General features: G+C 28.3%; 2 protein-coding genes and 1 pseudogene across 3 annotated transcripts; all 3 read left to right on the top strand.

Annotated features, from left to right (window-relative positions):
* Positions 1 to 14,137: 14,137 nt before the first annotated feature.
* Positions 14,138 to 15,494, top strand: LOC107168517 (isocitrate dehydrogenase [NAD] subunit gamma, mitochondrial-like). Its single transcript, XM_015517956.1, has 2 exons — positions 14,138 to 14,277; positions 14,471 to 15,494. The coding sequence occupies exons 1-2, from the start codon at positions 14,138 to 14,140 to the stop codon at positions 15,492 to 15,494; spliced, it is 1,164 nt and encodes a 387-aa protein (XP_015373442.1).
* A 6,223-nt stretch (positions 15,495 to 21,717) lies between these two features.
* LOC107172446 (proton-coupled zinc antiporter SLC30A2-like) lies at positions 21,718 to 60,042 on the top strand. Of its 2 annotated transcripts, none has more exons than XM_089223022.1 (7): positions 21,718 to 22,231; positions 52,025 to 52,251; positions 54,355 to 54,468; positions 55,003 to 55,303; positions 57,068 to 57,254; positions 58,627 to 58,867; positions 59,286 to 60,042. In XM_089223022.1, the coding sequence occupies exons 1-7, from the start codon at positions 21,891 to 21,893 to the stop codon at positions 59,429 to 59,431; spliced, it is 1,557 nt and encodes a 518-aa protein (XP_089079148.1). In that variant the 5' UTR covers positions 21,718 to 21,890; the 3' UTR covers positions 59,432 to 60,042. The 2 variants fall into 2 exon arrangements, with proteins under 2 accessions (XP_089079148.1, XP_089079149.1); XM_089223023.1 differs by lacking the exon at positions 21,718 to 22,231 and adding an exon at positions 49,595 to 49,650.
* LOC149057182 (uncharacterized) lies at positions 34,315 to 34,935 on the top strand (annotated as a pseudogene).
* Positions 60,043 to 68,259: the final 8,217 nt, after the last annotated feature.

Genomic DNA, 68,259 nt, shown 5'->3' with positions numbered 1-68,259 from the left:
ATTATAAAGTACATATTGTTCAGAATATAGGTAATCTTATTGATTTTGTGTTGTAACTTAGTGTTCACTTGAAACACGATAGTTCGTCCATAGTATTTCCATACTTAGGAAATGTAAATTGTTCACATTTTTAGGGCATAATATATACTATGCCACTTTGGTACTATACATATAACTATAAATGATTATATAGATTAGTTACATATTTTAAAAATCATTCATCTATTCCTTAATTTTTACTAGTAGTAGTAGGTATTTTTACTATATAAATATGGGAATATTTTATTCAGTAAAATAAATGATTTGCGTTAAAAAAATTATAAATAGGTAGTTAAAATGGATTTAAAATGATTTTTTTCTAAAACCAAAGCTATTTGTAAGTACCTTCTAATAAGTATCAATTTGAAAATTTTACAAAATTTATATAAATGTACAAGGACATGTACAATGTACAAGTGTTTTATATTAAAAGAATCACTCTGTATGTCTGTATGTATATATAATGATATAAATATTAGGTATAATAATTATTAATTAATAATATTTAAATAACATAGGTTAGGTTAGGTCATAGGATGGATGGAACAATTATGTTCGTTCAAATTAATTTCATGACTCGGACAGTCTAACCGTAAGTCATATACCTTAGAAAAATATTAATTATAGTAATAAATAATAATTGAGGGACATTAGAGACATATTACGATTTTTATTGGTGAAGTGTAGTATAGGTACTAATTAAGAAGACTAAAGTCCGCATAAATATTTAAATATTCATGTTTATAACTAATTAGTAGTAATTGCTAGATAAAAAAATATATATCTAACAACTTATTTATTTAAAATAATACTACTTGAACTTATTTATTCCCTTACTTGTCACTTACTATAAATTGCACTTCTTTATTACTTTGAGTAGCATTATTTTTATTGATACATTCCAAAACTTAACACATTTAAATTAATATATGGGACATGGGTATTATAAAAAAATAACATTATAATTTATGTGAAGAGTAAAACTATCTAAAATTACGATTGTATAATTTAATATATTTCATTGTTAATTTCTTAACTTAAATTCGATTACAGTCTGCTATGAATAACATTTCATTTTTTAAAAATAATTTAAATAATTTAAAAAAATTAATTAGATCATTTAAAAAGATTAAAAACTAATAATTTAAATGTTGTATAATATTTATTCATTATAATAATTAATAGATATTGATTATGTTTTGAAATATCGAATGAAAAATAGCAGTAGGCGAGTACTTTAACTCAATTATTTTATTTCATGACTACAATGCGTTTTTATCGCACTTAATTATTTTGAATAACTATTTTTCATTAAGATAGAAACAATTAATAATCTATGTCATGTCTTTTAATATAATTTTTATCGTTTATACTTTACTCATAGATCTTATTATTATTATTGGTCTATAATCAAAGGACTTCTAGAATTCAAATCTTAATTTGTCATCTCCAGAGTCATTCCATGTCCAGACATAGTAAGTATTGTTCAGTATACACTATAATACATATTGATTGCTATTTAACAAAAAATATAATATTTAAATGTTGCTATTTTTAAGATTTAGTTTGTTTATTTCTGAGTCATTATATTTAACACAGTAATTAAGTTAATTTGTACTTATTAGTTTTACTTTTAAAATTATTTTTATTCTGTCTTACCATCAATAAAAAATGTATGTTAAAAGTTAGGTATAGTGTTTTAAAATAGTACATGACATTCATAAATTTTAAAAATAAAAATAATATTTTATCCAATAATATAAATAACAACTTATTGTTCAGAGCATAAGAGGTGATAAAATACGTTGTAAAATGTTGGTCGAACAAATATTTGATTCATCAACTTAATAACAACATTCATTAATGAGAAATAAAATTAAATAACTATTTTTTGATCTTGTAATAATTAAAGAATAGATAAGTATTCTCTGAATTATTTGTACTCAGGTATTTTAAACAATGTTTTTTTTTACATGAAAAAAAAAATGACATAATGAAATTTGTTTTATCAGAAATGTATCACATAAAGCATTGTTTATACTGAGTAATAATTCTATGTGCGTGTGTGTATATTTTTTTCAATAACCCCCGCATTTCGTTAGAATTTTATAGTAATTTTTTTTTTATAAGAGTTAACTATAATGGTCAAGGTTTCATCTCTGGAAATAATTCACGGTTTAGAGTTAGCTCGAAATTTAAAAAAAATGTATGAAAACCTAAAATACCCATTGCTATTATTTGGTTATTTCAAAGAACACATAATATTTAGTATTTTATATGTTTCAATTAATGTTGTTAAAAAAAGTCGATTTTGAAAACAATGTTAATTACGTGGTAATATTATTAAAGCTAATATAATTACTGAAGAAAATTTTGGAAAATAGATGCATATTTCAATAATTACATTAGACTCTGATATGTAGTTCAATTTGGCTCTACCATGCAAACACATCAATTAGGTAGGTACCCAAGGGCACCGACAAAACTATTAACCGGTGGGAAGGGGGCACGTGGCAAAGTTGAATATCTCTAATAACACAGCACATAAACTGATATATTATTTACATATAATGTATATAACGCATTTTTTTGTTCTTTCAAATGATAAAACAATTAATACAAACTAAAATAGAGGGGGGGACATGACCCACGAAATTACCAATTAGACCGTTATAATTTTTCTATTGTATAGGTACAGCTTAAGAAGTCCAGTGTCAAATATTTGAGTATATTGTTGTATAGACCTGCAGGCATGTCAAATTCAAAATATCAAGTGGGCCAAATATAATGTATGTGCCCGTACATACAAATAACAAAAATAAATATTTAAAAAAATTCTTATTCGATATTTTGATTACAGTTCACCAGAAGATAAGACAGTATAAGAATCTATGATAGTTGTGACACAGCATTAATATTTTATTATTTTTATTATTATATTATGTTTTTGTTGATTAATATTGTTAGCCGTGGACCGTAAGAATTTGAGCTGAGAGTCGCGTATTTGACATGCCTGATGTAGACTTACGAACGCCAGCTTTTGAACACGGGATTTTGTACGTCTCTTTTTAGCGAGTAATACGAAAAAGTATTTTAAAAGTTCTTTTATTACAAGAAAATCCTCGTTACACTCTTAATGTAGTGTGGAAAAAAACTTTGAATAATGCAGATTAAAATAATATTATAACTTACAAAAAACAAAATAATCAACAATAATAGATATAGATGATGAAACTCTTTTCATGGACATGAATGATTTCGATGTCGACCGGACTAAAATTGGTCTGCAGAAATCTCTGATTTCATTAAATTCACTACAGATTTATTTTTTAAGTGTATAAAATATAATACATAGTGTTTTGTTATAAGAAAAATATATGTATGTAAAAAAAAAAAAAAAAAAAATGTTTTTTTGAAAAACTGAACCCGAGTTCCGAACTATGCTCGGTTATACCCAATAACAGTTTAATACATTTTACCCATGCATAAAATATAAGCTTTGTAAATATTATTAGGCTAGTAAGTAGTAATACAGTAATTATATTGTATATTAGTTGTTTCGATTATGTGATGCGCTAGCAATATTTTATGCTTAGATTTTATTAATGGTATACTTGTGTAGGAATATTATAAATTAATGTTTATCTACTACATTTACGTTTTTCAACTAGGTACCAAATAGACTAAAAACTTTATTTTTAAACTTTTTATTGAAGTAGGTAAGTAATTAATTACTAAAAACTTAAATTTGATTGTTAACAAAAACCCGAAACAAAGTACAGGACCTAATAAGTAATGTACAAATATGTATATAATATGTACATTTAAATTCTCAATAAAAGATAGGTTAATAGGTAGGTAGTAGGTATATAATACACAGTACCTCAGTACCTACATATTTACAGTACAATATAACATGTATTGCTATTAGATAATATTAATTATTATTTTTTTTTCGCATGGCTAGTAAAAAAAAGTCGTAAATTCTTAAATTTGTTAAATGGGTAAGAAATTTCAAATATTTATATTATGAAACTAAGAATTTAAATATTAAAGTTACAATTACATTGTTCACATTTTATCAACAATCCTTGTTTTCTATATTTAAATACCTGTGCAGTATTTTTTTAATATTTTTTTTTATAGGTACTTTTAAATTATTAACTATTCTTAAATTTATCATAAACTAAAGACCCGAAAAAATTTGAGAAATTTTTTTACATATTAAATTATAAAACTTTAGGTACATATACAATTACTATTATTGGTTTTTAATACCTACTCGTGATTGTTCTCCAAATATGCTCTTTGTTTACTCTTAGATTTCGATGAACTATTTACACTATGGGTTATGACATTTTTAAACTATTCGGATTCTTTTGAATTGTTACGCTAATAGATATTAGTATTTAGTTTTATTATATTATATTATACAAATATTCGACATACAGAAAGAGTGGAAAATGCAATAGATACTGCTCAAAAATGATCATTAATATTCAGCATTTCAAAGATTCTTTACCAATTTCTGAAGTATCTTGTTACGAACGAATAACTATATGAAACTCATGTGTCTTCGTGGAGTTTCTGACAATTTTTTATTGTCATAGTATTACAGGTTACGGCAATCCGGTATCAAAAACAATCAGTGATTTTCAATTTAACGAAATAACACAATAAAAACAAAACGATGGTGATTGAAAATAAACATTAATCGAATATAACGGAATAAAAGTTTCAAAAAGTCAAAAAGAAGCAGTTTTATCGTAAATTCACACTGGGGTAATATATCGTTATCCGAAGTACGACGAGCTCGCTGTTAATTCTACACTGCCGTAATAATGGAACTCAAGAGGAAACTTTTAACCATCATACTAAATGTATATTATATTATACATAATATATCCAGTCATTAACGTGGCGTAGGTAGTGGGATTATATTTAATTTATTAAGATGACCTTCTGACAGGTGGAAGTACGCCGTTTGATCTATAATAGAGATTATTGTCGCAATATATTATTACTATTGTCCTATATTATGTTAATTCATAATTATGTGCTCATAATTTCATATCTACGCCAGTTAATTGATGTGTTGGAATTTTAATCAGCCATCATTATATTCACGATTAGTTACGTATATACATACATATACGCTGTATATAGTATATACTGACAGGATGAAAACCGGTCCAGTGTAATTTACAATTATTATAGTATAGTTGTATACGTGATGCGTATCACATAATACGCATTTATGGAGGCCATAAAGGTCCCTCGCATGTATTGATTATTCAAAACTAAAACGCTTAGATAATTTTGCGGTCTTTTAAAGTTTGGTGCCCCATACGTTACCGCATCACAGCATACTTATGACGTCACGTGGTTAAACAAAAACCGTCGTAGGTATAGTATTTAAAAGCAGGTGCATAGTGAGTGTCATTGATGGATGGCTTCTCACAACCTGTGTATTCATGTAAATATATGCTTAGGTTAGTATTTTGTATTAATGTTAAACTGTATATGTATGTACTATGTATCTCTCATCTCATGTACTCATTGTGCCTCATAGGTACAGATTGTATATTTCAAATAAAGAAAAAAAAAAGCAGGTGCACTTAATTTCCATATTAAGTATTTTACGTTTTGACGTAGTATGTCTGTGATATACCTTGATGTGCAAGCGTGTAACCATATTTAATACAAATCGTAGATAAATAAAAATTGAATACTTGAATGTGAAGATTCACGTCATTACCGCTCTCAAAGTTTAAATAAAGTCGAAACTAGGACATATATAGGTACCAACTAGAATTATTTTTCTTCAATAACCATGTAAGTAATTATGGAATTATATACAGTATTTTTGTCATCCACAGTGTCGAAAAAGCAGAATGTACATGTATGAATAATATTGGTCCTTATTCTCAGAGGCATCCGCACAGGAATGCTTTATAGTGCTAGAGCTACTCCTCTTGTGCGATGTATGTTTTCTTCAATAAAAATGTATTATTTGAATTTATTATATGAAAAGTAGGTATGTTTTATTTTGAATCACGACTTAATAAACTATTATTGAAAATACGATTGGAGTAATTTCATTATAAATTATCATTAATTGTCACGAGTAAATTACACTCAATAATCTACATATGCAGTATGCACTATGCAGGTATGCTGTACGTATGCAGTATGACACGATTCAGCCAGTATGCACTGACGTTGCATATACTATATATATGTCATAGGCGCATAATTGTTCTCTCATGACTGATATACACCGGGGATAACTGATAATTAGATACTCACACTCAGCTTTCAGCTATTAAACTCAGCTTTCACTTTTAAACTTACAATAAAACATGGTGGTAGATATGAACCAGGGTAACACAGTAGCATAAATTCAGAACTAACTTAAACATTTACCCTCTTTTTACATTCTCTTAAAAAGCATCTCAATAACTTTGCCTAGTTTTCTTACCTGAAAAAATAAAAAATAAAAATGTTTTTATAATTTTATCAATTAAGTATTAACAGAAGTGTTCATGGACTTGTTTCAAGACCTTCTTAATAAATTTAAAGACAGATACCTATATTAAGTTTTTAAAAAACGTTTATAGCAGGTACATCGTATATAATATACTTTTAACTAAGATTAAATATGGACTGTAAATAGATTTATCTGTGATGTTTAAATATAAAACTTGACAAAAAAAAAATATATATATATATATATAAATACACTTTACAAAACATATTATGCAACATGTAAAATTACAAAATGTTTTATGTATTATGAATGTACGCTTATTGCATTATGATATTGTTGGAATGGACGTTGAATATATGCGGTGTGTGTCACGTACCAACAATATTTTACTGAGCAATATTCTATATGCTTTATTATTACTAATTCATTTTGAATTTATATTGTTATATGATTTTGAAGATTAATTTATCTTGAGTGTCTAAGCCCCCATAGCCTCCCTAGTTACGCTTATGAAGTGCCACCGTATTAAATTAATCGACGTCCTGATTTACCCTGATGATAACTGATAACTTAACATTCCAATTCAAATTTTAATAACTATTTTATATTGAAAAAAAAAATCAGACCTGCATAAGAGCATCAAACTATTGCTATATTAACATTAGAAAACCAATTTGCTCTTTAGAAGACTTACAATTAGAAATATTCAGTCAGGTGTATTCCCGACGAAACGAGGTTCACTATTATGCCCAGGTAGGTAGGTACATCAGTAGCTAGTATTACAATTTAAAAAAAAAAAATTGTATTCATTTCTCTAACTCCTATTATATTGTATGTTGATTGTCCTTCAAAGAGAGGTTTCACGACAGTCGTTTCCTTATCATGACTTGTCGCGGTCGCCGATTCGAACTTTCATTATCGGACGACTATTCTACTCGACTTTATACGTCGTATGTGTATATATAGAGCTCGCAGAAAGGACTGCGTTTACTATTTACTTATTTTGTGTTACACTTTTGGTTGTTTGGTGTAGTACGAGAGAAAGTGTTCATATTATGGAATATTTTGTCGTGATACGTGCGGTGGTGTGAGCGAAGTGAAAACAGTCGTTTTGTTAACACCTATACGATAATATACTAACGGCCTACTGAGTAACAGAGTAACTGACCTAACCCAATGGTTGGCTAGTAATTAGGTTTTATGTGACATCTCTGGACTTTCCGGCTAATGAACAGGAAAACCTAACCCGCGTGGACCATATAAGAATATTATTATAACAATCAGGGAGTGGCGGCGTTATCTGCAGCAGTTGTTATCACGGGAGTCGAGCGGCCGCCGTCGCGGTACGCAAGAGAATTTCGTGTCTACGTGCCAAGGTCGTTTGCCAGGCGTAACTGAGCAGCGACCGCGACCGCTCCGACGCCGATGCAGCGTACACGAGACATGACTGACCTCATGTTAGCACTCGGTTGACCCACTGCCGCCGAGCGCACGCGCATCAAAACGTGCACAATTATAATTATTGTTATTTATATTTTACAAACGCACCGACGAGTGTCGTGATCAAAACATAATAATATACAACACGCAGATAATATTATTATATTATGTACATGTTTAGGATGCCGGCGGCGGCCAGGAGAAGATACGTTATTCCGAGCTTCCTGATTCAATTACTCTACACGTACACGTACGCAGCCGCTCGAACATCCTGATTAATGTAATAATATTATTTTAATATAGTGTTGTCGCATGTCGACCTACCCGGTCGTGCGAGTTGCATTGGCCGTGGTCGTTACTCGCCAATTTCCAAATGGGGGATTTAAACGCGTCATAAAATTATATTATTATATTATTATTGCTCGAGTGTACCGTTTTCAAGACGACGATAAATAAGTGTGTCTATATATTATAACATTATGCATGTAGGTGCCTATATTAATATAATGTCCGTTCGACACTTCCGGTCCGTTCAGTGTATCCACTGTCTGATAACATCATCTACCTATACGACACACACATTACACGCGTTGTGTTTCGTGGTGTTTCGTCACGTTTTACGTGCGCACTCACAATTATTGTGACAACTATCCCGGTAGCTCGTGTGCAGACTGTGAGTGGAATGGAAATTCTGATTCGCGATTTGCAAATACAAGCCAGGGCCCTTTTAGTATATACGTCTTATATCGATAGATCCGAATCACTAGAGTTTTACTCTGAGGAACTTGTATTATAGTAATAAGTTGGGCAGTTAGGTTGATATTATCATCGTAGCCGACGATCAAATGCGCACATTTAAATTCGTGTTAGCCAGTACTTAGTGGCCAGTGGGCGTATAATTGAATAAGCTGTTCAAGTTCAAAAGCCAAATTAAACAAGCTCCTCGAAATAAAAATACGAAATGTCTGTTTCACTTTCAATAGTATACAATCGTGCAACGATACTAATGATAATACATTTTATACATTCAGTATTTAGCTCGATTTTTTTGTTATTTTTAAGTTTTAACTTATTCCAAACTTGATGAATCACATAAATAACTGTCAGCTGGTGCCTATAGTGCCTGCCTATTGTTTTTGAGCTCATACACACACGCGCCACGCGCGCACTCGCGAACACACACACACACACACACACACACACACACACACACACACACACACACACATATAGTTACCTGTCGATGACGAGTCTTAGAGATGATTTTATGGCTTATATATATGTGTGTGTATACATCATCGGTACCGATTGACGTAGGTATTGAATTTTATAGGCTATAGCCAACATAGCTGGTATTTTTCAAACATAAACCACATGATTATTGTTTCATAAATAAAATTGTAATTGTATTATGAATTAAATCTAACAATACAAATCTCCAATGGAACCTTTTGAAATTATAATTCGACATTAAAAATTAACTTTCAATAAACTTTAAAATGAGAACTATTTTTTTGTTGGATAAATGTTTTTTTTTCATCTAGACCATGCATCACAATCATCACATGCAGCTAAATAACCTAACCTGTAACCTGTAACCTGTAACATTGTACATACCTTACCTAATTAATGTTATTATATATTATTATAATTAAGTTTTACTTTTGAATATTTAATGTTTAAAACATAAAAATAATACAATAAATACAGATAATATTATTAACGTTATTATATTATGTATTAATATGATTCATCATATGCATTAAAATTTGATATAATATATAGGTAATAGCTGTGTATTATTTCACATAATTAATTTTAATAACTTGATTACGTATATAAATACACATAAGTAAATTCATGTTTTTTACATAAAAAAATTAAAAAAACATTACATTTATTTACAATATACAATCTATTTAAAGTAAGCATATCATATATAATATTAAAGTAGGTAATGACACAGACACGAAGGAGATAGAAGTTAAACGGAACTACCCGAATTACCCAGCAGTGAAACTTTTTGACGAGATTTTATTTTTTATTATTGTTTTTTGTATTCTAAAATTCTTTACTTCAATTTCTCTTCAGAATGGTCTGTTAAAATAACTTGTTTAACATGCAAAATAGTTATGTTAAAAATATTTAAAAAATATTCAATGTATAACTGTCACAAACATTTAAATATTTTTTTAGGAATACATTTTCAAGTGATTACCCACAAAAAAAATTGTTTGAAAATCTCCAGAAATAAAATATGGTTTAAAAAAATGTACATACCTATGTATATAATATAATATATGTTATATATTGTATACAACTACACTTTTAAAACGAGTAAGTTATTTAATGTATTTTTTAAATTTTCTTTGATTGAATTCGTGTATTCAGTTTTTAAAGGTAAACCGCCTATCATTTCAAACTTTCAATATATAGGTACTAATAAGTTTATTCAATATTAACGACCACCACTTATATTTACGTCTTATATTTGAGATTTGCGTGAAATGGAGACCCAGTTTTTACGATTTTGTTCTACGTAAGAAGACATTGAGGTGTATTAACACTTTATATAGCAGTGTGGAGGCCTTGAAGTCAATATATTATATGAGCGTTTGAAATTTATTATACAAATTTGTTCAGCTGACGGATATAGCGAGTTATGCGATTTATCGACATTTTTTTTTTTTTGTAAAGCGCCTACGTGACTTGAAAAATAGTGAAAACATGATAGTTATCACATCTTCTAACAGTGGTTAGAACTCACTACTTAGTATGGTATTAAGTATTAACTACTATACCTACCTACATAGTGCGTGATACCTTCATCGCTGATTAATTAAACAAAATAATACCGTTATAACTATTATTGTACCTACTTTTATCGAAGTGTTGGTATAGCTCCATGATTTACTAACGTTAGCATATAATTATGTTTTGTATTTTTTTAAGAGTATAATATTTATTCTATTTGTTTATTCTGAATATTTATATTTATCATATATTATATCATGTGGGATGAGCTTGTAAATGTGTATGTCAATCATTAGGCATAACCTATTGACAATAAAATATTTTAGATACTATATTTAGCGTGGAAAAATTTTTATTTTGAGTATAATGCATTTCTTAAAATATGTATTATAATATATAAAACATAAATTATATAGGTAGCCAGGTTTCAAGTGTTGAAAAGTAATTGTTTATATTATAAGTTATGGACAATGGGATACGTATGATATAATATGCAAATATGTGCATTAAAAATTCAACTGGGATAAATTGATATGTTTGTTTCTGCCATTATTTAGAACGAGTTTATGCAATTGTATACGATACGCATTGTTGATCATTCGCAGCGTATTGCGCATTGTATTTTTCAACAAAATAATCATCATATTTAATTAAAGTATTAAGTGAATTATATAAAAATATTAAACTAGTGAATTTTGTAATTATATTTTTATATTATGGTTTTTTGTCCTGTAAATGACGACTTCAATTTGTGAAGTACTGAGACGGCACAGAGTGACTGCCAAACATGCGAAATGACATATATATATATAATCATATACGTATAATCATATATGTAGGCAATATTGCGTATTACTTAATATTAATTTATACCTTATTTACATTTCTATTTTGTATTTCTTATATTTGTATGTGTACGTTTAGTTTTGATATAATTACGAGTAAACTTATTATTTACCAAATGAAATAGAGTCAATTCGTTAAGATAAATGGTTTTTAGAATATCGATAATATCAAAAAGAGATAGAAATAAAAGAATTGGGAGAAGTGGGTATTCGAATTTGAAGGGAATAAAGGAATCGTTGTTTTTTGTTCATAAGACAATAAAAGTGTCACTACACTTATAATTTATAATTAAAGAGGATATTGCCGTTACTGCAATTACATGCATTATATACAATTGTACAGAAATAATAAATAAGCCATTATATTACATAGGTACCTGAACGTTGCACCTAGTGCGTTGTGCTATATACTAAACAGAGTAATATGGTGGTGAAAAGAGCTCTTTATTTAGTGTTACTTTAGACGTATAGTAATTTTAATAAATGGACTTAATCCATGGTTTAAAGATTTATAAAACTTTTGTTGTTTCTAAGATTTAAAACCACAAATATCTCTGAGAGGTTGGTATAACGTATAAAGGTTTTTAATGTTTTATGTGAATTAATGTAGGTATTTAATATTATATCTGAAAACACACATTATATGCGTATAATTTCTATTTTCCAATGATCTTTACGACGATAAACCTGGTTACTATAATAGAACACGCCAGAAATATTATGTAGGTAGTAGGAACACAGTATTATCTTTCATAATCTTTATCTTTATTTTTACAATGTACACAATTCATCATGTAAATGAAGTATGTCATAATAAATGCCATCACGTGTGCCAGGTGAATGTTTTACGTTTATTTAATGCATGCACCAATTATTGTTCACTTATAAACTGCAGTACCGCTAGTACCTAATGAAACAATTTTGTTTTATGCGCTGTTAAAATGTTTAATATACTCTTATATTAATGTGAGTAGCTTGTACTAGGATAATCAATGAATTACGTTCATATGTAGGTACATAGTATAGTACATTATAATTTGATTTATGATGAGAACGTGTGTACAGTTCCACATCATAACTGTTATATACGTATCATGGGTGTAAATAAAAAAAGTAAAACACGTGTCGCCTTTTGCTGGCATGGCAGTTGCCAACAAATTTATTTTATGCTTCGAGGCTCCGACCATGTTGTATGCTCACTCACATCTCGAGAGTTGTGGTTAAGCCCAATTTAGGTAACTAATACAATAATGTCATGTCTGTTTTTGATAAATTATTAAAAATTTCTTAGTTACCTACTTATTTCTGTTATTCGACGTCTATGAATAGTGAATGTATTTTTAAAAATCTGTTTTGTTCCAATTTATTTGAATATAACTACAATGTGTTTTTCAAAATAATAACAAACAAGAAAAAAATATTGTACGTGGCTCGGGCTGGGGACTATCGGTCTGTAGGTTATGTTAGATATTTAGATGTGATATAATTGGCAAACTTGAAGACTTTGATTAAGTAGTATATTTTTGACGAATGAAAGGCATTCTTCATGCGTGTTTATCTAAAAATAACTTCTCGAAAAAATAATATAGTTTATTTATATGCTTAAATGTATAATTAATTCAATGAAATCGCATTTTACTTAAAATTGTCCTTATAAGTTTTTACAGTCAAATAAACTGTTGTCGCTTTAGATTAATAAAAAAAAAAATACAATAATTAATCCTTTTATCATTGTTTTTAAATACAAAGTCATTTTTAATAAAAGTTATTATATTTATTACTGTACAATTTTGACGTTTAATTAAAATAAACAAATCAATATTACAATAATATAACTTATTCGACTATTTGAAATATAAATATTTTGATATACCATGAACAAACTTTTCAAAATTATAATTAAAATTAAAGTTAACTAAATGTAAGAGTTTATTTTTTATATTTTGTAATAGTACCTACTTTTATTTCTTGTGTTTATGCCTACCATAATTCGCAATACGTTAAATACTGACGTAGGTCAGTATATAGTTTGTAGTTTTTCTATTATTATTCTCATAATGTTTGAATCTGAAATCGCTGCTGATAGCGATAAAAAATTAAAAACGTGTATTGCTACAGGGGAACTAAAATCCAATACTGCAATTATTGACACAACTTTACCTATTTATTAAAATGGTAAATAACATGTTTGATTCATGCAATAGTAAAAATCTTTATGATTTAAATTTTCTGGAATGTATCAAATACTGTAAAAAATTATTTATTTTGTTTGTTATTGGAATTGTGTTTAAAAGTTTAGCCCGCTCAATAAAAATTTAAAATCTATTGACAATTATATACATAATATAAACATCACTATAGCACCCGATGGATTATAAAATATATATTGGCTTTATTAGATGATACTTTTAAACATATTACCATGGTGATGTATAGGTTGATAATTTTCGAGTTTTTACAGGTCAAATTTAACTTTTGAAGTATTCATTACTCTTATATTATTTCCTGTACTTATAAGTCTAACTTCAGTCTACAACTTCTCATCATTGCTTCGAGAATATCATCCAATATGTTCGGGATTCTTTCAAAGATGTGTACTTTGATTAAAAAATCAGGTCCACAAACCATTCGCCAGCTATCGACAGTAAACTTCGATATCCAACAGAACAGACCGCAAACCCCAAGACCAATTGGATTTTCCAGAGCCAGGTAATTTCTTGGACAATTCGAGTACGAACCAATATTTATAACGACAAAATATAATAGCTTTTGTTCAATAGTTAATCATAATTATTATTATAAAACATTGTTGAATGGGGGAGGAGGTATCTATAACTGTTGAATTGAAATTCAATACTCAGAGCTATCGTTCTCAGTATAATATTTATTTTTAATTATACAGATATGGAGGAAGAAATGCAGTCACTATGTTACCGGGTGGAGGCATTGGGCCAGAGCTGATGAGTTATGTAAAAAGAGTATTTTTTGAAACTGGCATGCCAGTTGATTTCGAAACAGTTCGGATCGATCCAAAAAGTGATAATAATGATGATCTGGACTACGCCATTATGTCTATTCGTAGAAACGGTGTATGCATTAAAGGCAACATTGAAACAGAAAGTCAATCACAAGCTATAATTTCACGTAATGTTGCCATACGTAACGAACTCGATTTATTTGTGAATGCCGTACATGTGCAGTCATACAATAACGTACCAAGTCACCACAAGAACGTAAATATTATAGTTGTACGTCAAAACACTGAAGGTGAATACGCAATGTTGGAACACGAAAGTGTACCCGGCGTGGTCGAATCTTTGAAAGTTATTACTAGAGATAATTCTACAAGGTTGGCTCGTTACGCGTTTGAATTAGCAAAAAAAAATGGTCGCAGTAAAGTCACGGCAATCCACAAAGCTAACATTATGAAATTATCAGATGGATTATTTTTGGAAACTTGCATAAATATGTCATCGAATTATCCAGATATCGATTTTGATCATATGATTATTGACAACTGTTGCATGCAGTTAGTGTCCGATCCTCATCAATTTGATGTGATGGTTATGCCTAATTTGTACGGTTCAATTGTGTCAAATGTAATATGCGGCCTAGTTGGAGGTGCGGGAATGATGTCGGGAAAAAACTATGGTGATCATTATGCAGTTTTTGAGCCAGGTACCAGAAACACTGGTTCGAGTATTGCAGGTACTAACACAGCTAATCCAGTAGCGATGTTAAATGCGTCTGCCGACATGTTAGAACACTTGGGTCACCAAGTGCATTGTAATAACCTCAGGACTGCTATATGTAAGACACTCAATGAAGACATGTTACATACAGCTGATTTAAATGGTACCGCAAAAAGTTCTGATGTGGTACAAAATATCATTAAACATATAAAAACAATTACGGGCACAATCTAATCTTCCTATTCATTGAACTTGGCAACTAATAATTAATATTAATCTATGGTTTGATAGACTTATATATTAGTTACTAGTTCATTACAAAACATAATTTTAAATAATTGATTCAACCCTAAATACTTTTTGCTTGTTTGATACATTCTTAATCTTGTTTTAGTTAATAAATTTTTTGTAGTGGAGTTGCCTCCGGTAGATATAATTAATCGATTTATAGTTAAAATCACAAAATTTTTTGAGTAATTACACCGAATACACGACACTCAACTTAATTGAATAATAAGTCAATGCCGATTGATTTATGGTCAATTAATTTTCGTAAATAATATTATAAAAGTTTAAATAAATAAACCGACACATGTTTTTGAACTTCAAGGGAACGATACTATAATAATATTTAGATTTCTAGTTTACGTACAACTATCGATAAATATTAATTAATAATTTAGGTGTGTTATCGAAGACAATTCAAGTAGACTGTCTGGGCAGAGTTAATGAATTTAACTTCAAAAACTTTTTTTGTAGTAAATATCAGAAAAACACCTGGAAGCAATTCAAGTAAAAATATGTTTCTTAACTATATTTTGAGCACAATTCGTGAGTTACCACTGTATAATTGTTTTTATTTTAATGTGTAGAACATTAATTAGTTATTTATTTTATTAAATAGTAATAAAGGTAAATAAAAAAAATATAATTTTTTATATAAAAATAAAAACAAACTTTTATTCACCATTTAAACTACACATTTTCTTGCTAAAATATTGAATTGTTAACTATATTTTTTTTTTAACATCGCTACTGGATTAGCTGTGTTAGTACCTGCAATACTCGAACCAGTGTTTCTGGTACCTGGCTCAAAAACTGCAAAATGATATTACATTTGACACAATTGAACCGTACAAATTAGGCATAACCATCACATCAAATTGATGAGGATCGGACACTAACTGCATGCAACAGTCGTCAATAATCATATGATCAAAATCGATATCTGGATAATTCGATGACATATTTATGCAAGTAAAAAAAAAATATAGTTAACAATTCAATATTTTAGCAAGAAAATGTGTAGTTTAAATGGTGAATAAAAGTTTGTTTTTATTTTTATATAAAAAATTATATTTTTTTTATATACCTATATTACTATTTAATAAAATAAATAACTAATTAATGTTCTACACATTAAAATAAAAACAATTATACAGTGGTAACTCACGAATTGTGCTCAAAATATAGTTAAGAAACATATTTTTACTTGAATTGCTTCCAGGTGTTTTTCCGATATTTACTACTTTTTGAAGCTAAATTCATTAACTCTGCCCAGACAGTCTACTTGAATTGTCTTCGATAACACACCTAGATTATTAATTAATATTTATCGATAGTTGTACGTAAACTATAAATCTAAATATTATTATAGTATCGATTCCCTTGAAGTTCAAAAACATGTGTCGGTTTATTTATTTACACTTTTATAATATTATTTACGAAAATTAATTGACCATAAATCAATCGGCATTGATTTATTGTTCAAGCTATTAATTTTTCTTTATAATGCAAGGTCGGGCTTATATCTTTCTGAGTTGAGTGTCACGTATTCGGTGTAAGCATTCATAATTATTTTTAATTAAAAAAAAAAAAAATTTCTTGTGATTTTAACTAGAATTTGATTAATTACTTATGTCTATTGGCGGTGACTCCAGTACAAAACATTTATTGACTAAAATAAGAAGAAATTCGAGATAATAATATTTTAATAATCTTTTTGAAACAAAAATTCACGATAGGTAATTCTAGGGTCAGATCAGGAGGTGATACATATTCATAAAGAAGACACTTATAAAAAATCATATTATGAATTTAATAATTATGAAAAAAAGGTGACGTAATACTATATAATTATGTAGTACAACCAAATTTTTAAATTATATTACCAAAATTCAGGTAGGATATTTTAGGTAAAATAATTTATACTGTGGCTTAACTTTAATAACACTTTTGACTTATTATAAACTACCCTATGTAACCATATGTATACCATATGTAATTATTTCTAAAAATATTTAAAATGTGCTCAAGTGTTCTATCGCATATCGTCAGAAGCATTTAACATCGCTATTGCATATAAGCTGTGTTATTACCTACCTGAAATACATTAACCAGTGTTTATGGAGTTTATACAAACTACATGGAATAGTTTTCAATAATCGAGTGATCAAAATCGATATCTGGGTAATTTGGTGACATATTTATGCAATTTTCTAAAAATAATATATATTTAAATACTTTCATTAGAAATGTTTGAGTCAGGCAGACCATAATAATATTATCTACGAATCCTGAACTCGGACAAATCGAAATGTTGCGTCTACAAAATTAGCTGAATGTTGCACGGTTCATTGAAATGCACAAAATTCATAATTGTTAATTCAAAAATATATTATTACGTATATAAGGACACCTACACAACCTCAGTCAACTTGCGCTGAAAATCCGGCACCATACTACATTTCTGTGTTAACACAGACTATTTTAATATTTGTAGGAAAATAATAATTTATATGAAATAAAAATACATATCTAATACATAAAAATTGTTATCATTTATTAATATTAAGGTTCACGATAAATATTCACAAGGTTCTTACTTCTCCATTTAATGGATTTTATTTTATAAGTCATAATTTAGTCATGCAATATTATAAACAACATGCCGAAGTGGAAGCTGGAAACATTTCGTCAGCCTATAGTTCAATTTTGAGGTCAACATTTTCGCATTATCGATTTGTTTGCTCATATCAGCAATTATAATTGGAGAGTGATTTTTGAAATGCAAATGCAAAGTGTCTTGTGTCAGACTAAAACGTCATGTCTTTTATAAAAATTAATAACGATACTGAAATACAAAAGTTTATTGGTGATGAATAAAATGTTTGAAAGCCAATAAGAAATGAGGGGGCGTTTCGAGTGAATCAAATTTTTAAGATTTTAGATTCTGAGCGGAGCGATGAATGTATTGATTTTACCATGATGTGTGTTTTTTTTTTTTTTTTTTGTTTCTGTCATCACGTTTTGGGGCAGTAAAAATGCTTCGATTTTTGACTTCAGTACCTCGTTCGATCAGAAAGTGAATCTAGTTGGTACTTTGGGGGGTCAAAAGTAAAAAATTCTTAATACTTTTCTAAATAATTGAGAAAAACAAACTAAAAATTAAGGGAAAAACAGGAAATTTTACGCACACTCATTTTTCGACAAAATCGATTTTGGTTTTTGATGTAACTTTAAAACAAATGACCATAGATACATGAAATTTTCACCTAATGTTTATATAAGTATATTCTATCCACCATGCAATTTTCAAAAAATTTCGACTTAAGTTGAACTATTCATAGGCATTTCAAATTTTCGATCATTATTAGTTTTTTTAAATTAATATCGATAAAAATTTATTTGTTGGGTAGAAAAGCTTGAAAATTTAATACAAGGCTCTTAACATATTGTTACAATAGCAGTTGAAAAATAAAAGAAATTCATAGTCACAATTTTTTTTTATAAGCATTCAAAGTTTGAATTTTGACAAAATACGCAAAAATCACGAAAATTCACAAATTATTTTAAGCTAGAAATTCATAAAAAATTTTCTTTTTAAATCTAAGATTTAAAAATTTAATACAAGATTCCTTACAAGTTTTTCAATCTTTATCACAAATAAAAATTCCACCTGAAATTCAAATTAAATTTTTATGAGCATTTGAAATTTAAATTTTTACAACATTGGATTTTCACTTTTAGCGATTTCCTTATTTTGGTGTAACTCTAAAACAAATTACCACAGATACTTGAAATTTTGACTGAATGTTTATATAGGCGTGTTATATATTTGATAAAATTTTCAAAATATTTAGATTTGTTTTGAGCTGTCAATGGACATTTTAATTTTTCAACTTTATTAGTTTTTTTTTCTATAAATATCGATAAAAATTTATTTGTTCGGTAGAAAAGCTTGAAAATTTAATACAAGGCTTCTAACACATTGTAACAATAGAAGTTCAAAAATATTAAAAATTCGTTAGCACAATTTTATTTTATAAGCATTTAAAGTTCAAATTTTGACTAAATACGTAAAAATTACGGCAATGTTCAAATTATCTTAGATAGAAATTCATAAAAGTTTTCCTTTTTAATTCTAAGATTTGAAAATTTAATACAAGGCTCCTAACATATTTTTACAATAGAAGTTGAAAAATAAAAGAAATACATAGTCACAATTTTTTTTTATAAGCATTCAAAGTTTGAATTTTTACAACATATTATGTAAAAATCACGAAAATTCGTAAATTATTTTATGCTAGAAATTCATAAAAAATTTTCTTTTTATATCTAAGATTTAAAAATTTAATACAAGGCTCATTATATATTTTTACAATAGCAATTGAAAAATAAAAGAAATATATAGTCACAATTTTTTTTTATAAGCATTTAAAGTTCAAATTTTGACTAAATACGTAAAAATCACAAAAATTCGCAAATTATTTCAAACTAGAAATTCATAAAAATTTTTCTTTTTAAAACTAAGATTTGAAAATTTTTAATAATCTATAATATATCCTAGACAGATAAACCGTCTTCGCTCAGAATCGTTTTTCGTATACAATGATATAATATCATTGGATTCAAATTTAATTCCATCCATTACAGTAACCCACTTGTAACCTACTGTACAGCAGAGCGACATACACGACTTACCCGCTTTTTTTTTTGCGTCCGATAAATTATATTGAATAGCTTATTCGGCCAGTAGGTAAAAACCTACTCTAACCTAACCTAACCTAACCTATGATAATATTACGATTGTATAATATAATATTATTTGCGTTATTTTTACAACGATGACTATGTCAATAGTGGTGAAATTTGAACTTCTAACAGAGCACGACTACCACTGATTTAGGTCGATGAGTGTGATTAATAAACTGATGTAGTGATGTGCTAATAGTTATAATATACATAAATCACAATTCATAATATACAAGTCACTCGTGTTTTTAATTTTCAAAAAAATTTAAAATTGAGTTATTGATGATGATAAAGAACAAAAAACTCACGCAAATTAAAAACGTGAAAACCAAAATAATAAATAACTATCTCCATGAGGCGCATTGGGATAATTTAAAAACTATTGGGCACATTTGGCTATGTGAAAAATATGCACTTCTTTCACTCTAATATACTCGGGTGATTACAGCTGATCTCGGATGCACTTGGGAAACTCCCGAACTGAGAGCCGATTGTGATTAATTATTGTGGACAATTGCCGAAATAAGTTGAGTTAAAAAAAATAATGATAATAATAATAAGAAATAAAGAAAAAAAGGTACCTAGTAGGCATAGTTAGTTGTGGCGGAAACGAATAAGGACCCTTACAGACCGAACGGGTGCCACCTTCGAGCGTTTTGTTAGGCAACCGCTACCGCGGTTCGGTGCGTTGTGTTGCTCGACGACCACGGCACACGCGGAAACGCTTCCGTCAGACCGGCCAAACAGTCGGGGCCTGTGTAGGTACGAGCGTGGCCGCTGTTGCCATATCGATGTCTACTCGCACTATAACTGCACACGACAATAAACTTTAACACTATACCTATAGACTATATTACAGTTAGATGTGGTCATAATAATAATAATAATAATGATTACCTAAATAGTATAGTAGTTACCTATAACATAATATATATATACATCTCGCCGTACAAGAAGTAACGTTATAAGGTACTATTATTTTGCCGACAGACCGGCCGCCCGCGGCGCGACGAAATTTTCGATCTGGGCCAAGTGTGCTATGAAAAAAAAAAAGCCGGTACCTACCTACATCGGCACGCTGCACAAAATATCAGCTGTACAAATATTACACACCGACACCTGGGTGGCCCGCGAGGTGTTGGAATAATAATAATAATTATTATTATTATTACCGCGATAATGATCGAACTCGCGCGCGGTTCGTCGAACCGATGCAGGTGTATACGTCATCGTGCCATAACTTATTATTTATAATGATACCTATAGTGTATAATATTATCATTATCATGTTAGGTTGCGAGTACTTATGTAAATGTTATATCGCGGAGAACTATTAACCCGTGATAAGAGCCCCCGAGCCCGTTCTAACACGTGATTAGTCCGTCGGGAATTGTTAATGTTACATTGATATGTTTTACCCTGCACAGTCGCAGTCTATACGGCAATAATAACAATAATACAACTATTACTATTATTATTTTATAAAAAGTATACTATTATTGTTAGCATAATATTTTGGCGTCCGTCCGCCGTAGCCGATTGTTGTAGGTAGTCAATAAACATCGTATAGTTTCGTGCCGGTGATCGTCGGTGAAAATGTCTGTCATCGACGCGACCGCAGTACCTCCCGCTGCGTCCACAACCGTCGGTCGAGAAGACGGTTCCGACAATTCCGACCGACTGCGACAACAGCAACAGCAACAATATCAACAACAGCAGCACCACCTGCACGGATCGGCGACGTCAGTCGGCGCCGGAGGAGTGACGTTCGACGACTTGGAACGTCGCGGATCGCGGACACCAGACACGGACGCCGCCGTATCCATCGTCGACGACGGTGCCACTGATCGGACGCCGCTGCTGACCCGGAGAGTTACGTATCGCGACGAAGACGGAAGCTGTGACGACCGCGGCGCAGATAGAGTCGTCGTCGACGGGCAAGTAAATCTCGTCTGCATTTACGTACCGGTCGCTATAGTATAATATTATAATTTAAAATTCTATATAATTAAGGCCTCAGAAAGACGAAAATTAAAATACTTCTAGAGGTTCGATTTAAAAGATTAAAAATTTTTTGATTTGTGAATAAAGTTTACTTTCTATCGGTCGGAGTGGATACAAATGTTTTAACAGTTAGATAAAATAAAAGATATAATATAAAATATAGATTAAAAAATAAGAGAATTTATGACATTTAAAATGTTCTCATTCGCGTCAAGACTTCGTGAATATTCAAAATGTGCTCCGATCGATGAAATGTAGTCTTTTTTGTGCATTCAAACATGTTTACGTTTTTTAAATCGGACCTTCCGAAATAGTTTTTGTCAGGCGTACACCCGCGTACCTAACTATATAGCTATTTCACGTCGATAAATTGATTTTGTTTTTTTTGATCTAATGATAAAGTGACAATAATAATATATGCATGCTGGTGCGTTAAATGAATTATGCGGGTGATTGGTGGGAAGTATAAACGCACCATATTATAGTAAAACTATAGGACACACGCTTAGGACTTATCAATTTATCATGATAATTTTCTACACACACGAAGACGAACAATGGCCGCAAAGAACGAAAGAATTGCCTAAACACAACTCCTTAAAAATGATACATTTACAGTATCCTTAGTCACGGACAACGGTAACCATGATGGTTTGACCCGCAAAAAATCAACCATTTCATTCGACCAAGTCTGTAATATTTACCAAGCCGAAATTTGTGGACGCCATAGAAGATTTTGTTATATTATGTAGGTAAGCGCGATGCTCGTTGCACACATTTCTGAATCCTCTTGCAGCCAGTCGCTTGCAGCACGTTCGTATATGTTTTGAGGGTTTACACCGTACCACGGAATTCCATTTCAAGTTTATATTTCGTACACGTCAAAGTCACCGCTGCTACTGATTTATAAATAAGCTGCGAATTGCTCATTGCTGGCTAGGCATTTATTTATAATCAATGCTGAACTGCTAATGCTGCTACATAAATAATTATAGAGGCCACGCCGCACTTAGTGTTGTGCTATATTGGTTACCTATCTAAAGTCACCACAGAATACATTCTACTATATTACGTAGGTAGTTGAATAGAATAATATAAAGGTATTTTATATAAAAAGATTGTTTATTTACTTATTTGTCATGGTACATTGTCAAGAGACCATAACGATTCCTAGCTGTGTGATACCTATAACAAACAGTGATAATGATGGAAACATTGCACTCATAAAAACTGTATAACACCTAACCGTTAAGAAAAAAAAATGTTAGTACCTATGTATGTATAGTACGAATAAGTTGCTCATTTTATTGACACGTGGCCACGTGTCCACGTGGGTATGAATAATAGATAATAATGTAGATGGTAACACTCATATACGATTCTCTTTCTATCAATGATTTTGTACAAAACGTTATGGATGAAATACGCTACCGTTGCTACCATCATTTACTAAGTATTTTCGTATGTTTAATTTAAGACGCGAGATAGAATATTATAATTTATAATACACTCATACATGAGCGGATAGGCCATTTTTGGCCTACCGGAAAATTTTAAAAAGGGGCCCCACATGAAAAAGAATTTAATAATATATGATATTAAAGGGCCCCATTACTGAAATACGAAGGGGGGCCAACCGAGAAATTCTATCCGCCCATTCACTCATATATTATAAAGTTAAAAAAAAAAAACCGGGTAAGTGGGTATGATAGGTATCATTGTATACGAAAAACGATTTTGAATCGAGATGGTTTTTCTGTCTAGGGTATATTATAGATTATTAAAAATTTTCAAATCTTAGATTTAAAAAGAAAATTTTTTATCAATTTCTAGCTTAAAATAATTTACGAATTTTCGAGATTTTTACGTATGTTGTCAAAATTAAAATTTGAATGCATGTAAAAAAAAAATTGTGACTATGTATTTCTTTTATTTCGCAACTGCTATTGTAAAAATATATTATGAGTCTTGTATTAAATTTTACCATATAAAAAAAATCGATTTGGTCGAAAACTGGTTTTGCGTAAAAATTCCCGTTTTCTGTCATTTTTTTTTTCGTTTTTCTCGATTTTTTTGAAAACTATTGGAAAATGTTTACTTTTGACCTCTATAATGCACCAAGGATATTCACTTTTACATCGGAAACCACCCCTAAAGTTTGAAATATCATTATTTCGACTAGTTATGCTGTACACAGACACACAAAAAAAACACACACATTATTGTAAAATCAATACATTCATCACTTCGTTCAGAATCTAAAAATTGATTAGTTAATAAATTATGAATACATATTGTTTAAAATATCAAGATTTTATAAGCCTTTTGTTCGAAATTTGATTCTTAGGAATATACCTGCAGCTTTGGAACTTAATTATTATGGAGTTAAAAATGTATCTATGCTGTCGTTTAAAAAAATATAAAAAATACAAACAATTAATTTCTACTGTATATTTAGTATGCTATAATGCTATATATAATATTATTTATCAGTATAACTTTAAGTAACAAATCATAGTTATCTGCAAATTATATAAATATATAATAGGCATTATAGTTTAAGATAAATAATATTATTATCTTCAATAAGAAAATTCTATGCTACCAAAAATACATTTTATCATGGATTAATGTCATTGTTATTTTATATTAAAAATCTCAAACTATACACGTAATTTCTGTAAATTCTGACATACCTGAAACTAAATTTTTATAATATGGTTATTTCAGTGGTATTAGAAGTATAGAAGTATAAAATGCTTATGTATTTTTATAGAAATTGCTTTATTATAGTACGAAATAACAGTTATTATACAAATTTAATATTTATTCTAACATGTACCTATATGGCTATATAGGAGCAAATTAAAATGTAAATGTTTACATTTTATCTGCCTTATTATTGAAACAAATATCAAAATAATATTATGCTATCATAATAATACTATATACACTGTACCTATAATATTTACCTAGATCTCGTTTTTATTTTTATTTATTAAAGTTTGATCGGTAATTATTATTTTGTTTAATAAATACGGTGACGTATTTTATGTTTGAGATAATTGTAGATAATAGATATTAAATTAATGACTTAGGAAGTCCTAATTGGGATAATGTCTTACGATAAAAGTGTAAAATATTGTAACTTTTATCAATTAGTTGTTGAATGCTTTTTTTGCGTAAGATACTGTCGATACTGACTACTGGATTATTTTATTAACTACAATAAATAATAATGCTCACACACAATCTTTTTTTTATTTAAATAAATAAGCCTCAGCGTCTATGGCCATTGGCATACAAGAAGTTTAAGGTTAACAATTTTTAAGGATACTGTATTTACATATTACATAAACAAGAACAGATTATAAACTATTTATAAGATTAGATTTGATTAAAAAAGTCAACATGTGACTTATGGTATATCTGGATGGATAGCTTCATTCGATACGATATTTGATACCACACACAAATTATTATGATTTAAAATGTGTAGTCTTAATTTATGGTTTTGTTATTTATCATATTTTACATAATTGATTTTTATGGTTGAACTAAGATCAACCTAAACTTCTAAACTATATTCAGATGAAATAAGGTTTCTATTTTCTTAATTCGTAGAACATGATGAGTATATCTTTATTTTTTAAACGCTATTTTCTCAACCAATAGACAATAAAGATTTATTAGTTGTTGTAATCATATCATAAATTATAACTTAACTTAAAGCCTTTTATAGGTATTAACTACATACTATGCTAAGTAGTTAGTCGTATGAAAATTATTTGTATTGATCATTTTTTTTTTTTTTAGTTAAAAGTTGAAGGTACAAAATCAATCAAATTTAATGTTGTATAATTGTATGTAAATACGATAGGTATAATACATATTATAGATGTTCAATGGCAATGAACTTTAGATGTGTTTCCATTGAATATAACATAATATATAAACAATATTCATCCACAAATAATAATAATATATATATATATATATATACTGTTTTCAAGACCGGTTTGTATAATATTGTATATGTATACTTGATACAATAATTCGTGTTTGAAATATTATTTATTAACTACTTTATTAATACCGTTTATTCATTGCGTATATAAAAATAATTTGGAGTAGGAGGCGATGACACAAATCAATATGGAATTGTATAATGCGTATATTTTAATTTTAATATTATGTATAATGTGCTCGTACAGCATTAATGACGTAACATTATAACGTATGCTAACATAGTAACATATTATATTATAGACAGGTATTATAGAAATAATGGTACATAATAATATTTGGTTATATAGATAAGTCGCGTCGTTTTCTGAGATTCGGAAAAAATATCGTATATTTTGTACGATAATTTCAAATATCGACCTATACATATAGTGCATTTAAAAATGTGTTAATCCTGACATAATTTATTCTATTTTGTTGTTATAAAAAATTTGATTCATTCACCGATGCAATTTTCCAAAATGTTTTCGTTTAAATTATTTCGGTCCAAAGTGTAACCTATTATTTTCTATTCGTAATTCATATAGTTTTTGATTGGTGTTCATATTATCAATCAATTTAATATTGTGGTTAAGTATATTAAAATATTAATATATATTATTATTATTATTTCATTTTTTACGTATAGGTTATTCACTTTACATGTTATAAGTTATAATAATATAATGTCAATTGTATTGACTTTTTTGTATTAAAAAACTCAAGATGTTTATAATCTGTATACGCATAGCACAATAATATGTAGATTTTATCATAAAATATATTTTTTCATTTTTTTTTCTTGAAATATTTATACGAGGAAAGAAAAATCCAACGGTAAGATTCGATCAGTATGCCGTGTAGTTATTCCGGATAAATTATAGTGTTGTAATTTTTCGTTATTTTGTAGTGATTTCCATTAAATGCCATGTTCTTCGTTCTAACAAATGAAAAATAATACACGATTATTTCACCAATCCAAACCTTAAATCTGAATATGATAAAATTATTCTGTAGGTAGTGGGTAGTTGTTTATGGTAGTAAGCGAACAATGGTAATGCACTTTTATGTAGATTTTAAATGTAAGATAATGTAATTTTACGAGTAAAAATCTATATTACAATAATTTCAAGTATTAGACTTTATATCGAGAATCTCAAAAAATGAAATTATTGTATAAGCTGGGTTTTTGTCATGAAGAGGAATTGTTTTGATATATATAAGTTGTAATTCATAACTTTGTTGTGAAATGTAATAGGTACTTGAAAATATACCTACCTACGTGATCAAAATACTTCTGGAATAATGTATTACTGTACATGGCCATGAATTCGAATAGGTACGTATTTTATAATTTATATTACGTAAATATTTGCATTGCGATGTGCCGAGTGTCTAGGTAATGTGCAAATGTGCTTATGTGGTGTACCTACATAATTTATTCGGTGTCATGTTATAATGGAAAATAATTGTTGGGTAGTTAACTTGCACACTGCAGTGGATTACATAGGTAATAATATTATACATTTTTTTTTATAATAATGCAGTTTGAATATAAGTCAGTAATTCGTAGACATTTTTTCATAATATTTTATAGTTATTGATTAAGTTGATAATGTTATAAAGGTAAAAAATAGTATTACCTATATCTAATTTTGATACCCACGATATTGTTTAAAATTAGGTAGGTTTAATAGTTTTAGATTTTAGAGTTGCCATTTGATTTTACAATATTTGTGATGTTTTTTCGTTTGTTACCATAATTTAGGCCATTACAAATTATTGAAAATTGGAAATATTAATATAAAACTAGTAGTTTCAATTCTTGTTACAATTTAAAAATTAATAACTGCTGCAGGTACTTAAAATATTCAACAGATTGCATGTATTAGAATTTTACAGTCATGGTATATTTTAGGACATTGTGATTTTATAACCATATACTTAAAATTTATTTAAAATTCAAATATTTTTGTTTATAAGACAAACAGTTAAAAATATAATGCAATGTTTGTAATAATATTTGCTGTTTCAGAAATTAAAAATATCAAGAATATTTGGTTGCATTTTTTTATAAACGTTTGAAGTTCAAATTTTGTCAGAATCACAAAAATTTCCAAATTATTTCGTTGTTAAAATTCACTAAATGTTCAATATAGTTTAAATTTTAAAAAGTTAAACAAAGTTCTGCATAAATAAGTCTTTCAGCATTTTAAAAATATTAAAAATAGACAGGCATATTTTGTAGTTTAAGACATTTGAAGCTTTTTTTTTATTTTGCAAGTTTTAATAACAATTTTTCCTTTTAAGATTTTAGTTATGTTGTTGTAACTACTATAAATTGTAACTTAAAAATATTAATCGTAGAAACTAAAAAATTTTTCGCCATTATGTATATTATTAATTTTTAAATTATAGTTTTACAAAAATATGTAACGAAAAAATCTAAAAACTATACATTTTTTTTATAGTTATTTTAAGTTCAAATTTGGATGAAATTACACATTAAATAACCAAGAATAACAATTTTAGTTAGATTGCTGTAATTTAAAAATATTATCCGTGGGTACTTGAAATTTTTAGAGTAAACTTTATATTCTAATTATGATAAGTAATGTTGTTAATGACTGAGTAAGTCGGGTAAATAATGAATCTGATTTGATTGATTTAGAATTTATTTTATAGGTACCAACCTAAATTTTTTTTTTGAAAAAATAACAAAATGATTAAAATAGAAAAAAATATTCTAGACTGACAAACCGTCTCCGCTCAGAATTGTTTTTCGTATACAATGATATTATATCATTTAACTCAAATTTAATACCATCTATTACAGTAACCCACTTGTACAGCACAGCGACATCCACTTACCCGCTTTTTTTTTTCTATAAATGAATTCATAATAGGATATTGACCAAATCAATAGCTTACTTTAATAGATAATTATTATTATTTATTACCCTATATAAAGTGAAAACAACACAACAAGAGTCGAAGTGTGGTGTTTAAAATCAGATAGGTACCAATTATCTTAAACTAACGTCTCGTGATAACCCTACTAATTTATACGACTATGTTTTCACGTTAATCTTTTATTCTTAAACTTGGTCGTTAAAATAATTATACTTTCTCAGTAGAATTAAATTATATTCTTTATATAAATTTCAAATTACTATAATTTCTTAACCTAAATTTTTTTTAGAATTACAGAGTATTCGCTTTGGCGCACTATCAAATGTAATTTTTTCCTGTTCTAAACTCTTTTCATCATAGTGACTAATATCTTGGCTATATCTATATTTTATGGTTCATGACTACATGTTCTGCGATTTACACACGATAAAAACAGAACTATATTTCAATGTTTAGTGTTTTATATTGCTCGATTATAGTCAAGTCATAAATATATGATTAATTGAAATAATTTTATAAATATATTATATACCTAAGCGCCATTAAATAATATAATAGTCATATTATGGTATTATTTATATGAATTAATATGTACCTGAATAGCTACATCAATATTTAAAGGTGAGAAATACGATCTGGGAGGGGGGTCCGGGTGATCAGTGGTGTAGCGAAACTGCTAATCAAGAGGTGGTAGTCTCTGAATTATTTAAAGGTTGTAGGTGGGTGGTTAACAGTAAGTTTACTATCAACTAGTACTTTTGTGTTGACCGTGACAGATAATATTTAAAAATGAGAAAGTCGATGACTTTTTCGAAAGTTGTGTGGATGGATAAGTGGTTAGAATATAAGTAGACTTATCTCTGATAATTATTAAGTTCGCTATATCACTGCAAAAGGTAAATTCTAGGTTGGCTATTGCATATTTATATCAATAATATATGTAGGTATATATATATAATTATTCTAAAATAAATTTGGTTTCGTCGATTTGGCTTTTATCGTTTTATTTTATACGATTTATGGACATATTATTATTTCAATATGACACGCCTGTGATGACTATTAGCTCCACACTCCGGTTAATTATTTTAATATTATTTCAATTTGGAATTTATGCTGTTCCATCAATCCGTCATATAATTAATATCACGCTATTTGTAGGTATAACGGAAATTATTGTTTCATAGATATCTCGAGATAATATTGTATTAAGTCATAAATGTATGACGTATTTACGAGAATAAGGTTAGTTATATAATTTTCTTATGCCATCCATATGAATATTCCAGTAAACTGTTTTTAGAAAAAAAATTAATATATTAAATACTTTACACAACCTAACTTAACATTAAGTTTTTACTAAGCTTTAGGCGAAAAATAATTTTTAAGTGCCAACTTCTTAATTTAGATACTGTTTACACTTTTAAATTGCATGGTCATTATGTACACTATACTCGTACACTATTTTATTGTGATGTAAAAATACAAATTATATTTTAAAAACTCCACGTGACTATACTTATAATATTGTGCAAAATACATTATAATTTTATTTATTATTTACCAATTGAAAAATGATTTTCATATAAGTAGAGTGATGTAAAATTAGAAAACTAAAAAAAAGTGACATCGCTGATTGCCTTGTAAAAATTTAAAATATATACATAAGTAAATAATAATATTATTTAAAAATGTCAATTTTTGATTGTTTTGAAACTTTCATTGAACTGTATTTAAAATAATGTTCATAGATTCGAACAATGTTGATAACAGTTTACCGCTATTATTTCAAAATTTAAATAATATATAATTTATGTCGTCTATATTGCTATATATTATATATATACATAATATACATAATGGAATTATAGTACATATTTTTATATTAAATGAGTAACTGCGATAAGACCTTTGGGTGATGAAATATAAATCATGAGAGTAATAATAAACAAGTTGCATTTATAGGTATTTGCACAGAAAATGAATAAACTGTTTACAACATAAATATGCCTCTAATTTTTTTTTAAACTTAGTATGGCCTACGTAAAGGTGAACTCACAAGGTTATCACCAATATTGAAGGATAACTGTTATTTTTCTATGCGATCTTGCACTCGTCGCCACTGTCCTGGCGTGGCCTTATAATGAATAATCTTTATGTTCCTGGCTATTCGCAACATGATTGACAAATACGATATACTGTCGATGAATAAAAATGACTAGTGAATACTATATTATATTTATTGATTATGGATTAAGGATGACAAATTTTAATTTAACTTCATAAATATATAGTTACATAATATTATGTTATGTATGCTTTGCTGGATATTGAGCTTTACCAACGATTATTATTATTAATTTTATAGTTTTATATACATACCTAATTGTTGAGCTTAAATGTTTATCATACTAAAAGCTGATGAAAAAAAAGTCGTTAAAGAAAGAAAAATTACAGTTTATTCAACTTTATTCCAAACGTATTTTATTCAAATCTAATCCAGAACAGAAATGCTATTTGTAGATGACTATTAGATGATATTCTTGTCATATTATGCTGTTTACCAAACACTGTGCATATTGTGAGCAATATGTTTGAACGTTTTTTCCCGATATACAACAATTCAGGGTGAAAATTCATATAAAGTTTGGTCCTAATATTTCACTTACTTTCACTACATACTAGCACGTTTGGACCCATAGATTTCAGATTTCTCTACAAACATTTCAAATTTCAATACACATAAAAACCAATTGGGTGCATATACTATTATATACCTATTAACGTTGCCCAGAAGACACCAGTACACCACAAAGTTGGCTCAATTGTTCCCCAAAAACATGTTTGCAATTTTAATTTGTAAGTATAATCGTAGTTTTTAGTATACTTTATTAATATTTTCTAATATTTGTAGATGTGAGTTGGATAATAGTTAATATTTTTAACTTTATCATATTTTCTATTTATTGATATATGATAAATTTATTTTTTGTACAATTCAATAAATTTTTCAATTTGATCATTTTCTTATTACTTTAATTTTTCTTTATTTGGTAGGTATCTTTAATTAATTAATTATTTTTATTACGTAAGCAAGTTATAATGTTACAGTTTTGTGTCCAAACACGTATTTCATTATACGCCATACTAATGTGTTTCCATAAATTTGCACAATCGTATTCACAATAATTTTAGACAAAAACGTAAAAAACGAAAAATTTTAACGTGCCCAACGTGCCCAACGTGTCATGCTCATTCATATTTTGCATCGAGTGATGATGACGATTAAAATGTATCCTAATCAAAATCCACGAATATTTAAACAATTATACAATACCTAACCTAGGAGGCTGGGACTAGCAATAATTGTAACCAAAATCGTAATTACTAATTGTATGAGATAATGAGTTACAGATTTGATTGTGCTGTGCACTAATGTTAGACAAATATTTGAATGGATAAACATGTGCTATATATGGCATAATTGGCATTATGTGTGTTTATTTATCATCTGACAAATACTATTGTGTGCTCATGATCCCAAATGTATACGTTTTAATATATTTCCATTAATTTTATTGTAGGTATTAACTGTTTTGAATTGCAATTTCTAATAATTTTTTACTGTTGGTTTATTTCTGTATGTAAATTTCAATATATTTTTAATTTTTCGAAATTTCAAGAAAATGTTATGGTTTTTTATCTTGATATCTTGATACATGGTTCTCTTATGCATTTATATTATTATTATTATACATCAATATTATACATTCTAAATTACAAATTATAACTGAAACAAAAACTTGATTAATCATGTAAGTATGTTAAATTGTTTTTTTTATTCTTAAGTCTTAATAATAAGTGTTATAATATTATATTTTAAATTACAAATAGGTACCTATGTATTATATTATCACCCAGCTATTAACTTTAAATAATTAGATGTAATAAATATTTTTAGTATTCTATTATTTATGCAGGTAATTTAATATATATGTTTGTTTAATATATGTATATTTATATATGTATAACAATTTTGATGTCTTTTTCTGTGATTTCAGAATATAGTTTAAATTTTTAGGAAAATTGTGTAATTTCCTTTGAATTTTTTGTGTTGCAGGAATTTTTAAAATGTTTATGATTAATAATTTCGTCATTAGGGAGTTACCCGTTTCTACCAAAACAATATTATCCGTTTCCCTCATAGCCATTTTCCACCAAAAACGAAAGTTGCGATTCCCGTTTACGCCAAAAGACGTTTTCGGCAAAAAAGTTTGGAAACTAATATGTAATTTTTTTAAGCCTGACCTATTTAATTAAATTATTTATAGTATTAAAATTTATATTTTAAGATAATATAATTATTACTTGAATTTTAATTTGAAATATCAAAATATTTAAATATAATGAATATGTGATAGGCAATTGTATAATATTTAAAAACTCTAAATTAATTCTGCCTATATTCGACTAATATATTATTATTATCTTCTTGTATTATAATTTATAATGATACGAATATGTAATATTTTTACATGGTTCTCAAATAATGATTGGCTAAACATCTTTTCACAAAAATAAATTTTGGCGGAAACGAGAATCATACCTTTTTTGTTTTAGTGGAAAACAGCTATGCGTAAAATCAGAAAACCAATTTTTTGTCGGAAACGGGCCCCGTCGTCAATATTGTGTGAGCGATTCTGTTAATTGTTGTACATGCGCATCATCTAAGTTATTATGTATAGAAAGAAAGATTCTTCAAGCATTCTCACTTCCTTTTATCTTTCAACAATGCAATTATTCAAATTCAGCTTATTGGATTTTTTTATAGGTTAAAATACTATAATACTAAAATACTATATCCCAGATAATTTTTATATATTTATAAAATGTAATCCTGTGGCAATAGAAACTTATATATTTTTTTTTTAATTAGTTTAAACGATTTTTTTGATAAACTTGTTAAACTGATAAATCGTAGAGTGTGGACAATTGTGGAAAATGGGAGAGTTTACGTGAAAAATCAACCGCTCTGTATAATAATTAGTCCATTGGTGTAATAGAGTTGGGTTAGAGCTAGCCATATAAATGTAAAATTATGTATTTTTCGAGACGTCACTCAATTATTCAATATGATTACTCTATCGATAACGTAATAAGTTGAAGATTTATGTTTTATTTTTACTCCAACGTTATTGTTTGCATCTCATATTGACAGTATAGTAGACAAAGCATTGCGATCATTAGGGTTTATAAGGCGACATGCAGTGTCGGTCATGTCAGTAAGATGTTTGTTAATATTATATACTTCTCTTGTTAGGTCAATTGTAGAGTATGGGTCTGAAGTATACTAGTATGGTCTACAAGGACCAAATGTGACATAATTAAAATTGAACGTGTTTAGCATCGTTTTTTGAACATGATTTCTCGATCTATGAGCATTTTTCATGAACCCCGTGACTATAAACCCGTCTTAATAGCAATCAATTTATCCACCCTGAGCGAAAGAAGAAATATGAGTGATATTAAATTTTTAAATAGTTTAGTCTCTGGTGTAATTAACTTACCAGACTTGTTATCTAGAATAGCTGGAATAGGTTTTCAAATTCCAGGTACAACCCGTCCACGTGACCACTACTACCTTGCTCTAGTGACAAAAAATTATTTAGATGATGATTCTCTAAGGAGAGCTATGTCTTTAGTTAAACTATTTTTCTAATTTAGGTTTTCGATTCCGCGCATTATTTAATTTTCAGAAGTCCACTATGTAATACTGTATAATTTTAATTTATTGATACTCGATGTGTTATATATATATAATATATATGTTATAATGTATATTCATTAATGAGTAACATATTTTAAAAGCTGTAAGGCGTTTAAAAATAAAAATAAAATAAAAATAACATAATGGTACCACGAAAAAGCTTGCGGACTTGTCGATTAATTGGTTGCAAGCGTAAAGCATTCTTATCCTAGAATACATTTAATTCCGTTGATTTTATTATAATAATATTCAAAATACTGTATAATACCGCATCTACGCGTAATACTATGAATGTATATATTTATAATGGTGCACGTGAGTGGCTGAATATTAATGTTTCGTATAGATAACGACGCGAAAATGTCGGTCACAATAATACCTGTCTACAATATAAGTGCCTACGCAATACGTGCATTTGTCCCATATACAATATACATACTTATATAATCAAAATAAAATACATATACATCTACGTATAAAAATTATAATATTTATATATGTAGTATGCATGCTAATAAACGCGTGTCACGGAAAGCATTCTTCAGTGGTGGTGATTGTCGCTGTTCAAACCTGACTCTTGACGACCGTGACAAACACTATCGAATAAGTTTTTTCTTTAAAAAATATGGTACCTACATAGGTATGTACGCGTGACAATATAAACTATGTCGAGGCGGCGATGGTGGTCTAGGGTTCTAAAATTTCATGAAATTTATTTTTTTGAAATATTTTATTTTTATCAAAAATAATAAAAAATCATTTTAATCTAACTCTAGAATGGAAATGTTATTGAAATATTTTTTTACATATCTAGTACAAAATTACATAAAATGCATATAAACATACTTAAAAAAGTTGTACAACCAAACATTCATCGCTCACTGATTATAATATTTTTAAAGACAAAAATGATCAATTCACGACTTATATTCGAATATTTTTTACAAGACTGCCTTTTATATCTAATCTAAACCGTCTGGCGATCGCGTCTATATACATTATACATCATAATATGTAAATCAAATTTTTTTCACAAGCTAGTGGTATATAAATACACATTTTCAGATAAATTTCAAATCTTTAACCCTCTCGGTACGCGCATGCGCAACGCAACTTATTATTTTTTAATAGCAACCGGTATTTTTAATACCAATTTCGGATCTACAATTCATTATAAAATGCATAAAACCATTTTTAATTATTTATTATTGGTTACTTTTTGAATAAATTTATTTTTTATAAATTCATTGTTAAATTGGGAACACACGGTATAATATATAGGTACGTGTATACGTATTCGTATTTAATATATCATACCTATATTATATGCGCGGGCATAACAATTATTTAGAATAATATGTAATCGGTGCTTTTATTTCGGTCGTCGTCGTCGGGGGATGGACTCCGTTGCATATTATTGTTAGTCCAACGACAATAATGATTTATATGTACACGCACAACATTATAATATCGTAAAAACCGTTTATTATACACGTGGTGGGAAGAGAAATCGTCGCGGGAAAAATAACACAGTGTATTACTGTCGCAGCGCGCGGCACCACTCAGGTTAAAACGAGAATGCGAGCATCGCCGCCCGTTCATTCGACTGTCGTCCGTCGTCTCGCCTGCGCCACCTTCACCGGTGGTCATCATCGTCGCGCACCTCTTCCGTCGTCGCCGAATTCGATTTATAATATTGTTATTTACACCTCATTTACCTGCCCAGCTAAACGTTTTTTTATTTTATTTATATATTTTGTCGTTTGAATTGTGTTTTGTTTTTCCGTCGCTTAGTGTACCTACCTATATATTATCATCATGTTCGATTAATATCGCGCCGTAGCGTGTGCCGCTCGTGGTCCAAAGTATTTCGTTATTTCGCGTTTTTCAATATAATAATATTCTTTTTCTCTGCACGGTTTTAATTATATTCTGATCATATTATTACATCATTATAATATATAGGCACGTATAGGCGTGCTGTTATACTGTAAAACTGACCGAAATCGCGTTGATCATCCCGCGTGGATCGTTTGAATACAACTGCTATTCGAGTAAGTCTTTTGGCAATCTTTTCTTTTTTAGATAATATATAATATAATTATTGACAGCTGCGTCAGCGCTGCAACCCGCGTGCTGCGGAGCGTAAGTTTTTCTTTGGGCATGATTTTATTTTTCATCCAGACTAGTTAATTTTTAAGGTATTTCAGTGTTAAATATTTGTGTGTGGACAAAAAACAAATTACTCTATTCGAAAATACGCTACTTGCCTCTCATAAGTTTCAAATATTTAATATGATATTATATATATCATATATTATCAACAGTTTAGTTCATAAAAGTCTTATAGGGTTGTTGTATTTTCAGATTTAAAATTACAATTATTTTAGATGAATTTTTTTATTACACTGTACATCACGCTAAAATACAATGCTGTACATGGTTAGCTAAAAGTGATTAAATCATTTTTACAGTGGCTTAAGAATAAATTATTTTAAATAAATATCAATATTTTAACGAGAAACATTATCAATTGTTCTGTTGATAAACGAACTTTATAAAACAATTATTTTACATTTTCTAACACAATTTAATTCATTTGTTTTACTAGAAATCAAACTTTATATTACCTAATTTATTTGTGTGGGTGATGTAACTGTATTATTATAGTATAAAAATAAATAAATTTACTTTAACATCAAATTAATAGAACATATAAGAAAAGTAAAGCAGAGGCATCTATATTGCAGTTTGCCAGTATGACATACATGTGGTTAGGTTGTGGTAACAGTGTTCAATAAAATTTGATCAAAACTATTAGCTAAATAATAAATAGTAAATAATAACTATTTTAACTTTTTACGATAAAAAATAATGCATACATTTTTAACATTAAAATAAATTACATTTAACTTTACATCGATATATTTGGACCTAATTTATCCGATCAATTCTGTTTCAAAAAAAAAAAAACGATGGGAATTGAACTACAAATTAGTTCATAAATTGATGATACAAATATTTAAAAATAATTTATATTGATTAAGTATATATGCATATTTCGAAGAATTCTAATGGTTTTTAAATTTTGATTTTGAGAATGTCTATTGTAAAAAATATTTTACTTATTATTTTAAAGATGGATAATTGTAACATACCAATATTTTTTACGTATTTTAAGTACATACTAGCAATGCGCAATTTAATATTTATTCTGGTTTCCTGTTATTATGGAATTTTTTATTCAGATATATTATACGTATTTAGACACTAATTATTTGCCTTATACATAATAGTTAAGCTACAAGCAATTAATATTTTGATATTAAGTAAAGTTATGTTATTCTTTATGACGTAACTTGTCATTAAGAAAATAACCTGTATTATTTTTCCAGTTTGGAATTTGATTTAAACTAGTGACTGTTTTAAGAAAAAGTTAAATGATTTATTTATTTATAGTGGCATTACGGATTACTTTTTCTTTCATTTGACTATGTTTGCTGTTTATAAAGATAGGTAAATAGAGAGTTTTATGTATCCGGAACGAGTGTCAACTTTTTCATTTGTAAATTTACTCTCTCCTTAAAAACAATAAGATTATAAATAATGTAAAGTTATGAAATAAAAATAAAAGTTCATCACATTATGGTACACTATTAATGTATAATATACTACAGTTTAATTTAGCAATTATAATATTAAATGTATTTTCTATGAAAATTGTATCTTAAGTTTTGATAATAAATTATAAATAACTACTATATGTTTGACAAAATATTTTTTTAAGCTTTTATTTTATTATATAATTATTTAGTTGTAAGCCTACTAGTAGTACCATATAAATCTTTAATCTGAGAAAAAGAGCTTATCGGTAATCTTAAGTTATTTATACTGAACAAATAATAATACTTTGGTAATACGTATAAAATGGGTATGCTGATACCACAAACAAATTTTGGATAGATTTTATATATTTTTTTTTTATGTTAAACAATTAAAACAAAATATTAACCCGAACGAGATTTTTTGTTTCATATAATCCCTATTTCTTGATTGCATGCCGCAGGAATTAGGTATTCCTATCTATGTTATTTTACAATAGTTTTACGTGCCTAATTGAATTAATAACGTTTCTTACCTTATATTATGGTATTATATATAAAATATGGTATTGTTTAGCCACTTTTATTATTGTTAGATATGTTAAATTGTTCCAATTTGTTATACTAATTTCGTTATATTTGACTTGTAATATGAAACTTAATTTATTTAACACAATATTATCATAACATACGTAACAATATTAATTCATAACTATTGTATTTCAATCATATATATATATATATAGAAACATTTTCATAAAATATACAGGGTACTGTGATTAAACCAGTCAAACACTTTTTCTTAAGTCTGAATTCTAAGAAATTAATTGACTGTGAAAATTAATTGATCACTTTATATGACGTATTAAATGTTTTAATCTACCTATAGTAAGTGATATTTTGTATTAATAGCTGCGCACATGTAAATATTGTTTGTTAGATTTTAAGGGAATTAAGTATTAACACTTGTATAACAGAACTTATATTTTAAAACTACAATTAAAATAATACCTACATGTTTAAGAAATTCTCGCACTTAAATTTTTTTTTTTTATTGAACTAAAAAAACATCAACAACAAAGGCTATTAGTTTTTTGTTAAGATACAATGTTAAGGATATTATAATGTTTATATGATGCTAATTACATATGGTTACTATTTAAGTTAATGTTACAATTTTTTTTTTTTTTATCAATATGTTTAAATTTTGTTGTATAAATCCGATCCTTTGAGGAAGGCTATCATGTTCGATGTGGTCTCGTTGCTCGGTCCCAGAGCTCCATACAAGTAGGGTGGAATGTTGTATTTCTCCAAAACTTCTGAATATTGATAACACTCTGTTATTATATGTTTCACAGTTAGTGTAACCCCGCAGGCTGCACATTGAGGGGGTTCTTCTTTGACCATGAGGTGTTTATATGTCATCCTTGTGTGGCCTATTCGGAGACGATTTATAATAATTTTTTCTCTTCTGCTGAGATATTGATTTTTCCAACTTAGGATTGTGTTTTTTATTTCATTGAGTTTGGTCCGTTGTTTTGACCAGTGCGTTTGCCATTTTATTAGTGTATTGTTTTTAATTTGGGTTTGGCATTTAAATTTTATTTATTTTACAATATGCACTTCTTTAAACAGTACCAAATTTAAAACATAGTGTAAAAATATTTTAGGAGACTATAGTTTTAATTTAATGTTTTTGTAAAATAATTAAACATTATTTTATATGACGTATTCACATTTTTAATATTTTCTAACAATATTATGATTGACAAATGGGAGTAAATATAATTTTAAAATTTGTTTTCACAAAAATTAAATTATACATTAAATGAATGATAATTTAGACTAATTAAGTAATGAATGTTGTCTATTAAATTATCACACTAAGTACTTATTTTGGTTGATGATAAATTATAACACTGGTCGCTGATCAACTTGACACGAGTGGTATATAAGATCTTTAAAAAGTAAAGTGGTTTTATTTAACACTTTGAATTTCTTTATAATAGGTATTAAAACGGGATTTGTTAGTTGCCCTTAACTAAATTCTTAGATAGCCAGATATTTTTTATCAATGTTTAAGAGAAAAAAAATATTGCAGTTAAATTAATATTACCATAGAATTATTTTTAAAATACCTGAATAGAATAATTGTATATTTTGTTTGTAAATTAAAAACAACTCAAAAAAGTATTAACTGATGTCATTATAATTTAATTAAGGCTACGTGCATTAAGCATAAAATATCCCAAAAGCTTATAATATTGAAATATAGAACATAGCATATATTATCATAGGCAACCACCTATGATTATGATTTAAATTTAGTTATTTTATTTAATTAGGTATTTGTTACAAATTTATATTTTAAAATTTAGTGCCGTTTAATATCTTTTATATCGTTAAATGAATTAATATAGGTACTTCATTGAAATATTTCTATTTGTGTTCTGTCATTTGAAGATAAATACATCATATGATTATAGTTAAAACAAGGAGGGTAATGTTTATTTATATAATTAAATACTTACGATTATTACCTAGCTGTGGCTCTCAGCCTTTTTCCTTGAGGTCCCACTTTTTAGCTATCCAGTAAGGGTTTTTTTAGTCATACTGTTAATATTGGAAATGGATGATTTTAATGTTTATTACGCTTGTATTACACATAATTGTATTTGATGATCTATTTAGATACCTATTATATTTTTAAGAACAAAACGAAAAATAATTGATTTTCTTATATTTAATTTTTTAATTTTTACATAATTATTTGCAATGTATTTTATACTACGTAATAATAATTATAATAAAATATTATTTACCCCGAGTAGTTGGAGCTGTATCATAAATAATAAAAAAAAAATTAAATTTTTAAACAATTATTATGATTGTTAACATTAATCTTTATCTTACAATATTTTATCTTATCTAAGAATTACTTTTGATGAAGTTGAATCTCACGACTTCCTGAAATTTTTTGTACGATTTTCAGATTGGAAAATATTTATCATGGGTTTTATATGATACCGCAGTGGTAGTGGTGAATTTGAACTTTATTCTTGGGGGAGGGGGAGCAATATCCTATTAACATTAGGCTATTCGATATTATTATTACTATTCACTATTCGCCCTTCATATTAGAATACCAATTAATATCAACCCATTTAGGCAAATAAAGTTTTTAACAACGCATAATGACAAATAAACCCAAAGTTCTTAGGGAGGGTCGTTACCATTGTGCGTCATTCCTAAACGCCACACTGCACAATACGTCATTAATACATTAATACAAAATTGATGTTTTCAATAATTTATATTACAGGTTATTACATTATTATAAAGTGACAACATCGGCAACATGTTACAACTAGATATGCTCTTTAGTCTTAATAATATATTTTGCTCAAATAAAGAATGTTCTTTGTTTCTTGGTGATTAAATGAAAAAAGCTAATATGCACGCTTGAAGAATAATACATATAATTAATATTACAGTAGTGCTAGCTGAAATCTAACTCTCAAGATAATAATAAATATTATACTGCGTTTATATTATTATCCAACCTATACTCTTTTTCTAGTATAAAATAGGTAATCATATTAAATAGAGGTGTCTCAGATCCCTGGTAGCAAATTTGAACTTCAGGGGAGTCAGAAAAAGGAAAAATTCCTTGGTAATACTTAAAATAATAAAGAAAAACAAAAAAATATATGGATTTTTTTTAAATGTTGATATTATTTTATTAATTAAGTAATAAATATAATGTGTAATGTTTTTCTAATCACAAATGAGTTCAATATGATTTATCAAAATTTAAACTATGCTTTGATTTTTTTACAGTCAACATTTTATAAATATTGAACTTGTATTTAATAAAAATCTTACATTGTTTCCAAATGTTAGATATTGTTAAGCATATTGAGTTCTAAATTTAATAGGTACCTACTCACAATAAATTACATTTTAACGAATTAATGTATTACTTGAAAGATTAAAAAAATGTGTATTAATTGGATTGCGTGTTCTATGATATAATATATTATATTCAATTTAAAAATAATAATCATATAGCTGGTACTGCAGTCTTATAATGTTTTGATGATATAATTATTAGCTCGAGAGTATTTGAAGAAGGTATATACGTAAGTTATAATTTATTTAATGTTATAATCCTAAAATTGTATGTATATTTTTTAAATATTCATGTATTTTATAAATGCTATTTTATGTGCGCTTACATTTTGAAATAGCTCCATATAGTCCAAATTACATGGTTTAAATCTGTTGTCTAAAATAAACAAATTATTATGTACGAAACTCTTGCTAAATATTTTACGGTTAAATACATACTGCAGTTAAGTGTGAATTTATTATAGAAGTTCCGGAGCATATTATGTATATAATCATCTGCGTGACCAGTTTATTAGTCTGCAAAGGTGCAATTGAGTAGGTAGAGGAAACTATAATTTTGATCGAAATATATGATATTATCGCCGATACCTTTACTAATCGATAAGTGGTGATCACGCGTATTTTTTACTCCTAGATTTAGTTATTGTCTTCGACCCTAATCGTTCTCAATTAACCTGCATGTCTTGCAGTAGTGTGGTGAATATATTTTTTTTAGTTAAGCTACAAGTAATATAATTTTAAGATAATACCATTATAATAATATAGCTTTCTCCCCGTCGGTATATTACCTATCTATAAATCATTATAATATTTTATCATCCCGACAACTGGACGGCGGCCAAGACCTTCGAATTCACGACGTCCGATAATTTTGTATTATTAAAATACTAACCCACTTTCCTCATTTTTTCGGTGCCGTTTGAATACGCATAATATAATTTCGTTTAATTTGTTTACATATTTGTATATCGAGAGTCCACCACCGTCCGAAAACCGCGCCTAATCAAACGCCATCACTGTACTCCATTATAATATGTATACCTATTTATGTATTTATATGCTATACATAAATATATAATACACTCTCGTCCTTAGTGCACATTTACATTTTATTTTTTACTGCTTATGTGTATAGAGAGTAGAGACGTCGACAACCACGGATATCCGGCCGTGGTAACTAGATCAGCAGTGTCCATTATACAAAATTTACTGACCAAATAATAATCGCTTCGGCCGAATTCCCAAAATGTATCACATATACCTATAATACACTCTAGCATCTCTATTAGTGGGAATGACGTTGCGATATATAATTTACATGCCACCATAACAATGCAGACGCGTTTGGAGGGGCGTGGTGAGCATTTACAGACGGATGAGGTTTATAACTGAATTTTAGGGGAGATTTAATTTCTAAAGGCATTAAATGTAATATTTTTAATTATTCGAAAAATTCAATTAACCACTACACTCAACCCCCCCCCCCCTCAAAATATATAAACTATTTTGTTATCTTTACCATGGATATTACCTAATGACTATTGTACAATAAAAATAATACACAATATAATAGTATAAAATATATAAATTACAGTTAATAATAATGAATGGATAATATCACTATATAACAGTAAAAAAATCAAGTGCAGGTAGTAAGTACTTTTTGATTTTAAAATTTTTTATCGAATGCATTTGGTAAAATAAAATATTTTTATGCATGAAATGTGATTGATCGAACAGAGATCAAAAATTGTAATAATTTTCAAAGTTTCAAAGTTTCCTAGAAAATGATTATGTTTATGTCTTATGTGCTATGGCTTACATCGAGTATTCCTATACAATAATGTTGTATGTGTATATTGTTATGAGATTATGAGATTATGTTGTGATCATCGACCCATGTGTAAAATATTCATAACAATGTCTTAATTAATGTAATAAATTCCAATTACAAAGTCTTTTTGTTATGTTATACACATTAAGTAACAGCAAAATGAAGATAATTCATTTTTAATTGTTTTTTAAATATTGATTAGAACAAAAGTTAGGTATTTAATTTTTCAGGTTTTTCTGTTACGCCTTTTATATAAAAATAAAAAGTGAGAATTACTAATATTAACTACCTATATGCCAATAGGCTATGATGTTACTAACAAATAAAATATGTATTACAGTGGTGATTGTAAGCTTGTTAATTGTTATATCATCAATAATCCTTACATATTCGTATAATATGTATAAAACAATATGTTAAAGATTTAGTAACAAATCAACATTTCATATACAGAGTTAACTGCAGAAATTAATACATTTGATAGAAAATAAAGCATTATATATTTTGTTTCAGTATGTTTGATATAAAATAGAGATTAGGAATTCAACAATTTATTTGATTTATATTGAATGTGTAGTTTTTTAGAAAAATATAATATAATATTTTGCATATTAAAAGAAAAAAAAATCGATGACAGTACTGGCGTCTAGCGGTGACCGCAACCGCAAAATCACTATAATAATATTATATTGTTTGCAATCGTTGTCCACCACCACGTTCTCTCTTCCCATCTCTCACGAGTATATAATCTATTCTGTGATATTACTATTATAAAATCGTAGGGCCTGTTTGCTGATAGTATGTATATACAATAAAATGCATGGATACAGTATGGTGGCTATTTTCGCTTGTTTATCGCGCCTGTAGTCTGTCGTGTTATTAATACGTGACTATAATATACAGTACAGCCAAAGAAAGACAGAAAGTGTTTTTAATTTATTTTTTATATATTATAATATATTATATTATAATGTGTGTAGGTCCGTGTTAACACACCACACCACACCTTCGATTTTTTTTTTTGACATAATACCGTTATGACTTTGTTTGAAAAATACAATACTCGCTTGTAATCTATGTAAGTAAACAAATATTGTTGTATATAATATGATTTTATAATTAATATTAAAACAAACACCAATCAAAAATTTGTATAATATTTTCCATTACTATGATGTAGGTGGTCATCCGTTGTTTTACATATTAGCTCGAATTATCGTGTTAAACGTGGTCTTTTGTTTTTATTTTTATTCGACTTCTAAACATTTTTTTTAAATTTACTATTCATTTTATCACTGTTGATCGATAATAATATTACAATAAAATTATATGCGATTAATAATTATAATGTGCAATTGTTATGTTATCGAGCTATTCAAAATTATTGCTTATTTTCATAAAGACATCAAAATAACGACTAATAAAATTACTATATTAGTTACTAACAGCTGCGTTGTTATACATACAATATAATATACAAACTAAAGTTTATCACATAGTTTAGTACAGATAGTAGGTGTTGTATATTTATACGATAAACAAGAAAATTGAAAAATATAATTGAACTTAACACAGATAAACTGACGAATAGGTAGATACAAGTAACTATTGAAGTCTATTAATCAAATTAACCATTTAGTCGTTAGAAGTGATCATAACATTTTATATAATGAATTAAGTAATTTCTATATATAGCGTATATTATATATACAATTAAGTTTATATGCAGTGTTTATCTCATACCTATACTTTCCCGTATATACAGAGTGTCTTACAGTGTTTGCCAATAACTATTTTTCAATTGGTAGGTACCTACTCAAATATTTGTTATTGGCTTACTAAAATCCCAAACGAAAAATCTTTAGAGCCAATTATTCTATAGACTTAATGTTTGCTTGCATTTGAAGAATTGAATTATTAATTTCTATTTAAAATCATAACCGAAGTTATAACGTTTAGGAAAGTAACGAGTAGAACAGTATAAAATATGTACAATATATTATGTCGTTAGGAACTGACACATTTGTCGTTTATTAACTATAAATACAATTTAAAAACAATTGATTTTAATGAGAGTTAAAATTAGACTGTATTTACCTATTTTAAAATAAAGTGTTGAACATATATTATTTGTATTTGTAATACACTTTATAATATTGTCATTAAAATGTCTAATACATAAGTGTTAGAAACGTTAAAAATAATATAAAAACGAACTAGATATACAAATACATTGGTAAGGTGTATCACTGTATTTAATACTAAACTTAATAATAATAAAATGTTTGTTGTCATTCCCTTCAAAAAGTTAAATTAGAAAAGTGATTTATGTGATAGAATCACAAGTATTTTTTAATTTTTGTTATACTTATATATTTTGTAAAAATAAATTTAATGTGTATTTTAAAATTATACAACTAGATTTTAATATATATTAATTTTTTTTAAATTTTAATTAAAACTTGATTTTGTATATATATTTATAATTCGAAGATAATACTATAAATATATTTTCAAATAATAATTTATAAATTAAACTATACTGAAAATATTTAATTTAATATTAATCGTATAACCAAAATTGAAGAAAAAAAACAGGTGAAAATAATATAAGATCTTCTTATCATTTTGAGTTTATGGTGCTTTTTAAATAACTTGTTTATCCTCGACTCTCATTGAAGGTCAAGTAGTCTTTAAACACTTCAAGGAAGTGGCATTTTTGGTAACATTTATATTTGTGCATATAAATTGTATCATAATAAACGACAATTATATACAGAGAGCTCTTGTAAATTGGATAGATCTTGAAATAAGATTAATACATTCACAGACCACATTTCAATATGTATTTAGTTTGATAATTTAAACACTTATTTGCTAATAAAACTTGTAAAATGCATGTAATTAATTTTAATGTAAACAATTTGATATTTTTAGTAAATATTTAGGTAATAATTATTATTTACTAATTGAAATTAATTAAGTAGAATTCACAATTACCTATTTATATTATGTTGTTATAAAACTGATGTGTTTTTTCTTTTAACTTTAAATGTATTTTTCAATTATAATGAGATGAAGGGAAATAAAACAATGATTATAAAAAATCGTATCGTGATCCATTTTAAATAATTATGATAGCGTATGGTCGGGTAAAACATTTCAGATATTTAGTGGCGAAACTATTTGTGTAAACTGGTGACATGATGATCATTTTTTAGAACAAAAATCTATAATATTTTGACAGTGTTTTTTTCTTTTTATTTTACTAGAAAATCAGAAATTATCTAATAGGATTTTTAATCATTTTTTTAAAAATTTGATTTTTATTCTTAAAGAATAAAAGAAAATTATTATTTCTTATGATAAACACCATCCTGGTAAAAAAAAAAAAAAACTAAACTAAACCGTATTTGGTATTATTCTGTTTTTATTAGCTAAAAACACTTAAAAGTTAAAATATAAAATGTTTTGCTGAAATACAAGTTCAAATTTTAATTTATTTGATGTGAATAATATAATATGATAAAACTAAAATTTATTTAAATAGTTAAATCTCTAACCATTTCAATAAATTGATTAACAATTATATATTTACGTTAAAGATTTGATTGCGGTAAACGGTGTTGTTTATTTAAAAGTTCCAATTCATCAAGAGTCTAAGATTTGTCATTCTAATTCTCAACCAAGTTTTTTTATCTAATAATAATGAACAATACTCAATTTTATAAAAGAAATAATCAGATGCTAGGTGTTTAATAATTAATTTACTCAAACACATAAATATAGTTTTATTTGAACAAGTTGAACATACAGCCTGCGAAGAGTTACCAATAAAACAGTTAAATTTAACGTTTTAATATTAAAATATTTCAACAGTTTCAAACGAGAACTCGAGGATAATAGATATTTTCTGACTAATGTACGACATTTTGTACGGTTCAAGGAGGGGATCATGCTCATCACACTATAGGTACGTGCCTGCAGGCTTTCACCGACAGTATTAATTAGCTTGACGATTAAGAGATGCAAATTTGTATTCTGTTAATTGCTGTTAATTAATTTTCATAAACGTAATGTTAACTCTAACAATATTGTTATTAGATAAGCTAAGAAGTTGGACGGACGTGTCCTGAATCTGTCTACAGTTATATGAATAGATATTTTCACATTATATTTGTTGAATACAGGTACACTTATTAAGTACATAGTTTATATGAAACAACTTTAATTTAAATGTACGACATAAAACGGAATGTGTATTATGAGATATGATTGAAAAAGTATAGTTAAAACTATTGTCAATTGTATAGCCAAATGGAATATTATATTTTCAACATCATGAGTTTTTGTATGGATTTTACGATTGATGCATACGTTTTATTAAAACTAATACAAACTATAAAATAATTAAATAGCGGATATATGATTACTTTTATACAAAAATTAATAAAACAAAATGTTTCTAAATATTTTTTTTTTTAATTATATGATAATATTAACAATAATAATAATTGAATATTTGTAAAATTGCAATCATTATGTAACAGTTTTATTAGTAATTCATTTAAACGAGTCTTATCGAAGTTTATTATTAGTATTTTATACCTATATGTGTATTGCCTATTTGCCTATACATATATTATCTAAAATTTCTAATTTATCGTTATTTACTGTTGTGATTAAATTTAAAATGTAACACATGTACCACATCATGACATACATAATATAGGTAGAGAACTATATAGTTTATTTAGTGAGTGTTTAGTCGGAATTTCTGGATCACTCTGTGTTTATATAATTATATCTACGTACGGTATATAAAACTGCATATCTACATGGTTTCTGTTACCTTCTTTTAATATAAAATACCTATTTGTAAAATGTTAAATTATTTACCCATAGTCACTTATTATAATATTATTATACAACTCTACTACGATAACAATAATGCATCTTATTGTCTTTTGAATCTGTAATTTCGAATAAAACTAAAATTACCTTTAGTATAACTATTTATATTTTATAGGTGGTCAAAAGTCCTCTGAAAATCTTTATGCGAATGACAATTATTAGCGAAACGTTGACGTTTCCGGTCAAGGTTAGTGCCTAATGTTAATTGAAAAATGTCTGTAGAAATATTTGATCATGGATTATTAAGCCCAATGTCGAATACAATAAATTCTGAATACACTATGGCACGATCTAATCATTGAACTAATCGATTTCAGATTGTTTGATTACGAACTAATTATGCTTAAGTTTTGAAAACCTAATGATGTACAGCGAACTTTTCTGCTTTTATTATTCAGTTTATAGGTACGCATAATTTATCTATATGGTGTTTTAATTTTAATTTATTGTTATAATAATAATAATAATTTTGTTTTATTAATTATTTAATTTAAGGCATCAACAACGAGGTTATTATCCGGCGTTACATTTATTATTATTATTATCAAGATACCTATCTACTAATTATTTTGTTTCAATTTTCATAAAAAAGATGCCTGACCTCTATTGTTCATTTAACTGAAAACGTTTACTTTTCTCTCAATTATGTTTTTATGGCTTTAAGTAACGATTTGATATACCTATCAACTACCTACTTTTATTCGTCTAATTGCTCTATTGTACACCTGAATATGATTTTTTTCTATAATTCTGAATACCATAAAGATGATTTATAATGTATAATATTACTTACTTACCTACTTAATATTGTATTCCATAGTATTCCATAGTCTATAATTTAAATATTTGTTGCTACTTTAAAATAGGTAATACTAATAGTTTTGAAATAATTATGAGCGAAATAATGTTCAATTTTCATTTTTTTTTTACATAAATGTATAATTAAGTACTTACACGTCTTGGTAGGGTTTCAAGTTCAGTTATTAAACATCATATAATATTTTATTTTATTTTTGTATGTCTATAAGTCTAATGGCGTTGTAAATATTATAAATAGAAATCAATGGTGATTTTCTCTATAATGCTTCCTCGATGTTGGTGGAGTGGCTCAAGTCGCTTAAGATGAACAACTTACTGTACAAGTATTATTATGATAAATTTTATCATAAAGGATAAGTCTTGAGTATGACTATATATTTTTGATTTTTATAATCAGGTTGTTTTTCATTAAAACACTAAAATCTAAATGTACTTTATTACTCATCAAGTGTTTCAATTATCTTATTTTGGTTAAAAAAAAACGCAGTTCATTAGTAATATGCAATAATAACATTCATGACATTGTCAAAGTCAAACAAGAATTGCAAAACATAAGTTGACTTTTTATTTTTTATATCGTTTCTGTCTTACGAATAATTACCGAATTATAATTTATTCATGAACACAATAATATTGTCATCCAATTACACACACACGACATAGTTTCTGCTTGTTATTTATTATTCAAACATTAAAGTAAACAAACATTAGGTACACTGTCATCACCCTTAATTTATAAGTCTTTAAACATTATAATATATTGATATACGATACCTAATAGTTTAATTAAAAATTATAATTCGTCGTATTTATTTTTGTAGAAATTATAATTAATCAGTGTATAGGTTTATACATTTATATTATTTGGATTTCTTTTTTAATCTAAGTGAAAAATAAAAACTAAATAAGTGCATAAGATACATTTCAAGATGAATATTTGAACCAGCCAAACAGAGTTGATAATGAAAGTCAAAGGTTATTCGTGTCGCCGTTTTCATGTGTGGATAATTATTATAAAATTATACGTAACTAAAATATTGCATCGAGTTAATAAAGCATGTTTGAGCTCCACTGTAAATATATATTTGCTAAGATTTATTTGCTGTTATACTTATACGGATCTGAATGAAAATAATCTCAAATAATACTGAATAAATATAGTACGAATGACTTATAATATTGCAGGTGCGTTGTAATCTCGAATCTCGAGCACAACAGCAACGTAGTTGTTGGGTGGAAGCAAAACCCCCTCCAGGGTTGTGTCATCGTAATTAGTATAGATAACAATATGGAAAACAATTTCAATATATATTATTCCACTTTATTATATATTCAATATTATAATGCTTATCGGACCAATTCCATCGGTAAATATTATAGTCGTTACTGAAAAATGGAACTTGTTGAACGCCTTTTCTTGTCTCGAAACTAATAATGTTATATTTTAAATTTCGATTGTTGCATGACGTAGATATGACTGGTACGCTATATTAGCAGTACGATTGTGCGCATAGTTTTCCTTCTATCGTTATAATATATCGATGTTCTTTAGTCTTGGTCATAATCATATTAAAATAATAACATAACTATAATACATAGTGGTTTGGTTGAAGTTATACACAGTGAATTTTAGATCCTAATGCACCATGGAAAACGAATTTATTCCACTGTAAGGAACGATTTCGAGTGTTTTAATATTTTCCGTTTTGTATTTTTTTTTTGCGCGACGCATGTTCTAGTCTTTAAATCCATTCTCGATTTATGCATGCGAGTTTTTCGTGTTTGTAATAATATAATATAATTTTTATTGACGTTTACCGTATATTTACGGTTTTTTTTGTTTCAAAATATTACTTATATCTATTATTATAGTATAAACGGTGATGTGATTACGATGTGCGCGTGTTGTTCAACAATGGTGCAATAATTATTATTATTGTTTTGTGTTGTTTTTTTTCAGGTTAGGCGAAAGTTCCAAGTACGGGTCCGTTAATGAAGACGTGTTCATGAGCACGACACCAACGATGACCGGAGCTTTTGTACGGCAACCGTCAACCGGTTCCGGTAAAGTGTACTGCATACACGGCAAACCGTCCGGCTGTTGCGCCACTTTGGTCTCGACCGAGGACAGCAATTCCAACCACGAAACCCCCGACCCGACTGACGGAAAATCGTCCATCACAATCTGTAAGTACCGCACAGTCTACGTCTTAATTCAATATAATATCACACATGTATATGTTTTATAATATACGTCATACAGGTAGGTATATAATAACGTCTATAGGGTCATTAAAAGAAATAAGGAATCGATAAACGTGCGGAGACGCGATTCTATTAAATTTCTTCACTTAAGTATTAATAATGATAACCAACATAATTTTGGTTTCATAGAAATAAACAATTTTTTTTTTTTATTGGTCACATAACAAAATGGCATGAACGATGAATAAATTATATAAACTATAATTTAGATATTGTAATACCAATAAGAAATGGAGTTTAGTTATATGAATAAATTTAGGAACAGTTTCTGGTAACAGAAAATATCAATAAAACATATAGTTGTATTCAGAATAACACTTTATTATACTATTGAACGTTTTATTAAAATTTAGTGTTTATTGTATAATGTTAAATAGAATATACAGTTACACAAAAAGATTAGATTAAACGAATTAAACAAAACTATAATGATAATTTAGAGTAATATAATAGGCATAATATGTTTTTTTTTTTTTTTGTTGATAAGGTTTTTCATTGAAACACTATTTTGATAATGAATAAAAAGCCTACATATAAAAAAAAAAAAATTAAAAGTGTATAATATTATACTCTAACCAGGCCAACTAAACCATGCTACATCCTATGCAACAATTATGGCATCGTGTTTGTGTATCGTGAAGCACCTAAACGACTGAACCGATTTTATGCGATTTGTCAATTTTTTGGGGATGACCACCCTAGATTATCCGCGAATGTTTTGTGTAGGAAATTTCGGAATTTATAATATTTAATTTAGCTGTATTAAGTTGCTATATTCATTTGTTTGATTTTCATCAATTTATTTACATCAAACATTATACAACACCATTATGCTTGCAAAAAGAATTTTTTCTTTAGTCATTCCTAGTCCAATATATAGAAAATTAAATTAACAGTAAAATAACACAAAGTTGAAGACCTGTGAAAAAGTAAAGTATCATTAAGGCTAAGTTGACAAATGAGTTGAAATATTATAGCTCGCAGCAATATTATAATTTTAATTTATTTAGTTGCAAGTTGCAACATTAAATTTTAAGTTATTTCAATTTAACGTTCTTAGTATCTTAGCGAACGATGATTAATAATAATCGATTTACGCTACCATAGCAACCTCATTATACTTTTTAGATTCTAAGCATAACGATAATAATTCGTAATTTTTATTTTTTAATTATATTAATAAATACTCTTTCTCTCTTATAATACAAACTATATGATATATTATAATATATACCAGATGATTTACCAAGAGTAATCACCCCCATTTTTGTTTAATAATTATTTCCATTCAAGTTCTACATTTTGGAATCATTTAATACACGTTATGGTTTTTTTTTAAATGTTTTTATTTTTGTACTACTTAAAAAGCGTCCCGTGGAGATGCAAACTTTTGTTTTTCAAGTGAGAACTCCCCTCTCCCCCCTTGTCTGCCATAAATTATTTAATGAATATTTTTTTCAAAATATTGATGAATCTGATTTAAAATTCTAACTAGTAGTTTCTCGGTTATTATATAATATTGTTAAAATTCCTAAAAACCGATTTCGAATAACTGCACCATTAAAAAAATAAAAGAGTGTGATCATGCTTGGCGAATCATCCTGTATACACTATATATTATATTGATACTATTATATTTTATACTTATAGCAACTATATAGATATTAAATGTAATGAATTCTCAAAAATTAAAAAAAAAAAAAAAACATTTATATATATGGCCATATACCTACCAGATAAAGTTAGGCACTATCAAGTAATAGCATCCTTGAAGCTACTACTATACACGCTCAAAGTTTAGTCCGTTGGTATATATATATATATAATAAATAGCTAAATAAACGCAAATTAAACGAAAGGAAAGTAATTTCCATGTTGATATGTTTCTTGTGATATTTCGAAACGAAAACAATCATTATTATAATTAATAATTATAGTGTGACCGTGTAAGCCGATATTATAATATTGAACCCTGCACACGCTTCACTCACTTTAACAATATGAATCGATTTTTATAATTAACAGTCAATGAACACTGTCATCCAAACCGAGAGAGTACATCGAGCAGTGAGAAGGCTAGACGAAAACTCATATTTGCCAGCATACTATGTCTTCTGTTCATGGTCGGAGAGGGAATCGGTAAGTTTTGACGGGAATCATTCATACTTAAGAGGACGCTACACCCGAATTTGATGCCTTCGTCTTGCAAGTGCGTAGATAACATGCAAATTTTATGCACAGCAGATCACGTTTAGCTCCTTGAGTTTAAAATTTAGAATTGATCTCTTATAAAAATTAAAGGTAATTAATTACTATCGAAGGCTGCTCGTATGCTTTTTACTATATTTTTATTTTAAAGCGAGTAATGAGTGTTTTAAAATTGTAAATTGTTTGTATACCTTAAAATACTCATAACTCGCTTTAAAATTAAAATATAATGAAAAGGCTATGAGAAGCCTTATAGATAATAATGTTACCTTTGATTTTTATAAGAGGTCATGATTCACTGTATAAACTTTAAACTAACGGAGCTAAACGTGATCTGCCGAGTAAGACGGAGACAACATATGCGGGTGTAGCTTCCTCTTAAAACATGGTGCGTGACGTGCTTAACAATATCATATAATATTCTATCGATTCGCATCGTACATTGTTAATGTTTCGTGAACGTAGGAGGCTATTTGTCGAGCAGTTTGGCCATCGCGACGGACGCATCACATCTGCTCACGGACTTCGCCAGCTTCATGATATCGCTGTGCGCCATATGGGTGGCATCGAGGCCGGCCACGCAGTCGATGCCGTTCGGATGGTACAGGGCCGAAGTGTTGGGCGCCCTCACGTCTGTTCTCCTCATCTGGGTGGTCACCGGCGTGCTGTTGTACTTGGCCGTCGAGCGCCTCACAGACATGACCTACACGATCGACGCCGACATTATGCTCATCACGTCCGCCGTCGGACTGTGCGTCAACTTGGTGTGAGTACACAATATAATATTATATACATTATACGTGCAATACGCGATGTTAATTATTATCGTCATCACCATCGTAAAATTTTATCAAATTCATCATCGATATTATCGTGCGACGTTCGCCTATACATCGATGATCGATGAAATCGTTGAAATATGAACGATCGTGATTGTGGCGGCTACGGAGCTTAGAAAAACCGTAACTCAACCACATACCTACCTTTAAGACGTAGAACACCCGAGAAGTAATCAAAACGATATGCTAATTATATATATTTAGCCCCACAGCAGTCGATCGTTCTCGTACCGTTACTCTCCACGCATCAATATAACGATCAATAACGATGAAAATATATCGTATGCAAGAAAGTATTGAGCCCCTTAATTTTTTTTTAATGACGTTGCATACGAGATAAAAAGACAAAAATATCTCCAAATACACCCCACAATAACCACCTTAAAAAGAAAAACTTATCGATTCGGCCTTGTACTCGCCACGCATTTATTTAATCTCTTTTTCCCGCAGATAGTGAGGTATGATATATGCATATTAAAAACTATGATACAGTCACTCTAAATTCTATATAGTATAATATTATAAATTATAGGTTTGGGTTTGTGATATATTGTTATATGCATATCACAAAATATCAAAAATATTTATACGAAAAACATTAAAAAATAAACAAAAATTAATATTAAAAAAAGTAATTTGTATAAATAGATGTCCACTACCGTTGTGTTATCATATTTACAATTATTAATGATCTTGCAAAAGAAAAAAATGTGCCAAGATAAAATCAATTTATTTGAAATACGCATTCAAGAAACTATATGCATTTAGTGTAGTTTGTTAGTGCATATAAATTCATACTTGAACAACGTATTATGTTTGCTATTATTTTAGTATTGAAATTAGTGCCAAGCCAACGCAAACAGTGAAGTCATAAAATGGATTTTTAAATGTTTAAATTGGGAGTGTTCTTTAGACAGTTGTATTTTTTATTTTGAAAAATTGCTCAATATACTTTCAACTATGTTCTAAAATGTTATGATATACAGACGACTTTTTACTTTATTTCACAGAAATGTTTAACTGATACTTTTTTTTTACTCAAACACGTAAACATAAATTATACCAATAGAATTAATCTGCTTATCATTATAAAGCGAGTAAAAATGCTTATAACTACCAATAGATTTTAGTCGTAGAATCGTTCCATTTGTCAAACTTAATTTAAAAGTATTAATTTGTATTTAAGTCCTGAATTGACAACAACGTATTTCCAGAGATTGCAAGAAAAATTAATGAACCAATCAGGATCCACTAAATCATGACGTCTCACGTCTAAGAGACCATCATTAACTCATTATCGATCAGGGCCGTCTTTAACCTTTTTGAGGCCTTAGACATTGGTGTTATAATGAGGCCACTACGATGGACGACCGACCCGGGTCGATTGTATTATTATTATAATGACTTTATTAGCAATTACCCTTCGAATTTTCTAGAAATAAGTTTATTTATCGGTAATTAATATTGATTATTGGTTGGTGATTTGGTAGGAGCTAGGGGCCCCATTGATCGCGGAGCCCCGGGCATGTGCCCAAAGTGCCCAATGGAAAGAAGCCAAAGAAGGTGCCTGCTATCGATCCAATATATTTCTTGTGATCGCTCGTGTATGAATATGATAATATTCATAATGTATTTAGTTATAAGCTGTGATCCGATTTTAAAATGTCTTTCGCATGTTTGGATTATTACAGAATGGGTTTGACGCTTCACCAGCACTCGCACTCTCACGGTGGAGGCAGTCTCGAATCGCACAGCCACGACGAGGCGACCGGCCGGAGCACTTCCAACATCAACGTAAGGGCCGCCTACATACACGTCCTCGGAGATATTATTCAGAGTCTTGGTGTGTTGATTGCCGCCGTTATCGTTTACTTTAGAGTGAGTATAAATGGCTGACACTATAGAATATTTAGACCGAATACGTGCCAACCAGCACGTTTTATGTTCAACGCCCGTCGAATATTTAACGCATATAAAATTCCTCGCCGGTATTTGATTTTTTTTTTTTATCCTCTTATCTAACTCGTCGAGCTATTATTAAACACAGGTAGTATTACTGTAATCATTATTACACAATGCATTTTCTAAAATTGTTATCAGCTCGCGCACAATTTTGAGTTTCTGTCCATAAAACTATATTATGCTGTTATAATGCTGTAAGTAACTAGGCACCTACTCGTTTTATGTTACTGATCCACAAAATGTTAGATACCAAGCGATATGCGCGTACCTATCTATAACACCCATATCTATACAGTGTACGACTATCATTATAACGATTATATTCCGACACGTAGTTACATAATTTTATATTATTTTCGATAACCATTTATCCACCACCCTCTCTTCCTGCCACATGTATGTATTGTGTGATAAAAATTTAAAAAAAAAATTTGTTTTACATAATTATTTAATACCGTACGTCATTCCTGTATACTGCAGCAAGAAAATGACGCTAATGCCGCGCAATGTGTAAATAGCACGAAACGCGTATAAATTCACACGAGCAAACTTATTAATTTTTAATTAATTCAACAAGGACGGTTTGTTTTAGATATATTTGATTAAAGTGAATTCATAATACATTTATATTCCCTATCTAACGTTTACCCATATCATGTAGCGTTTTAATTTCAAACACTTAATTTAACTAGGTACACATATTATACGCATATATAAGTGTTATACTTAGGTACGTTTCGGGGTTTGTAATGTACCTAAATAATAATGTACTTGAATACGCCACGCAGTCTGCCTAAACCTTGTACGCGAACCGAGGTTATATTATATAATAGTATTGTGCCAATAAAATATTATTAATAAATAACTCACGGAATTGTCAATGGTCGACTTAAATATTATTGTTTTCTGCATTGTGAATTTTGGTTTTTCATTACGCATCATATTATGGACACCACGTTAATCATTCGATCGTTCAAGTTCATTTTATATCTAGCCATATTTAAAAAATATTATGTTTTTAAATTGTTTGATGTTTAGTGAAAATATATCAAAGATATATAATATTTTTTTTAACTGATCCTTTATTTATGTCATACAAATAGATGCAACGAAATTTACCCAAACATATGTTTACCTTAAAATTTAATCTTTAGTACTTGAATGCTGAATGCTAAAATATGTCAAATTAAGAAATACATCTATATTTCTAAATCACACATCGCCAACCGTTGTTGCATAATTAGACGTAGAGACGTATACATATACTAATAATTGTTTAATTTTTCAGCCTGATTGGAAAATCGTGGATCCAATATGTACGTTTATGTTTTCCTTACTAGTGTTGGTCACCACATTTAACATACTCCGGGATACTATGATTGTGTTGATGGAAGGCATGCCGAAAGGAGTGAATTTCGTAGATGTCTTAGAGACATTCATGAGCATCGACGGCGTAGTCAGGGTGCACAATCTCAGGGTGTGGGCCTTAAGCCCGGATAAAATCGCTTTGGCGGCCCATCTGGCAGTCAGTGAGTATAATCATAGGTGCTGTTTGTGTGCAAATTATGCAGTGATAAGCGTCTGGGTAACGGTCATTTATAATGCAGACAGAGAGGAGACTTCCGAGTGTCTTAAAATGCGATTAGTTATTATTTCCTCAGTGACCGTTTCAAAGAATTGCCATTGTATGCCATTGTATATATATACACTTATTTGTTTTATGCTGTACAGCGATTTTCAAATGATTGGGAGTTGCCAATACATTCAATTTTTAATGCTATCGTAATAAAATAGTTGCCAAAAACCTTGATGACGTTATAAGGGTTGATGTCCTCAAAAAAAAAAAAAAAATTAAAAACCACTGATATGCACGACATACCCCTATCAAAATATTATTATCACATTATATTTGTTTATTAATTATCTGTGTGTGTTCTATGTATACAGGGCCCGGCGCGAACACTACTACAGTACTAAAAGAAGCTTCGCGCAAGATGTACAAAAAGTACAATTTCTTCGATTGCACGCTACAAATCGAAGAATTCGAAACTCAGATGGAGAACTGCAAACAATGTCAGCCACCCAAGTGCTGATCAAACGATTTCAGCCCATCCACCCCTGGATCCCTTAAACCCCCCCCCCCTCCAACCAAAAATCTTCACCTAACTTGTTTATTATAATTTCCTATTATAATATTATTATAGTTTATTTCATTGTGTATATAAAATATATGTTTTAACCATCGTTTCGCTCTACCGCGAGAGTATACTAAATACCTATATGTATTTATCACCCACGCGTATATTATTATTGTTATACATATTATTTTTATGTGTATATTAAATATAAATAATATGTATGCGATTAGTATGCATCATAAACCGTAGTAAATGTTAGTTATTTTTAAATGATAGTTTTATTTAGTTAGTGTTTATAATTAATTAGTGATGTTATATAAAATTATAATTGAAATTTGTAATTTAAGACAAATTTAATGTTTTGGTTGTATACTTAACTTTTATTGTATATTTGCGACTTGTGAATTCGGTAAACAATGCTGCAATGAATGCATTTGTCAGAACTTATTGTAGAGTTCAAAAATCTAGTAAAATATAACTTATAAAGTTATAAGTAAATCTAATACCTATACCTAATTTTAACAATAATTTAAATAATACGATCTAAAAATTTTATTTTATAACAATATGCTCAACTGTTTATTTCTTATATTATTATTGAATATACCCCTATCAAACAGATTTAAGTTAACAACATCTAATAGGTATAAATTAATGTGAATAATTTAAACTCTTGTCATATACTTATTGTAGTAGGTAGTCACTAGTCAGTGAAAACATAAATACATTTTAAATCCGCTCGTCTGATTCTTATAATTGCATACTGTGATCAATTTATAAATTAACAAGTTCATTGAGTATTAAAATGTGATGAAAAGAAGATTCTAGCATAAACATAATATATGAACAAATCTATTTGTTATTAATGTAATATAGTACAATATGTATAAATTCATAAAATAACTATTCAATTTGTATTAATAATTTTAAAGAAAATAAAACTGTATCATACCACATTTTTTATATTTCAATTTATTTACAAAGATGCATATTACTCATTGACTTAATTAGAAAAAAAAATCATTGTTTTCAATTATAAAATTAGTCCTGTATTATTTTAAAATATAAATATAAATTATAAGCCTCACACGATAAATTTCAGTGGAATTCATACATTTTTTTATTTTATTATTTTTATTTTTATTTATATAAATTATTAATTAAATACAAATATTAACGACAATCTTTTTAACATACGCTTCTTACTGGTGATGAGGTAGTGAGATTTAACAAACAAAATTAGTCAACTAAAATTTAGAAGTAGCAATTGTTTAAAATAAAATTAATTTGAAATATTCTAATGACAGGAATACAAATTAAAGCTAAAAATAGCAATAACAAATAATTAACTATAGTGTAATTCTTTATACGACCAGTTATAAATACTAGATTTATTACAATATGCAGTGCAATTAAAAACATCATTTTTAGTATCTAGATATCAAATGAAACTATATAATCTCATCAATAAAGCCCAATATTAAGAATATTTTTAATAATAAAAAGCAATTTCACGCATCTCATTAAGTAATTATTATTAAAGTAACATTATGTACAATTATCATTATTATTATTATTATTATTATTTTTAACATATTTTTTAATTAAATACCTTTTACACAATATTAGTATCTGAAATAATTATATATTTTTTTTTGCAAATAGTCCTTAAAAAAGCTTAAAAGCTAAAAAACAATGCAGAGGTTCCACGATAAAAGGGGACTTCAAAAAGGGTTCCACGGATAAAAAAAAAAAGAAACGCTGCTCTAAAGTTATATAATTATAAATAAATAAAAAACTAATAAGACTATAGTAAGTTGTTAATATAATACAAAATATAGTTATGAACGAAAAATAAACTTCAGTAGATACTGTAGGTATTAAGATTAACACTAAACTGATCGTTTTTAGATTGTATACAATTGAGTGTAGGAAGAAAATATTTAATGTTATTGCACCTATAGTGTTTAAATTCCAAAAATACTCAATTGATACATCTTTATTGTAGTCCATAGCTAAAATCTAAAATATTTATAGTTTTAAACTTGAATTGACAACAATGATGTTATGCAATAATATTATATTATCTGTTTGTCTTGTACATAATTATTTTTTTTAAATAGTCTACCTACTCGTATAAAAAAATATGATCAAGCCAATCGGTATAGGTACCTACCTACATCATTGTAAAACCAATACATTCTTTGCTTCACCCAAAAACTTAAGTAATTTTAAATTATTTAGTTATCAAATGTAGTACATATCATACAACTAGGTACTTATGTACCTACTTAAAATGAGAAAAACAAAATGTGCGTTTCTCGTAATACACAGAAAACAAAATGTACAGTAAAATCAGCTTACCTTATTGGTATAAGTGCAGGTGACAATATTTTGTATACCGTGGTACATCGCAATAACAACAACCTGGATATGATATTATATTGTACCTATAATATATGTACGAAATATGCAATACACCTGTCGCAACGGTCTAGACACAGACGGGCGGCGACGCGTCTGATGTGCGCCGCACGATCCGCCACAAACGCTGTGGACCAGTTCCAAAAGGACTTGTCCGAAACCGCGTCAGTCGCCTCACCTTCTGCGTTACGTTTGCACTTCTTTTGCTGCCGCTTCTTTTGCGCCTCTGCCGCGGAATCGACGGGGTGGCCGCCACCGTTATGAGATCGGCACCAGGCGGCTGCGGATAATCGCGACTGCACCGCTGCCAAGGTCCGCCGACTTGGTGCGGATCATCGGAAGTCATCTAAAATTAGGTATAGTTTTCGTCGGACGACGGTAGTATTCCCGAAGCCGGTTTTGCAGTCGCGTATTGAACGGAAATCAGAACTATTTCTAATGAGCTGTATCAGCTGACGACGGCGACGATGGTGCCATTTGATGCACGCGTTGACGTGGAATTTCCAAAGATTTCGAGTGACGGGCGAAATAAAATGCTGAGCCCTGAGCCCTTGACAGGCATATAAGTGGTATTTATTATCTGCGTGAATCTGACTGCTTCAGTGATTTGAATTTTTCTCCGACGTCCGTCGAAGTCTTGTAATAATATTTTCTCCCATACTATAATATTTATTTATACCTAAACACTCATTCTCCTATACAATATGTATGTGTATAAAACAAACAAAACAATCAGCGTGTAAATATTGATGTTGGCCATCAGCAGTATTATAGGTAGTTACCTACTTATAATTGGATGGCACTTTTGTTTTTGGCGTTTTGTCTTGTCCATACACATTTACCGTATATTATATATTATAACTTTATTTTAAAAACAAACAATTTATTATTCATTCACAACAATAAGCCTGTATTTAAATATACATATATATATATATTACATCACAGTAAAACATGTGAGAAAAGTAGCAACTCAATTACAACACTTTAATAGGAGATTTGTTTAGTTTTGATTCTGAATTTAAATTATATACTTTTTTTTTTAAATAATCTCATCTGAAATCAAATACGTTTCAGTGGCTTGATTACAAGTTTTTTAGAACAGGCTTTTAAACAAATAATATTTCCATTTATTAAGTTATATCATATATAGTTACGATTGAATAACATTTATCTTGCAAATACATATTTAACATCAAATTTTTAAAGCCCAATAAATTAAAATTTATGGCTTTAAGTCATATTTAGATAAAGTGGTTATCTTTTGTTCAGAAACATATATAAAATATTTGATATGTGAGTGGATAAGTTGATTATGGGTAGTTAATAATTATTTATTATACAATGACTCATTATAAAGTGTAAAATAATTTTTAAAAAAGTTTTGATCAATAATCACATGAATCAAAAAAAAAAAGCAAAAATGTCGAAAATTCAAAATAAATATTATAAATAGCACAAAAAGAAATAAAATATTTTGAATATTAAATCATGACTAGTTATTTCAAATGGGAATATTTTGGGAAAATTTCGAGTTTACACTGTATTTTACCAAAAACTGGTTTTGTCCAAATCTTGGCCTTAAGAGGACGCTACACCCGCATGTGTTGTCTCCGTCTTACAAGTGCGTAGCATAGCAAAATCTGCTTAGCGCGGGACAACTGTTCTCCCTCAATATTTATAATAGAATTTTAAAAATTTCACAACGCATAGGTAAGAACTTTATCTGTGTCATAGCGTCGTTATTTTTTTGATAACACAAACTAATAATTTTAAGTAATATAATGAAAAAATAAATGTATTTTCTTAAGCTTATAACTTTAATTATATTTATGTTATCAAAAAAATAACGACACTATGACACAGATAAAGTTCTTACCTATGCGTTGTGAAATTTTGAAAATTCTATTATAAATATTGAGGGAGAACAGTTGTCCCGCGCTAAACAGATTTTGCTGTGTTATACGCTTGTAAGACGGAGACAACACATGCGGGTGTGGCGTCCTCTTAAGATATATTATTTATTATAAATTAAAATACTCAATTATATTAATGATCCATTTTATAGAGCTTTTTTTTCCTGTTAGAACCAACAGCAGATGAGGATCTGTTTGCACAATACTACTCCTCTGTTGCCATCGTTTATTGATGAAAAATTTAGATAGTCACAATACATATAGCAAAATAACATAGGTACAACTAGTCTATAATCGGTCTATACTTCATTTTCTCGGCCCGATGTCACGCGCACCCGCCGGCCTGGCATCTCGTTCTGATTAACCTGATTACTCAAACGTTTGGAGCGGCTCTTCCTTCCATCTCTGCTAGCCTTGCATTTTGCTTCTTGCAGCTGAGTATACTTCTAACCATATCATAAAAGGCCTGCGTGGCGCAATTTTATATAGCTTACCTTAGTTGACCAATTGTCAATAGTTGTTAATACACCTTGATACACGAACTGTTTCGATTAGTTCTACCAATAATATTGGTACAAGCAGGCTGCTTATCTGTTTGTAGACAATTTATTTAATATTTAATTGTTTTTCGTAAAACTATTTTGGTAACTATATACTTAACATCGATTAGATTTTATTGACTCCGCCAAATTTTCATGCCAGTATTTGATGTAGTATTTTTTAAACATTTAATAGAGTATAATATTATTCTCTTACGTATTATCATTAAATTATGTTAAGTTTTATAATAACAGCTAATACCCATACACTTCATTGCCCGATAAAAATACCAACTCTATATATGATTCAAAACTTGAGTTTCATTCATCGTTTAATACCTGTAACTTCTAGTTAGTGAGGTTCAAAACTTTCTACCTGTAGCTTCTAGTTAGTGAGGTTCAAAACTTTCCGTGACAAATTCCCGTGGATTTACCTTATCTCAATCTCCATTAGAGATTTTTAACACAGTCATTTAAAATACATGACCAAAATGTTTTAACTTTGTAAAAGTGAAACAATTTTTGAAATTGGTACCTCATAAAAAATTGCTAATTTTTATAACAAACGGCCTCAACAAACAATAAACTGGTAAATTTGAAAGCCAGTTTTAAAATATTTTAACGAAGAAAAAATAAAAATTTAATGGAAAAAAAAACCCCCAAAATCGAAAGAGGGGTACAGGAAATTATTTTCAATTTAATAACAATGCTCATTAACTTTATTAATTATGAAAGAGAGACGAGTACACAACTACATTGTAAAATGTGGGAAATGCCCCTGAATAATTAATATAGATATAGATACAGATTTACAAAATTCATCTGAATTACTAATAAATATGGATTTGAATTAGCAATAAAGTTAGATAATCCATCCTTATATTATATTACTATCCCCATAATGGAATGTTAATTCTCAAAAACAGACATTTTAATTAAACTTAAAATCCCTATTCGTGAATATAAATCGAGTTGGAATCTATTCCTATACATACCAGCGCATTTCAAATTCCAAAATTCGACATGTATGATAAACTCAAAAAAACATACATGGTATAGTAAATACAAACAATAATGAACATATTAAAATAATTTAAAGCATACCTAGGACTCCAACATTGCGATCCCACAATAACAGATTTATGTTACACACCAAAATTTTCCTCAGACATTACTCTAACGTTCAACACCAAGATGTGTATTAGAAGCAATTTAAAAAAAATTACCTTTAGAATAAATAAATAAATACTGTTATTTCCAGTTCGTAACGCAAGTTAATAACGGAAAAACGATTACAAAGCAAATTGGGGTAAATACTTATGCAATACAAAATTCACAATCGACATTATTTATGAAAAAAAGAAGTAGGAAACTCAACAGTGATTCAACAAATTTATATTAAACACGACTTATAAAAATAAAGTTACCTTGTGATTATGAATTAATAAGAAATGAGAAAAAATTTTTAACTAAAATGTACCTATGCGAATTAGGTAATACTAATTACAGCGAGACGTCTCACAAGCTCCCGAGTTAAGGAAACGGGAACTTTTTTTGTTTGTATAAGTCTTCCTCTTTATTAAAATGTTTTCGGTGAAAATTATTAATAAGTAGGTGCCTATATATGTATTTGCACAACCATTTACTTAATTTGTGAAAAAACGCATTCAAATGTCGAATGACTAAATGCGTAGTATTATATTCTAATTATATTGAATGACAACAATTTTACTTTACATATTTTTACATATTATTTTAAGAATTAAAATATACTTAACATTTTATAAATTTATACTAATCAGATTTTGATGGAATTTTTTATATGTTTTATATTATTTTATTATATTATTATATTATTATTTTTTATATTATTTATATTATTTATATTATTCATACAATTCAAATCATAAATTATTAATTGATAATAATATAATGAAATACCTATATTTTAGTCCTATTATAATATTATTATACCAGATCAAGTTAAAATATTATTCGTGATGGTGTCTCGATATTATTTCTACCTACCTAATAGGTATACGTGCATTTTTTTATAAGACCTAACTCATGCACTCGTTTATAATATTATTCTTATCTCGCTTGTTATGTAATGCATAGGTATTATATAAGTTTTATACCTACACAACTTATAATAAGTAATATGTCGTATACACATAACTCCCCAGCATATTTATTCTCTAATGATCCTGATCCAAATTCTGTAGGTATGTAGATATCTAATATTATATAGTTACCTATCGAATGACCCATTGGCATTTACCCGCGTGTGGTTTATTGCGCAGAGATTATATGGTATTTGAATTTGTATAGCGGATTTTCGATGGTCATATTATCCTAATCGAAATAATGTCCAATTATATTTAAATGAAAGCATTTAGGACACGCATGAGTGTACCTGTATTATTTACATAGAAACAATTATTGTTTTATTGTACGTGTCGGGATTTAGAATACACGGTGATACATATAAATGAGATATACTAAATTTTAAATGGTTGTTAAGTATAGATTTAAATGTAAATCAAAACATATCAGTAATTTGTAGGTTGGTTATCTACCAATCAATCGTATTCTATTTCCAGTAATAAGTCCATTTGTAATAATGGCATAAACATTTCGGTAGGATTTAAGTATGATTATCAGCGTAGGAATGATTAAAACATAATAATATAATAGGAAGAGGTACCAACACAGGAGTTGAGGAGTAAGAGGTATATTGTTTAAATATTATGTATTTTATTCTGTCACTCGATGATTTGAGATGAAGTGCATATAAAGAACTCGATTAAGAATACTTTTGTAGGAATGTAAGCAACAATGCGTGATCTTATTTTGTATTTACAATTTAATGCGGTGATGGCCGTTAGGTTTAGCGGCACAACTGTTTCAGAAAAACCACAACATATCGCTAATGAATCACGAGCTCTGCGCACTCTGGGGCCGACGTTAATAACTCGTTGGAAGTGACGGGGTCAAGTTGAACGGAGTTGTGCAATGTAGACGCACAGGCGTCATAAATTTGTAGATATTATGATATTATTATTATTATTATTATTATTATCGTGTCATTTGCGGGGCGGCGTACCTCATGAAACGTTCCCGACCTGTTGCGACTCATTACTTTTCGTTACAGATAATAATTTATTACACTATATAGTCATATAGACATTAGATATTTCAACTAGGTACTTACCTATACGTAACATAATTTACCATTTTATGTAGACCTACTACGTGGGTGACGTGTCTACATATATAGCAAGCAATAGCTACTGGCCTACGTCGATGAAAACCAAAAACAGTACGTGAGTAATAATAATAACCATAATTAACTTGCACAACGACAACTACAACTCCAGTAGCAATTCGGCCGAAGGTCCTGCTGGCTACTTACGAGTATCACGCGGTGTTTGACTACAGGGACGGCGCTACTTTTCACGGGCCTCAGGACAAAATAAATTACAAATTATGCAGGGTTTTTGATCACCTTACAAACACTCCAACATCTCAATATCCACCATATGATTTAGCTATTATAATATAAGTGGGCCATACAATACAATTTTAACCAGGGCTTCTCGATAAAGTCGTTAAATGGCTTCGTTAGGAGCAGAAATTTTTTTAAAACCGGTGACCGGTTATCGTTTAATTGTGATATTTTGGTAACCGGTAATCGTTTCTTCAAAGATATTTCAAACACTATCATAACCATCAATCGTTTAAAAACCGTTGATAAGGGTTTTTGGTAATCGGTTACCGATTAAAACCGGTTTTTAACGATTGATTGATTCATTTTTTTCAATTTTTTAATCATATTTTTAAAACAGTTTATTTAGGCCATTCGTGGGTTGATAACATAACTATTATTATTACATAATCAAAA

This window comes from Diuraphis noxia, unplaced genomic scaffold (assembly GCF_037042655.1).
Source record: "Diuraphis noxia isolate RWA-SAM2 unplaced genomic scaffold, SU_Dnox_SAM2 contig0003, whole genome shotgun sequence".
NCBI lineage: Eukaryota > Metazoa > Arthropoda > Insecta > Hemiptera > Aphididae > Diuraphis > Diuraphis noxia.
This window is presented reverse-complemented; position numbering and strand designations above follow the sequence as displayed.

Excerpts from the sequence above, each read along its gene's own strand:
- LOC107172446 (XM_089223022.1), top strand. The coding sequence starts at position 21,891 with ATGTCTGTCATCGACGCGACCGCAGTACCTCCCGCTGCGTCCACAACC. Across the intron at positions 22,232-52,024 it reads GATAGAGTCGTCGTCGACGG|GTTAGGCGAAAGTTCCAAGT; the intron begins GCAAGTAAATCT and ends GTTTTTTTTCAG. Across the intron at positions 52,252-54,354 it reads AAAATCGTCCATCACAATCT|TCAATGAACACTGTCATCCA; the intron begins GTAAGTACCGCA and ends TATAATTAACAG.
- LOC107168517 (XM_015517956.1), top strand. The coding sequence starts at position 14,138 with ATGTTCGGGATTCTTTCAAAGATGTGTACTTTGATTAAAAAATCAGGT. Across the intron at positions 14,278-14,470 it reads ATTGGATTTTCCAGAGCCAG|ATATGGAGGAAGAAATGCAG; the intron begins GTAATTTCTTGG and ends TTAATTATACAG.